This window comes from Prionailurus bengalensis, chromosome E2 (assembly GCF_016509475.1).
Source record: "Prionailurus bengalensis isolate Pbe53 chromosome E2, Fcat_Pben_1.1_paternal_pri, whole genome shotgun sequence".
Taxonomy (NCBI): Eukaryota; Metazoa; Chordata; class Mammalia; order Carnivora; family Felidae; genus Prionailurus; species Prionailurus bengalensis.
In genome coordinates, this window is record NC_057352.1 from 35,466,663 (window position 1) to 35,538,751 (window position 72,089).

The 72,089-nt window shown below is 41.9% G+C and overlaps 2 protein-coding genes across 2 annotated transcripts; one reads left to right on the plus strand and one right to left on the minus strand.

Annotated features, from left to right (window-relative positions):
- Positions 1-288: 288 nt before the first annotated feature.
- Positions 289-29,086, plus strand: CCDC113 (coiled-coil domain containing 113). Its single transcript, XM_043599326.1, has 9 exons — positions 289-505; positions 2,583-2,709; positions 3,684-3,845; positions 7,251-7,406; positions 8,189-8,269; positions 10,734-10,889; positions 15,584-15,691; positions 26,821-26,976; positions 27,924-29,086. The coding sequence occupies exons 1-9, from the start codon at positions 405-407 to the stop codon at positions 28,008-28,010; spliced, it is 1,134 nt and encodes a 377-aa protein (XP_043455261.1). The 5' UTR covers positions 289-404; the 3' UTR covers positions 28,011-29,086.
- On the minus strand, positions 28,409-42,289 carry PRSS54 (serine protease 54). The gene is given in 7 exon segments (XM_043599325.1): positions 28,409-28,512; positions 28,515-29,007; positions 31,986-32,117; positions 32,706-32,964; positions 38,728-38,899; positions 42,080-42,128; positions 42,130-42,289. Coding segments are annotated over 7 exon segments (1,185 nt in total). The 5' UTR covers positions 42,166-42,289; the 3' UTR covers positions 28,409-28,468.
- Between the last annotated feature and the right edge of the window lie 29,800 nt (positions 42,290-72,089).

Here is a 72,089-nt window from a genome sequence, read left to right on the forward strand (position 1 = left end):
GAGGTAGGGGGAAGGAAGAAGCTGACAAACCGAGTGAACTTTCTGGGTGTTTCCTCTATTTGGAGAATAAACAGAATAATAGGTAAGATTACAAGGTTGTTGCAAGGATTTTCACAAACTATGCTTCACATGGTGCCAAGGGCATAGTAAGCGCCGTGCAAACAGTACCTGCTATTATCAGCGCGTTATGAACGATTGTTGAGGAGGTAGGTGACTGCGCTCTGGTCCGCGGGAAGATCGGCGGAGGGGCGCTGGGCGGGGCCTGTGGAAGTCCCGCCCCGCACGCACGCGTCCGGTCGCTCCAGCAACGCACTCTGGAGGTCGCAGCCCGCGCGCAGCTCTGCCGTTCACACACGGCGCTCTTGGCCTCACTGAGCATTGACAAGGGCCGCTTGGGCAGAGTGATGAGTGATGAGGACTCTGAGACCCCTGCCACCGAGTTACAGGGGGGAGAGGAGAACGAGCTGCCTATTATCCAGCTGTGTGGGCTGGTGGAAGAGCTCAGGTACGGCCGGCCGGCTGGCTTCTGGGAGTTCAGAGGTCAATTGTACAACTTCTTGGTCTTCACAGCATATCCTGTTCTAGCAGCTGAACAGATGTTACTTCTTTGTCTATAAATAGTGTAGGTCAGAACTGAGGTAATATTAGTAACAGCTACAATTTTGTCTTTTTAATGTTTATTTATTTTTGAGAGCGAGAGACAGAGCGCGAGTGGGGAAGGGGCAGACAGAGAGGGAAACACAGAATTCGAAGCAGGCTCCAGGCTCTGAGCTGTCAGCACAGAGCCCGACGCAGGGCTCGAACTGAGGGGCTGGGAGATTATGACCTGAGCCGAAGTTGGACCCTTAACCGACTAAGCCACCCAGGCGCCCCTATATGTCTATAAATAGTGTAGGTCAGAACTGGGAATATTGCCGCTTTTTGGATGCTTGTTTTTGAATGCTTGTTACGTGCAGACTGTTTTGCACGTATGGCCTTCTATAATGGCACAGTAACCCTAGGGAGCGGGCAAGGAAACGGGTTTAGCCACTTTCCTGACATCAGGCAGCAAGTCGGTGGTGATGCTGGGATTCAGACTCAGGTGCCACTCCACAGCCTACCTGGAAACGTGACACGCTGAAAGAAAAAAGGCACTTTGATTTCTGGGGCTTTCCAATGAGCCTTTTCTTTTATTTTTATTTTATTTTATTTTTTTTCAACGTTTTTTATTTATTTTTGGGACAGAGAGAGACAGAGCATGAACGGGGGAGGGGCAGAGAGAGAGGGAGACACAGAATCGGAAACAGGCTCCAGGCTCCGAGCCATCAGCCCAGAGCCCGACGCGGGGCTCGAACTCACGGACCGCGAGATCGTGACCTGGCTGAAGTCGGACGCTTAACCGACTGCGCCACCCAGGCACCCCGAGCCTTTTCTTTTAATCTTAAAATTCAGCCCATAGGAATTCGCTCAGTAATACATGAAAATACCTAAAGCTGTTCATACATATGTATAGATAGATAGATGCACACACACACATAAAACCTGTATGTTGCATGTATGAAGAAGTTAAAAAGGTCATAAGCTTGATGTGTACAGGATAAACTAGGTCTGTCATCCCTAATTGCTCAAGAACCACCTGTTCAAAGGTTTTCCACCATTTATAATAATAAACCTCTTGTGGATGCTTCCAGCTCTTGAGTGCTGGAAATAAAAGCTGAGAAACAGGGGTGCCTGGGTGGCTCAGTTGGTTAAGCATCTGGCTTCAGCTCAGGTCATGATCTCATGGTTTGTGGGTCTGAACCCCACATTGGGCTCCGTGCTGACAGCTCAGAGCCTGGAACCTGCTTCCGATTCTGTGTCTCCCTCTCTGTCTCTGCCCCCTGCTTGTGCTCTCTCTCTCTCTCTCTCTCTCTCTCTCTCTCTCTCTCAAAAATAAATAAATATTAAAATAGAAAACTGAGAAGAATAAGCCAAAGGGAACATCTGAAGACTGTGGATGTATAGTAACTTCACACCTGTAGTAATTCAGAAGGAACTTTGCAAATGGGTTAGAAGATACTTGAAGGTGAATTTGTAGCTTCATCTCAGCAACAGTTTTCACCATAATCCCTGTTCTCAATTTTGTGGCTCATTAGGCAGATTAAAATTTTTTCATATTTATTTATTTATTTTTTGAGAGAGAGAGAGAGGAAGAGAGAGAATCTCAAGCAGTCTGTGCATTGTCAGCACAGAGCCCGATGTGGGCCTCGATTGCATGAACTGTGTGATCTGACCTGAGGCAAAATCAAGAGTCAGATGCTTAACCGACTGAACCACCCAGGCACCCCGCATTAAGCAGATTTAAAAAAAAAAAAACAAAAACAAACCAAATACTTAAATAGCACTTATGGGGTACCAGGCACTGTTCTAAAGGTTTTGCATTCTTTATTGCAAACTTAAATAATGAGTGCTGTTATTATTCCCATTTTACAGATGGGGAAATTGAGGCACCAAGAAGTTAAGTATCTTTCAAAAGGTCCTGTGTAGCTAGTAAGTTAAATGCTAGTGATTTAGGGTTTGAACTCTCATCAGTAGAACTTACTCACATACCCTCTGTCTTGCAGTTATGGAAACTCTGCTCTCAAAACTGAGACAGAGATGTTTGAGAAATATTATAATAAACTGGAGCCCAGGGATCAGCGACATCCACGGTTATCAGAAATTAAAATTACAAGAGCAGAATTTGCACAGGTACGCAGAATTTGCACAGGAGACCTGAGAATTATTTTCTTTTGTTTGTCCCTTTTGATGCAAGTGGTGTCTGTCTATCTGCCTTTGGCGTGCCCTCTTTGGCCAAGTTGCATATGATTTTCTCCCTGTTCTACTTTTGGTCCTTCCTTCCCAGGGTTTCTCTTTCAAGTGAGTGTGAAGGGAATCAGGTTCAATTAATAGTGGACTGACTCTCCCAGAGTAACTTTGTTTGAAATAATTCTCTTAACTTGGGGGGCTCAAATGTTTACGAGCCCCATCTAGCCACATATAGGAGGGAAGTGGGTCTGCGTGGGCACGAGAGAGTTCCTCCCTTGTCTAAAAGGTCCAGTCAGGTGGCCTGGTTTGGCCAGAGCAGCTGATTTTACGAGAGAGGCTGGGAATCTAGATTATTTTGGTGGAATCTCCTGCTTTTCAAACGTGGGTAATTAACTTTGAAAATTTAAAACTGTATGTAGATCTTTTGAAAGGGCCAAACAATCTCACCTTCGGGGCCACACGTTCCCTGGGCTGTCTGCTGGTTACCTTTGGCTTCAGTGTGTAGGAAATCAAAATATTTTTGTCTGTTTGGTTCTTTTGCTGAATACTGCGCCCCCAGATGTAATTTCTCCTCCGTGTTCAGTTTAGGAAGCACTGAACTCTGGGGCTTCCCCTGACACTGACTTGAATGCTAGTCTGTAGCAGGTTCACAGTCTTTCCACCCTCAAGACACTTTCCCTTATTCATATTTCAGTTCATTATCACACAGAGGCCTTTGAATTATTTAGCAGAGGGCCTTGGGTTGGCTTGGGAAACAAACATCACCTCAGGCCTAATATCCCGAATCCTTTCACATTGAGATTGTTCTCCCTGGCTGTCATTTGGAGTAATTTCTAGCCAATTTGAGTGGTCATTTTGATGCCCAGCTTGAGCATCAGTTCCTACTTGACAATGGCTCTGTTTTTCCTGTATTACAGTTACGAGGCAGGTACAGATCCAAATCCCGCGTAGGTGTGGACCGTGCGATAGGCCTCAGTTACGACCAAAAATGTGAGCTTGTACTAAAGGAGCTGGATGACATGAAGGATGAAATAAGGCACATGAGAGCAAATGCTGAACGAGATCTGCAGCACCATGAGGTATACCTTTTCCTCTGTAGCCCATTCTACCTGGGCTCCCCAGTTCCACTTCATCGAGTAGTACCCATAGTATGTTCATATAACTTTTGTTATTTTCAAAGAAACACAAGTAGGAGAACACAATTTTAAGGCCTACTTTCAAGGAATTTATCGCCTGCCTGAGGAGACAACAAATTTTAAACTTAAAAAATATTTTTTTAATGTTTATTTATTTTTGAGAGAGAGAGAGAGAGACAGAGTGCCAATGGGGGAGGGGCAGAGAGAGAGGTGGACACAGATTCTGAAGCAGGCTCTAGGCTCTGAGCTGTCTGCACAGAGCCCGATGTGGGGCTTGAACTCACGAACTATGAGATCATGACCTGAGCCGAAGTCGGACAGTCAACTGACCGAGCCACCCAGGCGCCCCAAAATGGAAAATTTTAAAAATGCACACATGTAGAGAGACTAGCATAATGTACTCAACAGCCACATGCAACAGTCATCAACATATGGCCACCCTTGTTTCCTCCATATCCCTACCAACTCCCCTCTCATGATAGGCGACTGGGCTATTGTGAAGTGATAATACTTATTGCTTCATTTACTTATGGATATTTAAGTATGTATCTCTAAGATATGGATCCTTTTAAAAAATAACCATAATAACCACAAATACCATTAAAAATATATAGTAATTCCTTAATAATATAAGGATTTTGAGGTTTAAGTCAATGGATTGGATGAAAAATCCTTTAAGTCACCTTCTGTGTGTAGCATACATGACCATGGTCCATGTCTTCTTGGAGACCAAAATGGTCAGTTTGCCTCCAGAGAAGAAACATCACTGTTAGTTCAGTTGCCCATGGGATGTAGTTGTTGGCTTGCATTAGAGAGCAATATTGTATGAAAAAGAGATATTTATGCTCTATTTCTAAATTTTTCTATTTTTCTATTCTTAGAAAATTTTTAAAATTTATTTTTATTTATCTTAAAACAGTTTAAAAAGCTTATTTATTTATTTTGAGAGAGAACGGGAGAGAGAGGGCACAAGTGGGAAAGGGTCAGAGAGAGAGAGGGAGAGAGAGAATCCCAAACAGCCTCCACACCATCAGCGCAGAGCCCTATGCAGGGCTTGAACTCATGAACTCAAGAGTCAGACGAAATCAAGAGTCAGATGCTTAACCGACTGAGCCACCCAACTGCCCCTATTTTTATTTTTTTGAGAGAAAGCATACATGTGTGCATGTGGGCAGAGGAAGAGGAAGAGAGAGAATCCCAAGCAGGTTCCATGCCCAGCACAGAGACCCTGATGCGGAGCTTGATCTTACAACCATGAGATCATGAGTTGAACCTAAATCAAGAGTCAGACACTTAACTGATGAGCCACCCAGGTGCCCCCAATTTTTCTTTTTTCCTTTTTCTTTTTTCTTTTTCTTTCTTTTTTTTTTTTTAGAGAGAGAGGGTACAAGTAAGTGAAGGGCAGAGAGAGAGGGAGACAGAATCCCACAAGGAGAGAGAGAGAAGCAGGGCTCACCTGAAGCAGGGCTCATGCTCACCCGAAGCAGTGCTCGAGGTCACCCAAGGCAGGGCTCGAACTCACAAATTGTGAGATCATGACCTGAGCGGAAGTCAGATGCTTAACTGACTGAGCCAACCAGGCGCCCCACATTTTTCTGTTTCTAAATGTGGGCACACAAAGACTCACATTCATTGCCTCCAGAGAGACAGATCAGTAGACTCATGCCTTTATTGATGGAATCATCTGTACCACATAGACCTGTCCTTTCCTCGCTCTCTCCCTTCCTCTTGCCCTCCCCCCACTCTCCTCTCTCTTTCCAAACATGCATTGTTGAATTTTAACATGCTAATGTGGGCTTGAGTGGCCAAAGAAGACTTTTTCGAGGAGATGGGACTATACCCAGGGCTTGGCATGGCCTTGAAGAATGATGAGGAATAGAGAACGAGAATAGGAAAAGAAGGGTACCCTAGGTAAGGTGAATGACATGAGCTGGGCTTGGAGGTGGGAATTAACATGGCAAGTTCAAAACATCGAGGGGACTAATGTGATTACAGAAGAGGCTGCTTTGGGGGATGTATGAAGAAATCAGGCCTGAGTAGGGCGGTGAGACCTTGGAATCCAGTCAGGGGGCTTTATCTTTGATGTCTTAGGAAGCATGACCCCAGTAAGGATGACTGAGCAAGAGAGTGACATGTTGAAAGTGGCATTGAAGGTGGATTGAGTTCTGGCATGTGAAGATGACGGGGAGGGAAGGGGATGGCCAGTGAAGGAAGATCTTTTGCTTCTTGGTGCCCAAGGTCAAAACCTGAACTAAGATGATTTGCTCTGCAGCTACAGATACCCTTTTATTCTTTCAAATAATGTGTTTTTATGTGTTTGTGTTTTCTTATTTAAAGATAATGTCTGTATTGTAGCAAAATTTGAATGTATAGGTAAGCTAAAAGAACATTTGTAACCATCCACAGTGTTACCACCTGGAGGTAATTAGTGTTGACTCTTGTGTTTATCTCCTAGAGTTTAGATTATTTTCTAGGCATATATGAATTTCTTTATAAAAAGTATCATATTATTTTATAAACTGTATTTTGCACTTACTATCTTTCCATGTCAATACATATATTCATTTATAACGTCTTTTTTCAAATTTTCAAATTACTGTTACAGAAGTGTATGATAAGGGTGTTTGTCTTCCGGGGCACCTGGGTGGCTCATTTTGTTGAGCGGCCGACCTCAGCTCAGGTCATGATCTCACACTGCATGAGTTCGAGCCCCACATCAAGCTCTGTGCTGACAGCTCAGAGCCTGGAGCCTGCTTCGGATTCTGTGTCTCTCTCTCTCTCTGTCCCTCCCTTGCTCATGCTCTGTCTCTCTCTGTCTCAAAAATAAATAAAAACATTAAAAAAAAAAAAAAAAGAGCATTTGTCTCCCTAGTAATCCATCTCTCCAGATGTGACTATGGCTAATGTTTTGGTGTATATCCTTCCAGATGTTTTTTATATCCTATCCTATCACATTATATTAATGTTATAATTTTTAATGAATAAATAATATTTCAGATATGGAAATATATATGTACAGAGATACCAGAGGCACTGTTTTTGTTTGTTCACTCCCTTTTTATGGATACCCCCTTTTTTATGGCCTTTTTTTTTAATGTTTGTTTATTTTTAAGAGAGAGAGAGACACTGGGGCGCCTGTGCTTAACCAACTGAGGCACCCAGGTGCCCCAGAGGCCTGCTTTTTAATAATAACATTGATATTGTCAAATTTGTATCTTACAGATATCTTCCTAAGTTTAAGAAGAAACGTGTTAGGACGCAAAGAGGTCTGGGAACCTAGGTTTCCTTAGAGGGAGATATCCTTGAGGATTTTTGGAAACTGTTCTTTCTTTGTTCTGACTCCTCCAGGCAATCATTGAGGAAGCTGAAATGAGATGGGTTGAAGTCTGCAGAGCAGTGCATGAGTTTAAAAAAGATGTTCTAAAAACTATATCCAAGAAGAAAGGGAGTATTTTGGCCACTCAGAAAGTGATGAAGTACATTGAGGACATGAACCGCCGGAGGGTGAGTTGACAGGAGGCTGGGGCTTAGCAAGGGAGAATAGATTCATCAGTGATGACATTAGAATGATCCATGGGAAGCAGCCCCACTCCATTTGGTCCACCATAAGACCATAAATGGTGTCCACATATGTAGATTTATTGCATCACTACCACTGTGCGTCTTAAAATGCAAGTTTATCAAGGCTAAAATCAATCAGGCAGGATGAATATTAATAATATCTCAGACTGTTTTTTTCTTTTTTATTGTTACTATTTGTTTCAAGATCTGATATGTTTTCTAGAGATAGGTGATGAGAACCTATCTAGTCAGGTGACTGCATAAATCTCAAGCTCTTCAAGTTCCATTATTTATAAGGAGACATAAAATTATGTTCCTTCACTTTCAAAGATCTTGTAGCATGTCAAGCTTAGGATCCTGGACATATGTAGGGTTATTATCCTTAATGTGTTATAAGTGATAAAAATTATATAAACTACCAAGAGAATAAGAGACCAAAGAATCATAAAATCATTTTGGTCAGGAATGGCCCCTGTACCCAAACGATATACCCAAATTATCTTGAATTTAAAAGCAATAGAAAATTTGCATGGCACAGACCCAGTTACCTCTGCTTCTTGGTCATGAATGAAGTGCTACAGCCATGCCAGCGTGGGTAAGGAGACCTAAAAATAAGTGACTGAATGTTAGGTTCAGTGTTTGGTTTGCAGCCCCAAACCTACCAACTTTTCAAACCAACAGGGCAGAAGAAGAGACATGAATTAAAGTTTATTTGTATTTTTTAGGATAATATGAAGGATAAATTATGTTTGAAAAATGTTTCTCTCAAAGTGCAGAGGAAAAAGATGCTTTTACAATTGAGGCAGGTATGTGGCTCTTCCTTCCTTCCTCCCTTCATCTCTCTCTCTCCCCCCCACCCCTTCCTTCTCTCTTCCTTCCTTCTTTCCTTCCTTCCCACCTTCCTTCCTTGTTACTGTGATGTATCACTGTAATGTGTTCCCAAAGATGATCATGTCCTAATCCCTGGAATCTGTGAATCTGTTACCTCACGTGGCAAAAAGATTTTGCAGATGTGATTAAGACAAGGATATTGAGATTTTCTTAAAATAATCTCCCCTTGACTCAGAGGGAGATTATCTTGGGTTATCTGAGTAGGTCCAGTATAATCACAAAGGTCCTTGTAAGAGGAAGACAGGAGAGGGAGATGTGTTAACGGAAGCAGAGATCAGAGTGATGAACTTTTAAGGTAGAGGAAGTGGTCATGAACAAAAGAGTGCAGGCAGCCTCTAGAAGCTGGAGCAGGCAAGGAAACAGATTTTCCTTGAGGGCCTCCAGAAAGAGTGCGGCTCTGCCAGCACCTTGATTTCAGCCCAAACAACCATTTTGGATTTCTGTCCTCTTGAGCTAGAATATAATGGATTTTTGTTTTAAGCCACTATGTTTGTGGTGATTTGTTACAGTGGTAATAGTAGACTCATACAGTTACTGTGCTGGCAGATCCATAGACATAGTTGCCTTGAGCTTGAAAGACCCTCATGACATACTTGTTGACCCTTTTGGGGAACGTGGCTGGACGGCACAGGTACAGTGTGCTTTGGGTGTCTTTGCGACAGACTCTATGGGCTCCTGATTAAAGGCAGTGAGGCAGACCCGCATGGGGCCTCTAGAATGTGATTCCATGGCTCCATCCTCTCCTAGCTCAATATATTTTTAACTAACTTGAGTATGGGCACTGATGGCATGTGCATTAGAGGTGACCACTGAAACGACACGAAGTTGTACAGGAGAATTAACATGTCTGGAACTCTTGCCTGATTGACTTGGGATCCCAAAAGACAACAAGCTGGGACATCTTTAACAGCACAAAGTGACTGAAGACAAATTTAAGATCCTCCATTTTGATCCCCTAAGATAACTGCACAAGCACCACATGGCTTAGCCCTGGAGTCCCTGATAAAGTCAGCCCAGCTGGAGGTGACGCTGTGGCCTGGGGGGCACCCAGAGAACCACAGTGCTCCACGGAGAAAGCGGTGGGCTTGCTCCTCTCGTTCTGAGCAGCCCGGACCTGGAGCAGTGTGTCTCGGGGAGAGCTGCACGCTTGGAAGAACTGGTCATCTAGAGCCCTCCCAGGAGAGGGAGCCGGAGAGCAAGGGGAACAGAGGAGGACCCAAGAAGAACCGGGAGGGCCAGCTGCTGTCTCCAAGTGTGCAGGCAACTGTGGGAAGGAGAGAACACACTGCTCTGGAGGTCCCCAGTGGGGAGTGAGGGCTGGAGTGGCGGTGTCATTGAAGGATATTTGAGATGAGTGTAAGAAAAAATGTGGCCCCGGCTGCAGTGCCGAAAATAGAGAGGAGCTGCCTCCAGAAACGATTCTGGTACTCCAGGCTTTGTGCAGGCCCAGGCATCCTGGAGGACGGATTGACGTGTGAGAGAGGGAGGGCATGGATGACTTTTAGCCTAAAAGCCACTGCCACACAGGACTGACCCTGAGGTGGTCCTGCCCTCGGGAGCTCACAGATTAGCAGGGAGTGGGGATGGTAGGAAAAGGCTTCATGTGTAACTGGTATCCAGAGGTAACAGCAGTAGGGACCGAGGAGCCACAGGGGGAATTCTCCTGGTGTGGAAGATGGTTTGGGAGTATTTGAGCTGAAGGATGGGTCATTACTGGGGCTTCAGGAAATTGTTCTTGTTGTTTTGAGGGAAAGGGAAGAAGCCTTCTAGGAGGTAGTAGAGTGTGAGTAGAGTGGGGTGTGAGGAACAGTTCCCGAATTTGGCTCTCACCTGCCACAAACATAAGATGGCCTAGACCTGGTGAGGCAGGTAAGGTGGGCCAGGTCAGAGAGGGAACCCTCCCTGATACAACCACAGTACAAAAACGTCACATGAACACAGGAAGGGAATTTATGGGCTGCTGGTCCTGGGTTTTCCAGGTTAAAAACAACTTTTATATGGTCTCCTTCCTACTTTTCCTTCATAGCACTGTTTAGGCACTACCTCTTGTGGGAAGCCCTTACTGACCCAGGCTTCCATTCTTCTCTGGCCTGGCTGAGGGGCTTCTGTGTGCCCATTGCCCCTCCCACTATACCACACAGTGACCTTTTTGTGAACCCTGGTTGAATGTGTGTTCCTTGAGGCCAGGGAGTATTGTATTTATTCAAATCTCTACCCTAGTGCCTTGTTCCAGTCCTGGCACCAAGCAGATCCCCAGCCTGTGTTTGTTGAATGACTAAATGATGACGAATTTTCAGAATTTCATCCATAATTACAAGATGTGAGTCATATTTAGCACTCACAACCTCATGTCGTTTTTTTCTTCTTTCTGAGCTGTAGAAGGAGGAGGTGGGCGAGGCCCTCCATGACGTTGATTTTCAGCAGCTGAAGATCGAGAATGCTCAGTTTTTAGAGACCATTGAAGCAAAGAATCAAGAACTGATCCAGCTAAAGCTGGCATCTGGAAACACCCTGCAGAGACTCAATGCGTACAAAGTAAGGTCCTCCCTGATGCCCAGGTCGCTGAGGCCTCCCACACCCACCTTGCCAGCCACAGTGAGCTTCCCAGACACCACCGCAGTTTTACAAAAGGCTTGGATCCCCTTCATTTACTGTTGCTCCCTGATTTCTCTTGACAAGCCGTTTCTCCTAAAAAACTCGAATATTCCCACAACCCTAGCTGTGCATTGGAACCACTCAGAGAGCTTTTGTTTTTTTTTTTTTTTTAAATGTACAAACACCCTAGTCCAAACCTGGCCAATTGAGTTAAGGGGTGAGGGTGAGGGCCATGCGTTTTGGTTTTTTTTTTTAATGCCCCAGATGATTTATATGTACAGCGAGTTTTGAGAACTAACCGCATTTAGGGCCCTGTTTAAGCCTGTAATAAGCACTTCCCTACTTAAAACCCTCCAGATGAAAACTCTCTTAGCTAAAAATCAGAAAACTAATAAATTATTCCTCATCCCCACAGAACCTTTTTGGGAGAGAAAGAGGTACTATTAATAATTAAGCAGGGATGATAGCCATGACTGTCCAGTCACCCTGCTAACAATTGTTTCATGCAGCAGTCAGCTAACTGGCCAGTGTATCCTGCCCACTGGCCTGTGAGCAAAGAATGGTTTTTACAGAAGAACATCTATAACTGATGTTATAGACAACACCATCTTTGAAACCCAATTAAGTAAAATTGGTTTCTCCTCCAGAAATTCCATTCTACTCGTTAGTAGACCTCTATTCCAAAATGTACTTATTATATTTTAAATTTCATCAATAAAATGTTTGTAGAAATTTGTTTTTTCTTTTGTTAATATAAGTAATTACATAATATCCTCAATTTTACCTTTTGGCCTGCAAAGCTTAAATATTTGCTATCTGGGACACCTGGGTGCCTCAATCAGTTGAGTGTTTGACCTGATTTTGGCTCAGGTCATGATCCCAGGGTTGTGGGATCAAGCCCCATGTCAAGTTTCTCACTGAGCATGGAGCCTGCTTAAGATTCTCTCTCTTCCCTTCTGCCCCTCTCCCCCACTCACACTCTCTCTCTCTAAAATAAAATAAAATTTAAATTAAAAAAATTAAAAGAAATAAATATTTGCTATCCAGCTTTTACAGAGCAAGGCTGCTGACCCCTAGCCTAGTGCCCTGGTGACAATGGTGGCTACAGGCTTCAGGTAACTCACGGGTGGTCTTCATTTGGCCCACACAGTGTCATTTTAAAATGTAAATTTGGAGATGTTTAGATTAGACTGTTAAGTTTGTCCAACATTTTCCTTTTACAAATGAAAACCTTGAGGCCCAAAGAGAAAATGATTGCCAGGTTCAAGCAACAAGTTTGTGACAGGGCTGGGACTCCTAGTCCGGTACGTGTCCCACCTAACCCAACTGCTTCTCCCTGGCATAAAGCATGTAGACAGCATTGTGCTGGCATTTTGAAACTCATGTGTCATCCATCTGCAATAGATCATCCATTTTGATCTTATCTCATCAGTAGTTAGCTTATCTGATCACTGTTATTTCAAGATGAAGCCAATCCCCATGACTCCCAGGCCCTCACTGGTAGAAAGCTGGTTAGTACGTGGTTGCATCACATTGGATCTTGATCTTATCCCGTGGAATCAACTTAAGTAGCACAGAGCCTGTCTGGTCTTGTGTAGAAAAGCTAGGGGTTTGGAGTGGAGCTACTGGTTTATAAAATGAAACTTCCAGGTCCAGGGCCTGAGCTCTTTAGGACAAGTGTCAATGCAGAGGACAAATTGTTGGCCGTACCCATGCAGCAGCAACACAGACCACAGTGAGTGGGATGGAAACTATTCTGGTCAGAACCCTAGAGGCCATCATTCCTGCAGGCCTGTTTCAAATAATAGTAAGCAGATGGTGGAGCTTGGGAGGAGGTGCCTACAGGAATCCTACAGTGGACTCAGTGACAGGTTGAGGGAGGAGCCGGCTCATTTTTTCCATGTCTCAGTTGTTAGGTCTCCTAGGGGAAATGGAGGCAGAACAACTGTTGAGTTTTGGAGTCCTACCTCACCTGAGTTTGAAGGGGTATTCCACTAGGGACCATGGGTATGGTGCCTCACCTCTCAGAGACAGATTTTTGCGACTCACCACCAGGACAGAGCTCTGGCTGGTCTGCACCATGTTCCTAGCACCGAGGACAGTGCCTGGCCAAAGCAAGTGCTTAGCCAGCATTGTCAAAGGAGCTGCTAGCAATTCAGGTGTGTGTTTAGAGGATGGTGGGTGGGGGGATGGTGGTGGCAGGAGAGACCACTTTCATATAAATATCAAACACCCAAGTGTAAGACCTTGTGAAAGCACGAAAATAGCTATTAGCAGGTGTTCACTTCAGCAGCTCATATGCAGAGTAACTGTTACCAAACATACCAAGGACCTGTGGCATGCCGGGCACCAGGCTAAGTGCTGAGGGTATAGATGCAAAGGAAACAGACATGGCCTCTTCTGTGAGTTTGGTCCAGGAGCCTCAGCCAAAGGGGCACCTTTTTCTCTGACTTTATGCCGTCAAGCTCTCCCTGGTAGAATCTAGTAGAATATAAGTGTATGATGACAGCTGTGATGTGTCATTGCTAATTGACTATAAACTAGTGATCTCCATGTAAACTAGTGCCTTGTGGTCAGTAGAATTCCAAGATGTCCCCCAAGACTCCCCACCCCCTGGTGTATACACCCTGTACAATCCCCAAGGCTGTGGGTGTGATGGATTCTATTATTAGGTTCTGTTCTATGATTACATAATATAATATGGCATAGTTGACCTTAAGATAGGGAGATTATTGGGTGGATATGACCTAATCATATGAGCCCTGTGAAAGCAGAGAGTTTTGTCTGTAAGAGGAAGTCAGAGATTTGAAGCACTGGAGGGAATTCTCTAAGCAAGAAGTTCTCCATGGCTGGCTTAAATATAGAGGGACCTTGTGGCCGCCAGGATAAAAACAGAGACCTTAGTCTTACAACTTCAAGGAGATGCATTCTGCCAACGGTCTGTGAGCTTGGAAGAGGACCCCAGATGAGAGCCAGCCCTGGCCAACATCTTGATTTCAGCCCCACGGGACCCTACCTGGGCAGAGAATTGAGCCACACTGTGCCTGGACTCTGTCCTATAGAAACTGAGATGATAAAAGGGTGTTGTTTTATGCCACAAAATTTGTGATAATTTGTTACACAGCAAGAGACAGCAGATGTACCTTTTTAGAAGTAGCCACCTTAAGTGACCGGCGTCCCGCTCAGCATCACAAATTGCTGTCCTCACACCTTGAGGGCCCTGCCCCACCGGAGCCAGGGACTGCCTTACAGGTGCCCTTGCGGTCCTTCCTTTCCTGCCCTGTCTCTCTGTACTGTGGGGTTAGTGCCTTCCCTCTGCTCTCCTTCTCTCCCCTGTGACCTGCTGGTTTGCAGTGAAGTCCTACGTTGCCCCCCACTGCCCCACAGCCCACCCCCTCAGTCTGGTCTCTGACCCAGGGCACTTTCCTAGGCAGAGCAACTACATGCAGAAGGTGGAGCAGGAAATGAGCCTTAGAGAAGGGAGGTCTGGCGAGAAGAGGAACAAGGAGGGTGGTGGAGTCCCCCAGGCACATGGCTCTAGGCTTTTCTGCCTACTCTAAGATTTGATACTTTGGGCATAATGCCCCAGCACACTCCTCTCCCAGGCTTTTCCTTAGCTCAGCATGTTCTTCCCTCCCCTCTTACCTAGACACGCTTGATATAACCCTTCAGCTCACTTTCCAGCATCCTATCCCCCAGGGAAACTCGACCGCTGTCCTCCCCTTCTTAGGGCTCAGCACAGTTGCAGTTTTACTTTGTTTCTTAAGCCTCCATGTAGCCCCCAAGCCGGCCTCTGGGTGGCATGGCCTAGGTCGTTGTGCTGGCCAGTGCCTGGTGCTGGGTAAGCGGAGTCTCAGAACTTGTTGAGCGATCCCCTCAGAGTCGCCGGATTCTGTCCCTTGGCCCACTCTTCAGCCCAGCAGAGTGTGTCCCAACTACTCCAGGCTGACTCCTGCTGGGAGACAAAGGTGCAACAGAGGCAAATCTGAGAAGCAGGAGCCTGGGGGGAGCTGGTGAAAGGTAGCCGCAGGTGATGATGGGAAGCTGCAGGGCAGCCCATGCAGGAGTTGATGATGCCAGCAGGCCCAGCTCGGACAGGCATTGGAGACGGGTGGAGCCCATGGAGCCCATGGGTTCAGACCCTTGTTAACCTCTTGTCTCTATGACCTTGGGCAAATTTGTTTCACCCTCTTAGGAGTCAGTTCTTTCACCTATAAAGTGGGATAATGGCACCTACCTCAAGGGGAGTATCTCTCTCTCTTCATCTAGTAATGGCAGCTGTTTGTGTGAGTGTCTCCATGTGTCAGCCACCATGCTCAGCACTCTGCCATGTTTATCTCCCTTAAGCCTCTCCCCACAGCCCTGTGAGGCGACCATGTTTAGAGAGGTTCCAGGACCTGCCCAAGGTTTCTTTTAGTAAATGGTGGGGCAGGGTTTGGATCCTGGTGTGTCTGGCCACTCTGCAGGTCTTCACCTCCCCCTCCCATCTGGGTGCCGGCATTCTAAAGATATGGGCAGCTGTGAGAAGGGCAGGCCCAAGTTCCTTTACAGTCTTGTATTGTCCTGCTTAGTACATGTCCTGTAGTCCTGAGCGATCATCTTTGCTAAAGACTTGCTGTGTTGTTATATTTCAGAGCAAGCTACAGCGATCAACGGAAATGTCCATCCATCTGGACAAGGAGATCTTGCTGAGAAATGAGTTACTTGAGAAAATTGAAAGCGAAACCCTACAAGCAGAGGAGGTAGGAGAGGGCAAAATGTGCTGTTTCTGGTGTTTGTCTCCTTCTGTCTACAAGGGCTTGAGCCAGTGCACACCAAGACCCAAGCCACCTTGGTTTTTGTCTAGAAAAGCCTAGACCGTAAGTCAAAAGAGTTCAGGGCCATCGAAAAGAAGAAATGGCACCAGGAACTCACGGCCCAGTAGTGTTGGCATTTTATTGCTAGGTTAGGGTCTAGAGTCAAAAATCACGTAGAAAGCATGAATCAGTCTAGAAATCATGTAGAGTCCAGATAACACTCGAGAATTCCTTAAGTGACCCATAAAGTATCATATTCAAAGTGTTTTGTATACAGCCTCACAAAAAGCGTAGAATGCGTGTAAAAATCGGTATGAGAAAAAGTACACATGCCAAAATATAGTGTTCTGTGTAAAGGAGAGAAGTTCTTTAAACATGTAGTTTTTACTCGGTATAGAGGATGCTGGGATGATGGTCACAGTGTGAAAAGATGTGAGCCCCTTACATCTACACTGTGAGTTAACACTCTCACTATTCTGCTGAGCGCATACAGTTGAATTTTGGCAAGTTAAAGACACGCAGGATGTGACTCGGAGGACTTTTTTGGAAAGATGGGGGAAAGAGCATCAGCTTTGGTGTTGCCAGGTTCTAGCTTTGAACATGCCTTTTAATTAGACAGGCCTCAGTTTCCACATCTGTGAAATAGATGTCACAACCCTTGTGGTGATCCATTAGAACCAGGATAGCAATACTTTGTCAGCCTCATAACTTATACAGTTATTAGTGACCTTGTCTTGAATGGGATAAGTGTCCCCAGCAGTATGTGTGGCCCCAAACCTGTCTATGATAGCTGAAAAGCCACAGGATGACTACAGCCGACTCAGTTTTGTCATGGCATCCACGTTGTTTCCTTGATGGAGAACCAACACCTGCAAAAAAACCCATCTCGGTACAGAGTGGCCGGTAACAAAGTTCAAGGAGTAGTCTGTGTGCTCTCTCCATGCAGAATTTCTGTGGTATTTATTTGTTTGGGTGGATATTTATTAGATTATAAGTAAAACATAGCATCGGTTTTTACAAGCCTGGCATTCACTGCTTAGTATATTTTAGTTTTCTTGTTACCTTTTTTTTTTTTAACAGCTGTATTGGGTTTTAATTCATGTACTATATAATTCACTCATTTAAAGCACACATTTTAATGGTTTGTAGTATATTCGCAGAATGGTGTAACCATCAGCATAATATTTGAGAACATTTTTGTCACCCTAGAAAGAAACTCTGTACCCATTAGAAATCCTTGTCCATTCCCCACTTCACCTCACTCCTGCCCTCCAGCCCTAGATGAACACTAGTCTACTTTCTGTCTCTGTGAATTTGCCTGTTCTGGGCATTCTATTTGTGTGTGTGTGTGTATGTATGTATGTAGGTATGTATGTATTTGTTTATATTTTTGAGAGAAAGAGAGAGAGAGAGACAGAGTGTGAGCAGGGGAGGGGCAGAGAGAGAGGGAGACACAGAATCCGAAGCAGGCTCCAGGCTCTGAGCTGTCAGCACAGGGCTTGACTCTGGGCTTGAACCCATGAACCATGAGATCACGACCTGAGCCAAAGTCAGATGCTCAACCGACCGAGCCACCCAGGTGCCCTTGGACACTCCACTGAAAAGAGATCATATAGTATGTGGTCTTTCATGATTGGCTTATTCAACAATATTTTCAAGATTCATGTTGTAGTATGTGTCAGTACTTTGTTTCTTTTCATGGCTAAAAATATTTCCTTGTATGGATATAGACCACGTTTTATCCATTCAGCAGTTAAAGGGTTGTTTCCCATGGGTTGTTTTTGGCTATTAAGAATAATGCTGTTATGAACTTTTGTGTACAAGTATTGTGTAAATGTATGTTTCCTCTTCTCTCGGACATAGAGGTAAAAGTAGAATTGTGAGTTAAATATGGTGACATTTTTACATTTAGAGAAACTGCAAAACTGTTTTGCAAGGCGCTGCACTTGGGGCTCCTGGGTGGCTCAGTCGGTTAAGCGTCTGACTTCGGCTCAGGTCATGATCTCACCGTCCGTGGGTTTGAGCCCCGGGTCGGGCTCTGTGCTGACAGCTCAAAGCCTGGAGCCTGCTTCGGATTCTGTGTCTCCCTCTCTCTCTGACCCTCCCCTGTTCATGCTCTGTCTTGCTCTGTCTCAAAAATAAATGTTAAAAAAAAAAAAGAAAGGGGTTGTACCATTTTACCAACATTTCACCAACACATGAGGGTTCTAATTTCTGTACATCTTCACCAATACTTGTTACTTTCCAGGGTTTTTTGTTTGTTTTCTAATAGCTGTCCTAGTGGATGTGAAGTGATACCTCATTGTGGTTTTGATTTGAATTTCCCTAATGACTATTAACATGGAGCTTCCCTTCATTTGCTTATTGGCCATGTGTCTTTTTTGAGAAATATCTATTCAAGCCCTTAGCCCCTGAATAAGTTTTTAATTGAGTTATCTTTTTATAATTGAATTATAGGAATTCTTTATGTATTCTGGATTCAAATAACTTGTCGGATATATGACTTGCAAATATTTTCTCCTGTTCTGTAGGTTTCCTTTTTACTCTCTTGATGGTGCTGTTTACAGTTTTCAATTTTGGTGAGCTCTAATTTATCTATTTTTTTCTTTTGCACTTGAGCTCAGTGTCATATCTAAGAAACCATTACTTGGGTTGCCTGGGTGGCTTAGTCGATTAAGTGTCTGACTCTTGATTTTGGCTCAGGTCATGATCTCAGGATCGTGAGATCGAGCCCTGCTGGACCTGTTAAGATTCCCTCTCCTTCTGCCTCTCCCCATGTGCATGCATGCTTTTTCTCTCTGAAAAATAAAATAAAATAAAATAAAATAATAAAATAAAATAAAATAAAATAAAATAAAATAAAATAAAATAAAATAAAATAAAATAAAACCTTTACTTACTATCATGAAGCTTCAGACCTATGTCTTCTGTTGTGAGTTTTATAGGTCTTACATTTAGGTTTATAATACATTTTGAGTTAATCTTGTAAATGTGAGGAAGGGGTCTAAAAGCTGCCAGAAGAAAGGAGATGAAGTATGTTCCTGGAGTTTGTTGTAGTAGCCTTCCTGTTTACCATAATGTGCTTCTCTCCATTTCTTCCTGTGGATTCAAGTTACCATCTTGTGCTATTTCCTTACTCAAATATAGCTTTGTTCACCCTGCCTTTGTGCTGTCATTATCAAATATGTTACATTTTTATGTTACCAGCCCACAATAGAACTATATACATACTGCTTTATGAATTGCTTTTTAAATCCATTAAGAGAGGAGAATATGTCATTATACTGTCCTTTATAATTACTTACACAATTACCATTACTTGTGCTATGTGTTTTCTTCACATGGATTTAAGTTACTTTCTGGTGTCATTTGTTTTCAGCCCGAAGAACTTCCTCTAGTATATCTTGTAAGGGAGGGTCTGCTAGCAACAAATTCTCTTTGGTGTGTGTTTATCTGGGAATGTCTATTCTTCATTTTAAGAAAATAAAATTTACTTTAAGACTGTTTTAGAAAACTGTGAAGAGTGCAGAGTTCCCAAGTATCTCATACCCATTTCCCCTATTATTAACATCTTACAGTAGAATATTTATTAAAATTGATAAACCATTATTGATGCCTTATGATTAATACTTATAATTAATATTATTCATATATCCTTTTTATCTGATGTCCTTCTCTGTTCCAGGATCCCATCCAGGATAACACATTACATTCAGTGTCACGTCTCCTTAGGCTTTTCTTGGCTTTGACAGTTTCTCAGGCTTTGCTTATTGTTGATGACCTTGAAAGTTTGTGAAGTGGTCAAGTATTTTGTTGACTGTTCCTCTGTTAGGATTTGTCTGCTGTCTTTCCTATGACTAGACTGAGGTTAAATGGTTTTTGGGAGGAAGATCAGAGAGGTGAAGTGCCATTTTCATCACATCCTATCAAAGGAGCATACTGTCAACATGACTTACCACTACTGATGTCAACTTTGATCATCTGGCTGCTGTAATATTCTGTGGGATTATCCACTATACAGTTACTCTTTTTTCTAATATTCAGACCATATTCTTTGGAAGGATGTTACAATGTGTAGCCCACACTGAAGAAGTGGGGAGTTATAAACTATTTGGATCATCTGTCTGGGAGATTAGTCTATTCTCCTCCATTTATTTTTTTAATCATTTATGTATATCAGTATCAACTCATGGATGTTAATTTTAGTATATGTGCTGTCAAAGGGACCATGGATATTAATTTTATATGTTGGGTTATAATCTAATATTATTTGTTTTATTACTCACATTGTTTCACCTTGGCCATTGGGAGCTCTTTCAGTTGGCCTATGTACCTTTGACATATCCCTGTGTGTGCATGTGTGCGGGCGTGTGTGTGTGGGTGTGGGTGTCTTAGCACTTTTTCTTTTCTGGCACTAGAAAATGCTTGAGACTCATCTCATATATTTTCTGCTTCAGCAGAATGGCTATAATTAGCCATTTCTCCAAGGAGTCCAGGTTCCTCTTACTTGAGAATAGCATTAGAAACCAAGATCTGAGTGTGCTCATTGCTTGCTTTCATTTTTAGAGATAGTTTTGCTGGATAGGAGATTCTTGTTTGACAGGTTTTTTTCATTCAGCCCTTAGAATATGTTATCCTGCTGCCTTCTGGCTTCCAGTATTTCTGATGAGAAGTCAGCTATTGCTGTTATTTGGTTTCCTTTGTATGTGATTACTTGTGTTTCCTTGCTGCTTTCACTATTTTCTCTTTGCCTTGTCATTCAACATTTTGGGTATGATGTGTCTGGGTATGGATTTCTTTCCAATTTGTTACTCAGAGTTTGTTGAGCTTCTTTGATATGTAGCTTAATATTTTTCATAAAAATATTTTTCATCAAATTTTGGAAGTTTTCCATTATTGGAAAATGGAAATAATGGAAAGCCATTGTTTCCTTGAATATTTTTTCCTTTCTCTTCCTCCCCTCCTTCTAAAATTTCCATTACATGTATGCTGGTACATTTAATGGTGTCTCACATTTCTCTGTGATTTAATTTTTCTTCTTTTTCCTTTTTTCTTTTGTTTCAATATTTTAAATGTTTATTTCTTTATTTTAAGAGAGAGAGATAGAGAGCAGGGAAGGGGAAGAGAGAGAGGGAGACAGAATCCCAACCAGGCTCCACACTGTCAGCATGGAGCCTAATGCGGTCTCGAACCCATGAACTGTGAGATCATGACCTGAGCCAAAATCAAGAGTCGGATTTTACTTAACGGACTGAGCCACCCAGGTGCCCCTCCTCTGTGCTTTTCCTATTTCATGATCTCTAATCTCTAATTGTTTGTTCTGCTGGCTTAAATCTGTGATCTCCTTCAGTGAATTTTTCATTTCAGTTACTATGTTGAAAATATTCCAAATTTTTCATTTGTTTTTTGAAAAAATAATTTCTACCTCTCTATAAATATTCTCTATTTGATGAAACATTAACATCATATATTCTCTTAATTCTTTAAAAACGATTGCCTTGGGGTGCCTGGATGGCTCTGTCAGTTGAGGTCTGACTCTTGATTTCAGCTCAGGATCCCAGGGTCATGGGATAGAGCTCTGCTTAAGATTCTCTCTCTCCCTCCACTCCTCTTCCCCACTTGCACACTCTCTCTCTAAATTAAGAAAAATGGTTGCCTTGGTTCTTTGAACATACTTATAATAACTGTTTTGAAGACTTTGTCTGCTAAGTCCACCATCTGGACTCCCTCAAAGGTGGTTTATGTTGCCTGCTTTTTTCCCTTTGTGATTCGCACTTTCCTGTTTCTTTGCCTATCTTGTAATTTTTTTTTTTTTAAGTTTAGGTATTTATTTTTAGAGAAATGGCGGGGAGGGGCAGAGTGAGGGTGAGAGAGAATCCTAATTAAGCTCCACTCTGTGAGCGCAGAGCCACATGCAGGGCTCGATCCCACAGACTGTGAGATCATGACCTGAGCTGAAATCAAGAGTCTGACACTTAACCGACTGAGCCACCCAGGCATCCCCATCTTGTAGTTTTTGATGAAAACTGGACATTTTAGATAACATTATAGCAATGCTGGATACTAATTCCACCCACCTTTTGCTCATTTAGTGATTTGGCTTGACTATTAGAAATAGATGTTATAGTCTATTTCTCTTGCTATTGATAGCCTCTGGTGTTGCTCCTTAAAGGAGGAAGCCTTGATTGTGGATAAGTGTCCCTGACAACCAGGAATGACTGGTGTTTCGGCTGACTTCTCTTTGACTCTTTCCTTCATCTTCCAGCTAAGCATCTGGCTGGTCTGCTTCTATTGGTATCATACCCAGCTGTTAGCCTCCATTAATTACTAGCTGATTGCTCTGTTGCTTTCACCAACCCTCTGGGACATTAATTGCTGCACATTCTGATCAAGTCAAAGTCAGTCCCCTTTGCAGGGACCTCTTTGGCAGTCTTTGAGGTTTGCTCCAATCCCATGAAGTTTCTTAATGGTCTCCTTACCTGGTTCTGTTAAACATCCAGCTAGTCTATTGTTTGTTGGTACTATTATCGTAGAACTTCCAGCTGCCTCCTAATTGCTCACCCCAAAGATCTCCATTGTTTTCCAGAAAATACTTAGGCATGAACTCCCCACACTTTGTTCCAAATTCAGTCAGTCCCTCCAGGCAGCACTCTGGAGCTCTCTATTTTACAGTCTCTCCCCATGAGCAAAACTTCTGTATTGCTGCTAAGACCTAGGGGTGGGAACAGTGGCCTGCCTGTCTTGTGGTGACACCCCTGCTCTACAAGTGAAGTGCTGGGTAGGGACTGCAGTTCCTGGTCTTCTCAGCACCTTCCTCATAGCAGTAGAACTTATTTTTAATGCCTTGGTTCTTGCTCCTTCACTACACGTTATCTTAGGTATTCTTTAATCATTGTCCTCACAAGAATGTCTACTGATGGTTCTAGGTACATGTTTAGATGTCCCCACAGATATATGCTAGACATAGCACATATTCACTGAATGCTTCTTGACAAGTTTTATTGCATTCTGACAAGTTAATTAAAAAATGCTTTTATTGATTTGCTTCAGAGTGAATTAAAACAGTGCTTCTCAAACTAGAAGGTGCAAACCAACCACCTGGGGATCTTGTTAAAATGCAGATTCTGATTGGGTAGGCCTAAGGGTCTTCATTTTTACCCACTTCCCAGGTGATGTACTTTGTGAAGCAAGGAATTAAAAGACAATGCTAGGCTAGGAAGATTCAACATTATAAAAATGTTAGCTCTGTTTGAATTGATCTGTGAAATCATGGTATTCCAATTAAAATAACAAGGAGATTTTTTAATTTTAATTTTTATTATTTAAAAAAATTTTTAACATTTATTTATTATTGAGAGACAGAGAGAGACAGAGCATGAGCATGGGAGGGGCAGAGAGAGGAGGAGACACAGAGCCTGTGTCAGCACAGAGCCTGATGTGGGGCTCGAACTCACAAACCATGAGATCACGACCTGAGCTGAAGTTGGATGCTTAACTGACTCAGCCACTCAGGTGCCCCAAGGAGATTTTTTTTAAAGGACTTAAATAAATTGGCTCCAAAATTTTGGAAGATTAAATAAGAATATCCCCCAAATTCTTAAGTAAATGAGTGGACTAGCCCTACCATATACTGAAACATGATGTGAAATTGCAGTATTAAAAGCAAGCTCATGAATAAACTAGAAGTTCAAAGAAAAAATATAAGTCTATGATGAGCCCCATTACAGATCACATATATGTCATATATATTATCAAGTATCTGATAAAGTTTTTATATGATGTATCTAGTTTACGATAAAGATATCTTCACAGTGAGGCACAACCAGATTACTCAATAAATGATTTGGGATGGTGAGGTAGCCATTTAGGAAAAAACAAAAGTTATGGTGAAATTAATCCAGATGTATCAGAGATTTAAGTATAAATGATAAAAACATTAAAAGTCCTTGGGGCGCCTGGGTGGCGCAGTCGGTTAAGCGTCCGACTTCAGCCAGGTCACGATCTCGCGGTCCGGGAGTTCGAGCCCTGCGTCAGGCTCTGGGCTGATGGCTCAGAGCCTGGAGCCTGTTTCCGATTCTGTGTCTCCCTCTCTCTCTGCCCCTCCCCCGTTCATGCTCTGTCTCTCTCTGTCCCAAAAATAAATAAACGTTGAAAAAAAAAATTAAAAAAAAAAAAAAGTCCTAAACTTAACAGTGGGAATGTTTTTTATTATACTCTTGGAATTGGGAGGATTTTTGAGGTATAAGACCCAGAAACATAAAATCAATAAAGTCAGTTACATAAAAATGAAGGTTTTCCAGTGTAACAAAAACCATCATATGCAAAGCCAAAAAATAAATAACTAGAAAAATGTGTTGACTTATATCACAGGGAGTTAATTTTCTTAAAACTTAAATATCTTTTACAAATTAAGAAAACTCTAACAAAAAAATTTTAAAAATGGACAAAAGATTTAAACAGTTTACAGAAAAGCAAAAAATCTTATATGAAAGATGTTCTACCTCACTCATAAGGAATGCAAAATATAGCCATAATGAGATACCATTTCCCCTCTCCTAGATTAACAAAGATAAAAAATTCGGTAAGACTGTGTTGAGAGAACAGAGAAAACACAGGCAGTCTCAAACACTGCTGCAGAGGCAAAATTGGCTTGATTGTTCTAGAAGGCGATTTAGCACTCTTTACCAAACATACACATATGTTCATGGCAGGGCTTCTCTACCTGGACACCACTGATATTTTAGATCAGATAATTCCTTCTGGAGGCTGTCCTGTGCCCTGTAAGGTGTTTAGTAGCATATCTGGCCTCTACCTACTAGGTGCCAGTAGCACCTCCTGAGTTGTGACAACCAGGAATACATCCAGACATTGCCAAATGTCTCCTGGGGGCAAAATTGCCACCTCGGAACAGACAATTTCACTTTCAGTAGTTCATCCTACTGATGTACTTGTGTATTTAGAGTATGACCATACCGGGAAGATTAGTAATCACAGGATTGTTTATGGTAACAGCAAGAGATCGAGGAACTAAGTGACTTGTTTGTGAGGGCTTCTATACAATGGAAAATGATGCAGCTGTTAAAAAGAATGAGTCAGTTTTTTCTGCGCCGATACAGAAAGGTCTTCAATATTTACTAAGTGAAATAAAGTTGGAGGAGTAAAAGTGAATAGCATTGGCTATTCTTTGTGCAAAAAAGGGAGATATATATGTTTATATGAATGTAGATCTCTAGAAGAATGCACAAAACCTAAAAATAGTGCATACTTCTGGGAAGGGAACTATGTGGCCAGGGAGAGGGTAGGACGGGAGATGGTCACTCTGTATTTTTATACCATTTGAATTAAGTGTATTACCTATTCAAAACAATTGTTAAAACAATAAAAGAACATTGCTGATTCAAAGAATCCACTCAAGGGGCGCCTGGGTGGCACAGTCAGTTAAGCGTCCGACTTCAGCCAGGTCACGATCTCGCGGTCCGTGAGTTCAGGCCCTGCGTCGGGCTCTGGGCTGATGGCTCGGAGCCTGGAGCCTGTTTCCGGTTCTGTCTCCCTCTCTCTCTGCCCCTCCCCCGTTCATGCTCTGTCTCTCTCTGTCCAAAAAAAAAAAAAAAAACAAAAAAACAAACAACGTTGAAAAAAAAAGAATCCACTCAATTAAAAGAAAAACACTAGGGGCGCCTGGGTGGCTCAGTCGGTTGAGCTTCCGACTTCGGCTCAGGTCATGATCTCACGGTCTGTGAGTTCGAGCCCCGTGTCGGGCTCTGTGCTGACAGCTCAGAGCCTGGAGCCTGCTTCAGATTCTGTGTCTCTCTCTCTCTCTGACCCTCCCCCGTTCATGCTCTGTCCCTCTCTGTCTCAAAAATAAACATTAAAAAAAAAAAAAAGAAAAACACTAGTTAATTTTACTGTATGATAATTTCAAAAATAAAATTTAAGGGGTACCTGGGTGACTCGGTTGGTTAGGTGTCCGACTTCTCATGGTCATGGTCTCACAGTTCGTGAATTCGAGCCCCGCGTTGGGCTCTGTGCTGACAGCTCAGAACCTGGAGCCTGCTTCGGATTCTGTGTCTCCCTCTCTCTCTGCCCCTCTCCCGTTCACACTCTGTCTCTCTCTCAAAAATAAACAAACATTAAAAAAAATAAAATTTAAATAGACAGAGATTCCTCAAAAAATTGAGTAACTATTGATCCAGCAGTTCTTCTTCTGGGTATATAACCAGTATAATTGGAAGCATGAACTTGAACAGATGCTTGGCCACCCATGTTCATAGCAGCATTGTCCATGATAGCCCACGGGTGGAAGCCACCCAAAAGTTCATGGACAGATGAATGGAGAAGCAAAATGTAGTGTATACATACAATGGAACATAATTCAGCCTTAAATGGGAGGGAAATTCTGCATATACTACAACATGGATTAACACTGAAGATATTGTACTAAGTGAAAGAAGCCAGTCACAAAAGGACAAATGTGTGATTGCCCTTATATAGGTACCTGAGTAATCAAATTCATAGAGACAGAAAGTAGACTGGCAGTTGCCGGGGCTTGGGGGAAGTAGTCATGGGAAGTCATCATTTCATGAGTACAGAGGTTTAATTTTGCAAGATGAAAAAAGTTCTGGAGACAGATGGTGGTGAAGCTCATACAACAGTGTGAATGTACTGAATGCCACAGAACTGCACACTTAAAAATGGTTAAAATGGGCAACTTTATGTTATGTATATTTTACAGAAAGGAGAGTTGAGACTGATCAAATCAAAGTGTACTTAAATACATAGTTTTCCCCCCAAAAACCCACCAAACCTAAAAATAAAAACATATTCCTTAATGAAGGAAGAAAGGCAGGGAAAAAACACTGTTTTAGACTGCACTTAGTGTTTCTTAACTAGATGAAAAACATCACCAGTTATAAAAAATAATAAGAATAACCAGAATCAGAATCGCGCAATTTTCCCCACTCCTTTGAAAATTTCAACATTATTTTGAGAACTACATTGAAGCTGGGGAGAGATGCCAGGGTCAGTAAGCCAGAACTGTCAGGGATCCCTGGTTTAATTGGTCCTTCCCAACCCAGGACCGGGCCAAGGCTGAGGCCGTGAACAAGAGACTCCGCAGACAGCTGGCTGAGTTCCAAGTGCCGCAGGTGATGGTGTACGTGCGGGAGAAGATCCTAACTGGGGACCTGCAGAAGACCATCAAGATGTGGGAAAGGAAAGTGGAGATTGCAGAGGTAAGTCTCCGAGAACCCCAAGACAGTCAGCCTTTCATGTCCTTCACGTTTTTGTCAAGGGTTTGATTTTTCAAGCTAAGAGTACAGGTGTTTGGACAGGTAATGTCTGTGAGAGATCTCAGCAGTCACTTAAGTCTCTAAGGGAAATGAAGGATGCCCTTTCCTTTTGGTAAGTTCCCTTTTCAGTGTTAGGGACAGAAAGAGACTCTGTAGTAATATTGTTTTTAGTTGCTTGTTTTCTTAATGAATTCTGGAAGCTTCTGAATCCCTTCCCCCACCATTGGTGATGTAGTGATTGCTACTTTATACATGGAGAAGCCAGTTCTTTTTAAAAAATGAGATAATGGATTTTTAATATCACTCAGAACCCGATTCCATGCATTTACATAGTTGCCCTGGCTCTTTGTTTTGAGAACCCCGCAGCCTTTTCCTGAGATAGGTGTGCTCAGAGCACCCTTGCTCCTGGTAAGCGCCAGGGAGAAATGGGAAACAAAATGCAAAACAAAGTGCGAAAAAAGAAAGCCCCAGGTCTGCCACAGGCCCACTTGCAGACTGAGAACATTTGAGACATGAGTAGAGTAGCTTAAAAACCCGGTCAGGTCACTTGGGAAGCCTGGCGTTTTCACATCCAGACCCAGGCTCCGGTTCCCACAGTACTTTGTCCTGCCTTTCCCGTGGTCACTTGGTGGCAGAGGGTGAATTAGGATCCAAACTTGGGCCTTTCAGATTTGGAGCCGAGAAGTAGCAGAGAAGCACGGCAGGAACCTGCAGCTTCTCACTTCACTAAACAGAAACCAGTTCTTTAGAAGATTCTTCCAGACTGGCTGACTCTTCCACACAGAGTCACCTGCCTCACCACAGGGCTGGATGCGGGTTGCGTTCTGAAAAATCACAATTGCTTTTTCCCAAGTGACCTTCTCCCCTCACCCTCTTTTTCCTCTTTGCAGATGACCTTAAAAGGCTACCGCAAGGCTTGGAATAAAATGAAAACCACCAATGAGCATTTGCAGGCAATTTGCCCCCCTGGGAAGTAGCCAGAGGGAGGCCACAGCTGCAGACCAGAGTGATCCATTAAAGTAATCAGCTCCTTTCCAGTCAAGGGGTCCTCTCACTGTTCCCTGTGCTTCTTGGTGTCCCCGACTCTCTAGCCACGCTGGCAGGCACTCCCCAGGCCACATTTGCCCGTGGGGAGTGTTTTCACAGCCTGGCCCCTGGAACGGTTAACACTGAAAGAACCACAGGGCACTCTAATGGTTTGACACTTGTTAGCCCACATTTAGTTCACAAGCACAAATGAAAGTGACCTTCCCGCATGTGGGAGTGGGACAGAGGAGGGAGAGCCAGCCCAGTGTGCACCCTGGGCCTGTCCATGGCAGCCCAGGTGTGCAGCTAGCAAAAACAATCACCATTAAACAGACAGCAAAACAGAATGTGACTGCCCAGCACTCAGCATTCTGAGCTTACTCCTCAGTTGGGAGGGTTAGCTCCTAGACTAGATACCATTGCAAAAGAAAACAAGCACAAAGAAAAACAAGGTAATTCTTGGGGCTGATGTAACCTGTTCTGACCTGAAATAGGCCCTCTACCCTCCCCAGAGTCCCCGCCATAATAATCATAGTACATGGGTTGTATGTCCACAACAGAAGTCCTGCCTAATTCCCTTAACCCTTTCCTCCCAATGTCTGGGCTCTTTCTAGAGCTGTTTGCTGGCAATGAATATACGTCAGCCTTTTTTTGTCCTTGCACGTGTGCTAGGGACCATCCACCTTGGCCCAGCCCGGAATGTTTTCTCTGTGTAACGGTGAAATGTTCTTTGTAGCTGAGTGAAGGCAGCAAATTCTCCCAGTGGTGGAAGGCAGACAGCGGATGGCTGGTTTTCTTAGTCTTGGACATAATCCAGTCGCCATAGTCTTCCACCTTGAGGTACAGTAAAAAGCCAGGGCATTTCTCACCCCCGTGGGACAAGACTCCTCTCAGCACCCACAGATTCTGTTGCTGTAGCTGGCACATCATGGGGTTTCCAGGGTCCCCCTGTGACAAAGGACAGAAGGCTTCAGGTCTAAGAAAACTCATTTTCTTTTTAAATATATCCTTGTGCAATTTACCGTTTGTTCTAGAAATGTTTTATATTGGTCCTCACTTGAGAGGGGGTAAATTATAGGATACTGTTTCTGATCTAGGCAGCCACCGCCACGAATTCCAACAAGATGGATTTTCCTTTTATCGTGCAGAGTATTTGCAGGCTTCTGCCATTTGCCTTTAGCTTCCTGGTTCGCATTTCATTTTCATGCCCCTTTGACTAAATCCTCACTCTCTCTTGGTTCCTCATTCCTCCAATGTTGACCAGGCTGGGTTCCCGGCTTTTCCACCTGGCAGCTGCCTGGCAGCACACCTGCTCACCAGCCCTGCCCGTGCTCTCAGCCTTCCTCTGGGACTCAGGGATTCTACCACACAGACCTTACCTCCTTTTAAGGGAGTGATGAGAAGCTTGGCACGCTTACCTAGATGTGTGACCCCGGAGAGTCACCTAGTTCTCTCTGAGTAAAGTGCAGAACCCTAACAGTGCCTGGCACACAGTACACACTCAAAGAATTAGCTACTATTATCCTGGTAATAGAAAAGGCCATCATTTTATGTGAAAAGCTGAGAAATATGAGAAGAGCAATAAGGCAACTACTAGGTATAATCTACCTTAACTGCCCCAGCCCCAAGCCTCCTCTTAAGGTAATACCTGACCCCACTCCAAACCCGTGGTCCATCTTGCCCCAAGAAGGGTTGTCATTCAAAGGCTGACCAGCCCCTTCGGCCCACGTGGCCCACCTATGCAGAAGGACTGGGCCAGCACATGGTACTCTTGCTGCCCTGTGCTGCCATGGAGCAGAGGGCAGAGATTTCATCCCAAGGGCTGGCTGGCTCTGCTATGACTGTTGAATGGGCTCACATCTGCACCCTATCATGTCTGCCTGGGGCAGAGACGCTGTCCAGCCAAGCATGGCATGGTCTTCCCTTCTGTCACCAGTTCCAACCCCAATTTGCTTTAACTGTGGTTCCATAGCTGGAGGAAGAAAAATAGTGCAATTTAGGACAAGTAGTTTGATGAATGAATGATTGTATGGAGACCTCCCTGGCTATTGCGTGGTTTTGCAAGTTGCCACTCTGCCCAGGTGTAGAATACATGGCTTTTCCTCTTTCTCATAACGTGTGGGGCCCAACTTCTGAAGCCCAAGCAGCTGAGAGAAGAAGCCCCACCTCATCTCCTAGGGGAGCAGCCCCAGCTTAAAGGGGCTCTTTTATTGTGTGATCCTTAACCTTAACATTGAACAAAAGCCCTGACAGTTGTGGGGAAAGGAGGGGGGTGGGTTCAGAGTGATTCTGCTTTTGTTGGGTTTCTGGGGACCCACTAGGCAGATATTGGACTTGGGTGGTTTATTCTATATATCTGAAATATGGCTTTGAGGACTTCTGGACACTAGAACACATGTCCGAGAGAAGAAAGCATCCTAGGTAGACAAGTCACCATTTATTTGTCTGAGCCAGTTTGCTAGCACAGTTCAAAAACAAAGGACTGACTGCAGGTGTGCTACAGGTAAAAACCAGTCTAAACTTTGCAGGTAGATTTGAAGAGGTGATCATTTAGAGTAGAAGCAGCTTACCATATCCCATTGAATCTAAGATGCTCTTGAAAAATTATTATCTTTTGGAGCACCTGGGTGGCTCAGTTGGTTAAGCCTCCAACTCTTGATTTCGGCTCAGGTTATGATCTCACAGTTCGTGGGATCTAGCCCCCACTTCTGTGCTGTCAGCACGGAGCCTGCTCAGGATTCTGTCTCCCTGTCTCTCTGTCCCTCCCTCGCTCACACTCTCACTCTCTCAAAATAAATAAACTTTAAAAAATTAACATCTTTGGAATGATATGTGTCTTTTAATTGGTTGATATCAGAGTTTAACTGGCAGCATTTTCTCTCCCTTGGTATTCCATACAATAATGGCACATTCCACAACTGATAGCATCTTAGATTTGATGAAATATGGTGCTGGATTGAGGGAATACCTCAATTATCTAACTTAAAAAGTTGTTAGTCTTCCACCTGCTAGAGTCCAGTACAAAGTAGACACTCAATAAATGTTGGATCAACTTTGGAAGGGCAAACATTGTATAATGAAAGGCAGTCCTTCATGCATTTGCAATAAAATTACTTTTAGGAAGAATTGTCCACATATACGTACTCTTCCCCCTTTCTCTAAAATACTTTCCCTAGATCATCTGGGGAAAAAAATTTCCCCATCTGGGAATGCTGAAAGTTACTTTGAAGGAGAGTAGAAATTAGAAATAGTAGAGTGTAGAAATTTTGGAGTAGAGGAGAGAAACCGCCTGGACACCTGGTAGACCCGGGTTCTCATCCTTATTATAACATTTATTAACTGTGTGATCCCTGTAAGCCCCACCTTCTCTGGTGTGGACATGAGGGAGCCTGGACCAGGGACTTGTCAATTCCACACATTTTGCTGAGGTAGTAGGATAGCCACATCTGTACAGCCCTCATCCGATTGGAGGGCAGGGCTTCTTACAGAAAAACAAAAAACAAATCAATAACTGATGAGCAATAGCATCAGAGTCTAGATTCCATAGAAGCTAAATACAGTGACCCCACCCTGTAGACATGCTCAAAGTATACATGGTTTGACCCCACCCTGTAGACATGCTCAAAGTATACATGGTTTGGACTCACACTTGCAAACTTTTAGCCAGTGAAAAACCATCTATGACTTAGACATGCTTAATCATGTCACATTGAAAATGGTGACTGTTTAGTCCACCCGGTAGATTTTTATTGAATATCTGCTATCTGCCAAGTACCGTTCACCCCGGAGACAGCCATGGATCCCAAGTGACAGTCCCTGCCAGTCCCTCAAGGAGTTCACTGTGCAATGAGGGAGAGTCCCGAGATTCCCTTGAAGTGACCACTGCTTACTCTCAGCCTTTAGCTTTTACTCCATCATGTTCTTACCAAACAGACAGCATCGGTTTCCTGCTCTATGTGATTGCCACATCCTGTTTTCTTGAGTTTGTGTAAGGGACACATGTTGATGTCTTTCACGGAGATTTTCCTCAGGATACTCATTGTCATGTGATTTCCTGTCTGGACCATGCAACAGAAAGCCAAGAATTATTAATGAGAAGACATTGTCTATGTTAACTACAACTCATGTATCCAGATGGGAATGAGTGGAGAATATTCTGATAAACCCCGTTCTCATAGAAATCAGAAACTGTGTCTGAGTTTTTCTGAACACTCCCTTTGTTTTCAACTTGAATGTAAAAATAGAGAACATATTCATCCTTCGTCCACATCTACAGAGAATACATTTCCTTGTTCACTTCCCAAGAATAAAAGAAAAGAAGGATGGCTTGGTCAAGAGGGCAATCAGCTCCTGTTCAGGGAATAATGTCTCCTGACCTCTCCCTTCAGGCTTTGCACTCCCTTCAAGCTGTTTGCTGACTATGTACTTCTAATTTGGGTGTAGAGCTAAAAGAAAAGGGACCAAATGTAAGAATGGCCACAGAAAGGGCAAGCATTGGGAATCTTGACTGATTACATGAGGGTTCCAGCCCAACTCTAGAATCTTGAGCAATGGGAGATATGAAGCGAAACCCTAGAACAGTTCATCCAAGTCACCCCCACTGCTCGCACACACACAGCCTCCTCTAGGAGAAGGAAGGCATTAACTGCAGATGTGGGATTCCATCCTGCCACCCAGCAGTTCTGCAAGGCTGGTGGCATATGCAGCTTTCTGCCAAGGAAGCAGATGGGTCGGACCAGGTTGCTGAACTGCATCGCCGTGTCTGTCTTCAGGAGGGCTATGTTATTGTTCATGGTCTCATTATCAAAATACTCATGGATAATGATGGTGTTGACCGGATACTCTTCATGAGCAATCACTTTGGCATCCATATTAGCTATACCAACTATGACAATGATGTCCTTCCTAGAGAAAAAGCAAGGGAATCTTTAGAAGCCGAGTCACCATGGAAGCTTCACACTTTCCTTTTCATATTTACTCTTTTGGGGGGTGGGTTGGAACACTCATCCAATTGATTTTTCCTGGGCTAGTTTTTACTTACCCCTTTGGACCCAGTCCCCAGGAAATCTTTTCTGAACTCCTAGACTTGTGTCCTCCTTTGTGAGCCCATAGCATCTTGGCAATTCCTTTACCTTAATGTCATTTGTCCCACCACCCAAAGATAATCTGTTATGACTTATCTTTTTTTCATGCTTTTTCCATAGTTTTTTGGTTTGTTTTTTTTTTTGATAGTCATAGTTACACCAAGGATGTAACCTTGACTCTTGATTTTAGCACTTAACATTTTAAAAGAAACATCTTTTCATATTACATACTCTGTAAATACTCTTGAGAGAAATTCCAATTATAATAGCGATGGGGCTCATTTGGTTGTTTTCCCTTTCTCCCCTTGGGGACCACCCAAGGGACTACAGAAATGAGAAACAAATGCTGAAAAACACCATAAAATGAAAAGACACTAGAGAATCCAAACCTCAGAATTAGAGGAAGGGCTGACAAAAGCAGTAAAGGACGGCAGAAGCGCAGGGTGTTCTAGATGGTACCTACTCCCACAAAGTCCGGAAAAGCTGGTCAAACACGCTTCTCAGCAAAGAGGTAGAAAGAAAACAAAACAAGCACCAAAATAAAGGCCAAATTGGAAGCTGCAAAAAGGAGAATAGAGAGAACAGAAAATACGGTAAAGGGCACAGGGTGGAGGACTGAGAAAAGTGACCAGAATGAAATGGACATTAACAAAGATTTTTAAAGGCGAGAGAGGAGAATGACAAATATGGCAGTCAATGGAGAGCCAGCAGATCACAAAGAAAGTAACCCAAATAAGACAGAAAAAAGATTTCAGGATCCAATTTAAGAACGTTTTCTGGAAATAAGCCTTCGCTCTACAGTTTGGAAGTGTACTCCACACCCTAGGGAAAAAGCGATATAGAATGATCAACATGGAGACATAGCCTTGTCAGCTCCCAACAAGAAACAGATGGCACTCTCAAGGTAAGTTGGGGAAAGTTTAAGTAAGTTGGGGATTCTTTACAATGGTCTTGGAAGGATGTAGGGAAATCACAGAGAATAGTTCAGTACCTGGGTGTCACGTGGCAAATGCAGCTTCCTGCTCAGATAACAACAGGGTGCCATTGTGCCTTTGGGTACTAGAGGGGGGAGGGAGTGGTCAGAGCTGTGGGCAGTGGGTCACTTGGCTGGAGGAGGCAGCCAGTCTACAGTACCCCTCTGGGGAATAAGGACCCTGCCCTTGCCCTCCCCACTTCCTCTGAACTCTTGCCAGTACTCCCCTTGGCCAAACCCAACTGGAACCCAGAAGGTAAGAGTACCATTGGTGTAACCCACACAAGTCAGCCTCCTGGGACCCAGAAGGGTAGAAGAGAGTAGAGAGTAGAAATGGAAGAGATGCCGCATAGCTAGTAAAGTTGATGGACTTCAATAACAAAGGAGGAATCCTTAGGCATCCAAACAAAACCAGATTAAGTCATCTTAAGTTTGGCCATGTAATTTATTGCCTAACCCAAGGAACTTGAGAGAGTGAAAGGGGATGCTTGCAGCAGGACACTAGGATAATAGGTGTAACCAGACCTCTCTCAGGTGCACTGGGATGAGTGATCATGTACCTAGAGAGGAAAAAATCAGAATGGCTTCATACTTCTCTGCAGCAAGATTTAACACCAGAAACCATGGCAGTTGTGGGGGTGGGGGTGGGTGTGGGTGTGCAGTGGTAATGCCTATTAAGTCTCCAAAAGAAAGAAGGCATGATCCATGAATTCTACACTTAAGTTGTCATTCAGGCTTAAGGACAGCACATTTGTTAATATCCAAAACCCAAGGAAATATGGTTCTTGGGAGCCCTTTAAGAAACGACATACTTGGAGACAAATTTTAGCCAATTCTAGTGTTGAATGGAGAAAATCCAGCAGTGTTGAATGGAGAAAATCCAGCAAAAGGACTGTCAGTAAGTGTGGAGTTCATTATAACATTGGACTAAAAGCCTTTTTAGAGTTTGGGTTAGAGTCAAAATGTAAACTCTGTCAGTAATCAGATGGTGTAACTAAAGCTATAAAGAAGGTCAGAAGGTAGGTATATATGTCAGTTTCCTCATCTTTTAAAGGAATCTAAACATATTATTTACAGCTAATATGTAAAATAATAAGGATGTGCAAATATGTATGTGAATCAAGGTAAACATTAAAGCACTTATCTATTAAAATTGTGTGGTGGAGGAGAAGGAGGGAAGAAGTAAAAAGATAGGACTTTTGGCACTGACCACAGTAGAGTCTAAAGAGAACAGTCCAGGGGCACCTGGGTGGCTCAGTTGCTTAAGCCTCCGACTTTGGTTTAGGTCACAAACTAAGGGTTTGTGACTTCGAGCCCCGTGTTGGGCTGTGTGCTGACAGTGCAGAGCCTGGAGCCTGCTTTGGATCCTGCATCTTGCTCTCTCTCTGACCCTCCCCAGTCGCAGTCTGTCTCTCTCTCAAAAGTAAACATTAAAAGAAAATAATAATAATAAAGAGGACAGTGCAGAAAGAAACAAAGGATGTTGCTGTCTTCCTTGAAATTATAACTCTAAGGTGAACACCAGAACAAAAACTCAAACTTTCCAAATTTGTCAGAAGAGACATTCAAAACAAAGGCCACATAATGAAAAGAAAAACAAGAAGCCACAAAAGCGGAAAACATAAACTAAAATGAAAACAAGAAGCAAGAGTTTCATTTAGAACATCAATTTAGAGCAGAAGAACATGAAGTAAGACAGAGAGTCTCTTAATGACGAAAAAGAATTAAGTCTATGGCGAAGACCTTGTAGTCATAAGCATCTGCAGCATGTGACATAATGTTCATAAAGGAAATATTCCAGGAAATAGGAGAAAGAGCCAAAGCTTATTCATGATAGATTTTAACTCACCTCTGTCAACCTAGGACAAAGCAAAGAGATTCCCTCCCCCAATTTTATATATTAAATTGTCCACCAGAGACAGAGAATGAACTTTGAATTTTAACTGTGGGAAACATTCACGTGACTCACATATAGTAGACTGCAAGGGCAACCCCAACAAATTCCTAAACAGATCTAATCATCATGTAGTATAACTCAAAACGAAATAAGGGCAGAAAACAAACAAAACACCCTGAGTATTTGAAAACTCTGTCTTTAATAAAACCCTGAGGCAAAGGGAAAATCAAAACCAAAATAGATAGACCAGATAGGAAATAACAATAATGAAAACGCTACCTGGAAAGCCAAATCTCTCTGGAAGGCTAGTGCCAAGATTCAGTCCAATCTGTCCACTCCTGGGTTATTCATGCTACAGTGTATTGCACATGTGTGCAATAATATATGGACAAATATATCTACTTGCAGCAATTTTTGGCACTAGGAAAAGATCAGAAGCAACCCAAATTTCCACTATCAGAGGACCGTGTATTTATGGTAGATCCATCTTGGGATACTGTGCAGCTGATAAATATGGGAGTGAAAAAGAGTGAAAAAGCTGAGTGTAATGCTGTGTCTGGTACACTATCCGTTGTATCAGGGGCTGTTATAGACTGAATTGTGTTGTGCCAAATTTGTTGATTAAGTCCTAGCCCCAGGTGTGGCTGTATTTGGACACAGGGCCTTGAAGGATGTTATTAAGATTAAATGAGGTCTTAAGGGTAGGGCCCTAACCCAACAGGACTAGCGTCCTTGCGAGAGGAGGAAGAGACATCAGAAGTGCACACCCTGAGGAAAGGCCATGTGAGGACACTGCAAGAAGGCAGCCATCTCCAAGCCAAAGAGAGAGTCCTCAGAAGAAACCAGTCCTGCCGACACCTTGATCTTGGACTTCTGGCTTCCAAAAGGTGAGAAATAAATTTCTGTTGTCTAAGTCACCCTGTGTGTAATATTTTGTCAGGGCAGTCCTAGCAGATTAATACAAGGGGGAAAGAAAAATCTCTCTCTGTCAATAGATACAAGAATCAATATAGCTAGACCTATAGATATATAGATATCCATAAGTGCATTGAGTAATTAAGGAAGAATATTTAAGAAACTGATGGTAGAATATGGTTTAAGGGAGGAAGTTAGTGTCTGAAGGCCAGGGAATCTTTTGGTTCCTTCTGAACATTATACTGTGTACATGTATTTTAATTTAAATGCATGCATTTTCAGGGGTTTCTGGGTGGCTCAGTCCATTGAGTGTCCACCTCTTGATTTTAGCTCAGGTCATGATCCCAGGATCGTGGGATGGAGCCCCATATCAGGCTTCATGCTGAGCATGGAAGCTGCTTAATTAAGATTCTGTCTTGGGGCGCCTGGGTGGCGCAGTCGGTTAAGCGTCCGACTTCAGCCAGGTCACGATCTCGCGGTCCGGGAGTTCAAGCCCCGTGTCGGGCTCTGGGCTGATGGCTCAGAGCCTGGAGCCTGTTTCCGATTCTGTGTCTCCCTCTCTCTCTGCCCCTCCCCCGTTCATGCTCTGTCTCTCTCTGTCCCAAAAGTAAAATAAAAACGTTGAAAAAAAAATTTTTTTTTAAAAAAAAGAAAAAAAAAAGATTCTGCCTCTTACTCTCTCCCTCTGCCCCTCTCCTCCACTTGTGCTCTCTCTCTCTCTCTAAAATATAAATAAATAAGTAAATAAATAAATAAAAAACTATTTTCAAATAAAAATATAAGTTATAGGTTTAAAAATTCAGCATCTCCACCATATTCTATCAAGTGTTTATACTATTACTTATTTGGGCAATTATAGTAATTATAATCTCTTCCCCCATACTCTGTATGTGTGTGTGTGTGTGTGTGCGTGTATATATATATGGCATATAAATAGTATATATAGAGATATATAATAATTATATATATTATTTATATACTATATATTATATGCTATACATATATGAATGAGTAACCATAATTTATTTATCCATGATAATTGGACATTACATTTCGAGTGTTTTGTGTGTGTTTAACCACCCTATGAACAACTTTGTGCATAAAACTTTTCCAGTGGTTGAAATTATTTCATTAATGTCCACTCTCAAAAGTGAAATCTTTGGGTCAAAAAGTAAGATGTTTTACAAAAAAATTATTCCTTTAATAACATTTGAGGTGTTTTTTTTTCCTGGTTTACAAGAATGTATAAATTTACCACATAGAATTTGGAGAATACAAAGAAGTTCAAAGAAGAAAACAGAAATCGGGTGCATTCTGAGCATTCAGAGATAAGTGCTTGTAAAGCGTTTGCGTATTTCCTTCAAGTCTTTTCTCTATGCACATATATTTGTGGCAGTCACGTTGTAAGGTTCAAGGTTAAGTGTTTTAAGGTACGGGCTCCTAACAATTCACTTAACAAGCTTAGAGTAAAGACCTCTAGTACCTCTAGTACCAGGGGTCAGTGCCTGTGTTGCAGTAAAATGGGAACAGATGTCCTTCCCGTGGAGGATGGAGGAACAATCATTTCACCTTGTGGGTGTGCAGTCCCCACAGCAGAGAACACACTGGACAGCATGACTTTGGCAACTGGTGATTCCAGGACCCCAAGAGTCATGGCAGGGCAAGCGCCAAGCTAGTAAAAAGCCCTCTTGCCCTGTCACCAGGAATCTACCTTCCAGGTCTCCCCAGGCTAAGCCGGAAAGGGTCCCTCCACCTCCACCCCAGGGAGCTGTGTAGGCCCCAAAGGCACAGGTACTGGCCTGTTCTGCAAGGCAGATGCGATGCTGATGATCCAGAACTCACTGAGGATGCTGCCAAAAGCCAGGTGAGTGTACTGGGAATCCTGCAGCGACACCACCCACGGGAATTCCTGGTCTTTGACCAGACCCTCCTCGGAAGTTTCCACAACACTGGTTTTCTGGATGCCACAACCTGCAGAGAGGGTGTGTGGGGGCCTCACTGTTGGGGCAAGGAGTTGGCGGCCTGAGGCCACCACCACTGCGTCACACCTCAAGACACCTTCCCCACTCCTCCTGGCTCTCCATCTTGGTCACCACGAACTCCACTACCCACATTTCTTTTCCTGGTGGGTCATTTTCTCCATAAAAGATGCTTGATGGCATCTTTGAATCTAAAAATAACCCCTTAGGCTACCGATAATCCCTCTCCTCTATTGGGCACTTAGCAGTGCACTCGAGGCAGTATCGGGAAGCAGTTCTCAAAGGGTGGTCTGGGACCTCTGGAAGTCCTCAGATTAAAACGGTTAAAACTGTTTTCATAAGAATACTAAGACAGTGTTTGCTTTCTCACCCTCATTCTCTCATTCTTGTGCAGTGGAATTTTCCAGAGGCTACGTGATGTCATCACTGTGATGGCTACCAGCGTGTGTGAACCTGTATATTCTTGTGTTTTAAAAATTTCCCAGTTTTTAATTTCTAATATAGTAAATATGGAAAGATATAGCTTCACAGCAAAAGTTATTTGGGGGCCCTCCATAATTTTTAAGAGTGTCAAAAAGTTGGAGCACTGCTGATATGTACTACTTCCTGTAACTCCTCCAACAGATGCGGAGGTGGACATTGTCATTCTCCACGTGTGGCTGAGAGAATGGAGTTTTAGAGCTGGTAAGAACTTGTCCAGGTTACACAGCTGGTAGGTACAGGGCTGGATTTCAAACTCCATACACCTTCAACCCCTCACAGTCTCTGTTCCAGCCACATTTCACATTCTCAAATTTGCCCTTGCTTTTCCCTGTCTGGGCAGTTTGGCATGTGTGGCTCCCCCGTGTTTGTTTTGCTTGCCAGTGTATCCCTATGGGCTAGTATAGTGCATAGTAAGTGCTCAGTAAGTCATTTGGTGAATGAACAAAAGCATTTTGCTTTACCAATCACTCCCTGAAGTCCAGTCATCAAGGGGTTAAAAGGTCCCACCAGGTTGAGGCTGATTCTGGCCCATTCAGGCCTGCTTGGCCTTTGCCTTTCCAGGCCCTCAAGTGAGTTGCCTCCAATTGGGCAGTCTCTTGGGTCTGGACATTTGTTTCAAATGAGAGTAAAATGTTGACTAATGTTTTAAATAAACATTCTCCCCCTGCCTGTCCTGGTTTCACCCAAGATGCTGTATTGCTCTGTACTGAAAAATAAGTCCTTATTCATAGAATCATGGAAAGTGTAAGAATGATAGAGCAGGAAGGACCCTTGAAACTCAAAGCCCCAGACTGAGTGAGCTGAGCCTCCTACTTTGCAGGCAACATTATGGGATAGCGTACACATGGGGTGTTTTGCTCTCTGTGGCTGCTGACTCCCTCCCTGTCCTGACAGTCCTCATGGCCAGGGGTGCCTATCTCATCCTCAGTACTCAGAGTGGAGGGCAGGGATTCTCAACCTAGCTGCACATTTCATCCACCTGCTGGCCATCCACCTGCTGTCCCCCCCTGGGGACAGGACCTGGGCACTGGCATTTTAAAAAGCCTCCCCAGGTAGTTTCTAATGTGTATTCAGCTTTGAGACTTACTAGTGTTTTGGGAAGGTTCTGGATGCAGTGTCCCAGATACTGTTGGCCCCTGTGCCATGAGACCTGGGAAAAGCCACTTTACCTCTCTGGACCTTAGTTTCCTCTTTTGAAATGTGGGGTAACACACCTCTTGGAGTCATAAAGATCATGTAAGGTGAGATTATGGGAAGGTGCTTTGCAAACTGTATCCTCATGACTGATAATGCTAATGGATGATTTCTTTCTTTCTTTTCTTTTTTTTTTTTTTAATGTAAGCCACTACTCTAGTTGCTGTTTATAAATCCCAAACCACAAGTACCTAGTACATGTTTCTAAATCAGTGGTCCTTGGGGCGCCTGGGTCACTCAGTCGGTTAAGCGTCCAACTCTGTATTTGGGCTCAAGTCACGATCTCACGGTTTGTGAGTTCAAGCCCCACATCAGGCTCTGCCCTTACAGTGCAGAGCCTGCTTGCAATTCTCTCTTCCTCTCTCTCTGCCCCTCCCCAACTCGTGCTTTCTCTCTCTCTCAAAATAAACTTAAAAAAAATAAATTGGTGGTCCTGGATGATAGGTGTCACATGGTGGGCACAACTAGCCAACTATTGGTCAAATAATTGGTGGCTCTGTTATCAGCCATTTATTCAATTCATGGAACGTTGGCAATCTATAGTGAACAAGGCATTAACCATTGTTACCCAAATCAACAAGAACCTACAGGTAGGTGATGACTTTTGCTTTCTCAAAGCTCTAGTTGGCTAGTTTATAAAACCCTTGGAAGGTCCAGGATATAAGGAGGAAATCTGAGCTAAAGACGAAATGTTTGCCTGAAGCTATTTAAGAGGGAGGAGAGACCCTTTCTGTCTTGTGGGTATCCCTTGGTCTCTCTGGGGCTGCAAGGAGGTGGAGTAGGCTAGGAAAGTAGGGGGTTCTCCCTTTGGTGTGTGCTGTGGCGGTGTTAGATGCTCTGTCCTGTCTCCCATCTAACTCCAGGAAGATTGGACAGAGCCAGCTATGGTGGCAGCTAGATGGAACAGAGCTTGCTGTCCCCTCTCAACCTGCCTCTTCCTAGGATGGAATCTTAGTTCTGGATGACCTGGAGGTCAGGGAAGGACTGAGTCCCAAGCAGGCTCCAAGGTACCTTCTTGCTCCTGAGACCAGGAACCATCAGTTTAATGATACTTGGGGGGTTAATGATAAAAGATTTATTTGAAACCACAATGCTTAGGTAGAAACAAGGGGAGGGCCTGGGTTCTGAGTACACCAGATACACCATAGGCCTCCACCTGGGCATGGGGAGGACATCCCCCACCTGATGGTGCCTGGTGGGGTTTCTGAGTGGGCTTTTCCATAGTCTGAGGTTTACTTTCCTAATGGCACTCTCACCCAAGGATCAGCTCTGCCATCAGACTGCTGAAGCCAGTTTCCTGCATCCATGGCCCATGTTCCCTTTCTTTGCCTGATTCCCACCGCCAACACCTGCTATCCGAGCAGAGCACTGCCAGTCCTCTTCCCCCTGAGTCCCTCTCTGGACATTAAGGGCCATGTACAGGATTCCTGGACAGTTCCCCCTGCCATGTCACACAAGCTGCTGACATTGTCATGGAAAAGAGAAGCACACTCACTGGCAGAAGAGTGGGAGACATAGAGCAGTACTAACAGCATCCATCTCATCTCTGCCATCCCCAAAGTGAACTGCAGCAGACACCATGGGCAGCTGTGAAAACACAATATCCAGTGGCACAGGCTTTTCCTCTCGTCCCTAAAGCGGCAATCCCCCCACCGAGTCAGAGGCCCTGCCTCTTTCCTTTCCCCTGACAAAGCCTTCAAAACGTGGGAAACAGACCTGTCACGTCCCAATTGCTTGGTTCCGTGCAGTGAAGGGCTCAGGGACCAGCTGCCCAGCACCGATATTGTTAGGATTGGGAAGATGGCCCACAGAGAGGAGGCAGCCCCTGTGTGTCAGTTTTCTCCTCGATCCAGCCAGGGTCCCCAGGCTTCCCAGAGAGTTGGGTCTCAGAAGAGGGTTGGTTTTTGACTCATGGAATCCGACCCCTTTCTTAACTCTGTAGCCATAAAATGCTGCTGAAAGTAAAAGCAGGGTTTACTGCAAGCCCACCCCTGGCTTTGCCCATCCTGCCACACTCAGCTGGCTTAAATGATGCTGGGATTTCTTTTCACTGCTGACCACTTATACTTTTACATCATAACCGCCCAGTTTGTAGCTCTGTTCATTTGTGCAATAACCGGACAAGGCAGACAGTATCACTGTCCCCATTTTACAGATTCAGAAACTGACATTCACACACAGAAACCTGCCCCAGGTCACACAGCTGCCAAGTGGTGGAGCTGGAATTTGAACTGGGGTCTGTCTGAGTTCAAGGCCCACACGTGTCTCCCCACCCACCATACCATCAGCCCCACTCTTGCCTCAAACTGTGCACAATAGCCGTTCTCAGTCACCATGTTCCGCTCATGACACTGGATGTTTCTTGTTGTCAGGATGGCTCTCAGAGTCTTCTGTGAACTGCTACTGCCAAAGGAGAAATGAACTCACTCTGACCTTACACAGCAGAGCTCAACAGAGGGATTCCTTCTACCACCTTGGGAAGAATGTTCCATTGTGGCATCACAGTTACCATGGTATCACCAAGCAAATGTCTAGACATGGAGACCTAGGAGGAGCCAGGATGAAAAGCCTGCCTGTTTCCTAAACTTGGCAAGGCTATTCTGGAAGCCTGGCTTTCCCCAAGTCTGGCCGAGAAGACATCCTTTTTGCTAGATCACAAAGCCTTGTCCCATTGCAGCCGTGGTCTGTCTACTTCCTCAGCACCCGCCCTGTGTCTACACAACTTTGTCAGACTGGATGGAGGAAGCCCACGACTAAACTGAGTCTGGTTTTTCCAATCCCTATAAGCATTCTTACATTCTCAGTGTGGTTTCCTGGAGCCCAGTTTTCCCTAGCCCTTTGGCTTGACGGTCCCAGCGAAGCCACCAGACTGTCGGCTCTGCCAAACCATAGGGTCAGATGGGATCTGCACTCCAGCCACTGTTAGCAGCTTTGGTTTCAGCACAAATGGCAGGACTCAAGAGAGCTGTTGACAACATTGTGGTAAGAGAAGTGTTGACAACGTTTCATTAGATAGAATCAGAGTGCTCACAGGCTGCTGGCTCAGTCGCATGAAAGATATTTATTGGATGGGTAGATGAGTGGCTGATGGAAGCAAAGATCATTGGATAGAAATTAAAGCGTGACTCAGAAAGGAGTCGCCATTTCCTTCCCCTCGAGATTCCCCTGATGGCCTATGTGCCTCACAATCATCCATCATCTTTAACACTGAGCAGGCTTTGGCTTCTGCTGGGAGAACAGAATGGGAAAGATTTTTGGCAGTGTGAGAAATGGGAGTTGACCCTTCAGTCTGTTCGCGATGTCAATTTGACATCGTCAGCGTCAAAACACTTTCACGTGTATTTTCTCGTTCACAATTCACAATCACCCGGCCAAGATGAAGGAATTACTTGAGCTTTCCCAATGGGAACGTGGTGGCTCAGAGTGGGGAAAGTCACTGGAAAGCACATCTGGAAAGTAGCAGGGGCAGGACTCAAGCCCAGATCCTTCCAACTCTAGGGTGGTGAGCCATGCCCAAGTTGGTATTTCTCGGGCTGGACCCTGTGCTGCCTGATAAAGTACCAAAGCAGAAGTGCTGATTAGCGCAAAGCCAGGCATTGCTCTTTAAAAGTGGGGATGCTGGGGGGGGGGGGGGTGCCTGGGTGGCTCACTTGGTTAACCATCTGACTCTTTATCTCAGTTCAGGTCTTGATCTCAGGGTCATGAGTTCAAGCCCCACACTGGGTTCCATGCTGGGCATGGAGCCTACGTAAAAAAAAAAAAAAAGTGGGGATTCTGAGGGTAATGCACAAGACCCTAACTCTCCCTAATTCCTCTTTAATTCCTACATGAAAAGAAGCCACGGGGAGACCACCAGAAACACCCACTCTTAACAGGAACGATCTAGCATAATTTTATAATACTAAGAAAGGCTCAGAATCCTGCCAGGGGCCCAGGAGACATTGTGAACAGAAGGCCTCAAATCTTCAGCCTCTCTGGGTTACTTAATGCAGACCATCAGCTTTTGGTAACTTTTAAAGGACCCATCACGATTTTGTAAATAATTATTTAATTCTTTAAGGTTAATAATAACAATGGTAATAATAGTTTTATATCTTGGAGAGGAAATTCATTTGCAACTTTACACCAAGGGCTACATATCCAGGATTGTGACAGCATGAAACATATGTAGTTTCTCAGCGGGTCACTTTCTATTTTTACTCTTTATTTTTATTAAGTTAGAAAATCCTAACTCGGGGCGCCTGGGTGGCGCAGTCGGTTAAGCGTCCGACTTCAGCCAGGTCATGATCTCGCGGTCCGTGAGTTCGAGCCCCGCGTCGGGCTCTGGGCTGATGGCTCAGAGCCTGGAGCCTGTTTCCGATTCTGTGTCTCCCTCTCTCTCTGCCCCTCCCCCTTTCATGCTCTGTCTCTCTCTGTCCAAAAAATAAAGAAACGTTAAAAAAAAAAAAAAAGTTTAAAAAAAAAAAGAAAATCCTAACTCTCAGTTAAAGGACATCTGAAATTGCAGCAAGTTCTCAAAACTGGCAGATAGTTCTGGATATTCAGATTGACTGTGGACTCCAAAATCATGGAGAGATTTTTTTCACTCTGCTGATGACTGCTCTCAGTTACTCATGGGCCATCGTGCTTGAAACCTGGAGTGTTGAAAATTTCTCCTGAGGAGTTTGAAAGTTTCATCCTGGGGGATAGTGATGGTTGAATTTCTAAATCACTTAGTTGCTTTTCCCTCTGGAAAATATTTCTTCATGTTCTGTTTCAGTTTTGGAAAAGGATGTTTAAACATGCCAATAAGCTTTACTGCATTTCAAAATCTCTTCTTGGATGCAATTAACAGAACAAAAAAAAAAATCAAGTACTGCTTCATTTACATGTCATACATTTTCCAAGTGTTGCCTGCTACTGATCAATGGTTTGTTGAACTGTTGAGTAAAATGTCTGCTAGCCCAAATATATCATAGTTATTGTGCACTGCATACTACGACTTTGATACTGATGCAACATCTTACAGAGCCCTCTGAACAGGAATTTTGTCAATAGTTCATACTACATTTTCTTTGAATTGCTTTTCATTACTATCGACACTCACTGAAAGCTTCTCAGCTGTGGTATCACATCTACTCTGAAGAGTACAAGTCTGAATCAGGTTTTTGCCATTTAGATATCTTCTCCACTTAGCAAAAAACATTCAGGAATTTCTTGGAAAGCATTATAATGCCCTCATTCTGGAAAAAATATATATTTATAATTTACTTACAAAGAGGTAATCATGCTTGATTGAAAATGACAAAAATGTTTTAATGGTTTCATTATCATCAGATATCTATGTTGGACTTACAGGTTTTTCCTTAGATAGATCATCCATAGAATGTTTTTATTTTCCTAAAAGTGCTTAAAACAAAATGTCATGTTTATCATATTCTTGACTCCTAAAGAAAGAGCTTGTGTGCAAGAGTTTTTCAATCTTTATCTAAATGAAATGCATTTCATTAGCCATTGTCCCCTGAAAGTCAAATTACCCAATCAATAATCTTTGAATTGGCTGATAATGAACATTTGCACCACATATAGCTATATTTATTAATACAAATTTCCCCAATGAAAAAAAATTCCATTTTAAGTTATTCAGTTTAAAAGAAACATCTAGGAAATTTATTTCTTTATATCATCTGACTTACAACACAAGAGCTAAAACATTACCATTATCTTGTGCCTACCTCCATGTTCAACCCTCTCTTTCATTCTTGCTCTTTGTTTAACAAGTTTATCCATAGATATGTATGCCTAAACTACTGCTTAAGGTTCTCTAGAGTGTGTGTACTTAGGAATAGGATTGCTAGGTCAGAGAATGTGTTAAGATATACCTCGCTCTAAAGGTAATGCTAAATTGTTTTCCAAGATGGTTGAACCAATTTACATTCCTACCAGCAATGTAAGGTGATCCTGCTGACTCATAAATGTCCTCTCCAACACTTATTACTGTCAGCCTTAATTTTCGGTTAGTCTAATGGATATAAAATGATACCTCATTGCTAAATTGTGTTTCCTTAATTACTAGTAAGGTTAAAGATAAGTTTTCTCACGTGTTTGTCACCTGCTTGAGTTAATGTTTATGTCGTTTGTCCTTTTTTTCCTGTTGGGTTGCTTGCCTTTTTCTTACTGAGATGAAGGAATTCTTAATACATTCTGAATGTTCACTATGTGTATTGTGAATATTTTCTACTAGTTTCTGGCCTGTGTTTTCTATTTTAATTTCTTACTGAGATGAAGGAATTCTTAATACATTCTGAATGTTGTTCACTATGTGTATTGTGAATATCTTCTACCAATTTCTGGCCTGTGTTTTCTATTTTAATTTCTTTATGATGTTTTCATATAAACAGAGGTCTTAATTTTAGTTTTGTTTTTTTTTTTAATTTTTTTTTTCAACGTTTATTTATTTTTGGGACAGAGAGAGACAGAGCATGAACGGGGGAGGGGCAGAGAGAGAGAGGGAGACACAGAATCGGAAACAGGCTCCAAGCTCTGAGCCGTCAGCCCAGAGCCTGACGCGGGGCTCGAACTCCCGCACCGCGAGATCGTGACCTGGCTGAAGTCGGACGCTTAACCGACTGCGCCACCCAGGCGCCCCTTAATTTTAGTTTTAATGATGCCAAATGTATTAATATTATATTGTTAGGGCTGTTTTGTGTCTTGTTTAAGAAACCTTTCTCTAGGGGTGTCTGGGTGGCTCAGTCGGTTAAGGTGTCTGACTTCAGCTCAGGTCATGATCTCACAGTTTGTGAGTTCAAGCCCCACATTGGGTTCTGTGCTGACAGCTCGGAGCCTGGAGCCTGCTTCAGATTCTTTGTCTCCCTCTCTCCCTGCTCCACCCCCGCTCATGTTATGTCTCTCTCTGTCTCTAAAAAATGAATAAACGTTAAAAAAATTAAAAAAAAAAAGAAACCTTTCTCTAGATCCACATCAGTGATCTATTCTACTATATTATCTTCTTAAATCTTTAAAGTTTTGTTATGGGGGGTGCCTGGGTGGCTCAGGGTGTTGAGCGTCTGACTTCAACTCAGGTCACCATCTCACACTCCGTAAGTTAGAGCCCCGCGTCGGGCTCTGTGTTGATGGCTCAGAGCCTGGAGTCTGCTTCAGATTCTGTGTCTCCCTCTCTCTCTGCCCCTCCCCTGCTCCTGCTCTCTCTCTGTCTCAAAAATAAATAGAAACATTTTTTAAAAATTAAAAAAAAAAGTTTTGTTTTGACACATAAGTCCTCACCTCAATCTGGAATTTTTTTTTTTTTTTTTGTGCATGGTATGGGTCCACTCTTTCCCACATGGATAGCTTCATTTCTCCACAGGTCTCCAGTATGAGCTCGGATGTACATGTGCCTGGGACTGTTCTGAGATCTCTCTCCTGTCACACTGGTCACCTTATCTATTTCCTTGTGTCAATTCCATGCAATCTCAAGTGTTACAGCTTTGCAAAGTCTTACTGTTTAGTAAGGCAAGTGGTCCCACATAATTCTTTTTCTTTAGGAATGTCTTAACTATCCTTGGCCTTTGTACTTTTATGTAGTTTAGAATCAACTTGGCACTGCCACCAAAAACAAACAAACGAAGCCTTCAAAGATTTGGATTATGGGGTGCCTGGGTGGCGCAGTCGGTTAAGCGTCCGACTTCAGCCAGGTCACGATCTCGCGGTCCGGGAGTTCGAGCCCCGCGTCAGGCTCTGGGCTGATGGCTCAGAGCCTGGAGCCTGTTTCCGATTCTGTGTCTCCCTCTCTCTCTGCCCCTCCCCCGTTCATGCTCTGTCTCTCTCTGTCCCAAAAATAAATAAACGTTAAAAAAAAAAAAAAAGATTTGGATTAGAATTGCATTATATCAATAGTTCAATTCGTGGCTACATTAACATCTGTATATTATTGACTCTTCTTATCCATGAGCATAATGTGTCTCTCAATTTAATTAGGTTGCCTTTAAGATTTTTCAATATAATTTTATGATCTGCCCCATAAAGGTCTTGTACATCTTTTGATAGAATTTATTCCTAAGCATCTTATACTTTTTGGTTGCAATTAAATGATGTCTTCTTTTATTATGCTTTTTAACCATTTCTTACTAAACCACTTAGAATTTGTAAAAAATTATTGTTAGAATCTTTTGGGTTTTCTATGTAAAGAATCCTATCACCTGTTAATAATGACAGTGTTGGGGCGCCTGGGTGGCTCAGTCAATTAAGTGTCTGACTTCAGCTCAGGCCATGATCTCACGGCTAATGAGTTCAAGCCCCACCTCGGGCTCTGTGCTGACAGCTCAGAGCCTGGAGCCTGCTACGGATTCTGTGTTTCCCTCTCTGTCTGCCTCTCCCCTGCTCATGCTCTGTCTCTCTCTCTCTCTCTCTCTCTCTCTCTCTCTCTCTCTCTCAAAAATAAACATTAAAAATTAAAAAAAAATAATGACAGATTTTTTTATGACTTTTATTTCTTTTTCCTGTCTTACAGCCCTGGCTAAGACCTCCAGTATAATGTTGAATAGGATCCGTAAAAGCGGGCATCCTTGTCTTGGTCTAAGGGAAGGTTTCTAACACTTTCTCATATAGAATAATATATAATCTAGATTGCTAACTAGATTTCCTTAATTAGGTTAAGGAATCCCCTTCTATTTCTATGGGTTTTTTTGTTTTAATCAAAACTTGGGGTTGAATTTTGTCAAATGATTTTTTTGGCATTAAGATAATCATGGTTCTTCTTTAATTTGTGAACATGATTAATGAAACTAACAGAGTTTCTCAAATTAAGCTACTCTTGAATTTCAGGGATTAATGTTTTATCATCTAATATACCACTATTCATTACTGTTTGGTATAGGGGTTTTGTTATCAATGTTTGTGAATTAGATTGGCTTATAATTTTCTTCTCTTGTATGCTCCTTGTTAGTTTTACTGGCCTTGTGGCATTAGTTGGGGAGATGGAAATGGTCTGTTATCTGAATGTTTGCAAAACTCATCTGAAAACTATCTGGGCCTGGTGGTTATTTTGTGGGGAAATTTCTAACAGCTGCTTAATTTATTTTTATTTTTAGTGTTTCTAAGACTATCCACTGTTTATCTTGAGGCAGATTTGGTAATTGTTTTTCTAGGAACTTTTCCATTTCATTTTCAAATGTATTGGCATAGGGATTATAGTACTATCTCTGAAAATCTCCATTTTAAAATTTAGCATTCTTTTTTTCATTCCCAGTATTGTTTACTTATGCCTCTATTCTTTTCAGTTTCTCCAGAGTTCCAATTTGTATTTTCAGGATAAACTTTTGTCTTTGTTGATCATCCTTTGTTTTGTTTTTTGTTTGGTTGGTTGGCTTTTGTATCTTTGTAACTTTATCTTACAGCTTATTACTAGTAGCTTTTTTTTTTTATTACTAGTACTGCTTTATTACTTTGTGTCATTATTTTCTAGTTATTATTCTCTGCCTTTATATTTATTATCTGTTTCTTCTACTTTATCTGGGTCTATTTTGTGTTCTTTTTCTAAAATTTAAACTGGACATTTAGCTCATTAATTTTTCCCTCTCTTTTCTAAAATAAACCTTTAAAGCTATTAATTCCTGTTAAGTTTCACTTTCTTGGCAAGCCTTAAGTTTTGATATATTGGTCCTTCCTTATCATTCAGTTCTAATTATTTTTACATTTCCATTATGATGTGTTTATTCTTGAACTATTTAGAAGTGTGTTTTTAAATTTCCAAATGTGTAATTAGTTTTATTTAACTTTTAATACCCACTTCTAACCCAATTGGTTAGAGGATATCTGTGTAATACTGATTCTTCAAACCCTCCACAAATTTCTTTGTGGCCTAGTATGTAATAAGAAATTTTCTAACTGTTCCATGTTTGCTTCAGGAAAATGTATAGTGTCTATACCTATCAATTAACCTTAAGCTTGTTGATTGTTCTATTCTTATCTTCTGTATCTTCTTGATTTTTTGTCTGCTTGACCTATCAGTGATTAAGAAAGGTGACTCCTGGGGCACCTGGGTGGCTCAGTCAGTTAAGCATCTGACTCTTGATTTCTGCTCAGGTCATGATCTCACAGTTCTTAAGATTGAGCCCTGCATCCAGCTCTGCACTGACAATGTGGAGCCTGCTTGACATTCTCTCCCTCTCTCTCTGTCCCTTCCTGATTGTGCTATCTCTCAAAATAAACAAATGAAAACTTTTTTTAAAAAAAGAAGAAAGGTGCCTCCTGTTATAATGGTGAATTTAACAATTTCTCCCTACAGTTGTAGCAATTTTTGCCTTATATGTTTTGAGGCTATTTTATTAGATATACAAATTTAGATTGCCATATCTTCCTGGTAAATTGATCTATAGTTGATTATCATTATTCTATGTAATTATGTTCTTTAAAGTGTGGCAAACACTGACTTAACAAATACTGAACCATTGCTCCTAGAGAAAATACAGGGTTAGGTTCCTATGAGTTTCTGGTCATAACATTTTTATCAATACATAATCTCGTTTTACGTGCACTTCTGTCTAAAGGCGTCTCATTTAATATATGTTGTTGATTCATGAACATTGAACTCATGGCCAACAACACTGTAACTCATACCTGAATGAAGCTTATATAATATGTATATTTTCTCCATAAGGCACATCACTGCATTCTTGTGTGTAGGAACACTAGACTGAACTTGAGCAGTATGGCTGGGGGACATTTTAAACAGCAAAATCACCAGTGAAAAGCACAAAAATGCTAAAGACGTGGCATTATGTAGATGGCAAAAAGGACACTTGGTTATAGGATGTGCTGAAGCAAGAATGCAGAGTGTCACCTTGTTCAACCTCAGCTGGGAACGTGTGCATTGAATGACTCAATTTTTTTTGTCATTCCGCCTGTCTGCAAATGACTACAAAGATCTGCAAGTATTGACTTTAGAGTTAAAATAAATTTTAATGAGTAGGCAAATTTGCAATATGGGATCTATGAATAATGTGGATCAACTATATGATTTCTATCCTTAAAAATACCTTTTGTCTTAAAGCTTACCTGATATGAAAATAACTATGTCTGCTTATTATTTGTAGATATTTCCTTTTCCATGCTTTTTACTTTTGAACTTTCTGTATCCTTATGCTTTATATATATTTCTTATAAACAATACACAGCTGGATTATTTTTAAAAGAATCTAAACTGACACTGTCTTTTTGACTGGCAAATATCCTCCTACTATATTTATTGGGATTATTGATCTATTTGGAATTGTTTTATCATCTTCCTTTAAACACTTTAGAAGTTTCTTTAGTACAGATATCTTGATGGCACATGTTCTCAGTTTATGCTACCCTGTAAATGTCTCTCTCTCTCTCTCTCTCTCTTTTTTTGCATCATTTTTCTTGGAAAATTGTTTTGATGATACACAGTTCTAGGTGGAGAATTACTTCCTCTCGTTTATCTGAAGATGTTCTTTTCCTGTTTTCTGGATTCCATTGTCTTGAAAAAGTCTACCCTTAATCTAATCGTGTTTCTTTATAAAAGAGATTCTTTCTCTCTCGCCCATTTTAAGACTTTTGTTTCTGGTGTACTATGGTTTCATTAAAGTGAATTGAAGTATGAATTTATTTTTATTTATTCTTGTTAGGGTGTTATGCTCCCTGATTTTGTATATTTATATTTTCTTATAGATTCTGGAACTTAGACATTATCTTTCCAAATACTTCTTTTTCTTTAGGGCTCTCTATGCTTTATCTTCGGGATTCCAAATAGATGTATTAGACTTTCTCATTCTATCTTTCATATCTCTTATTATTGCTTTCATTTTTTTCTTCACTTGAACATAGACTTTATTTATTTATTTATTTATTTATTTATTTATGAATTGAGTTACAGTTGACATACAATATTATATTAGTTTCAGTGTATAGCATGGTGACTCAACAATTCTATGCATTACTTAGTGCTCATCACTCTAAGTGTACTCTTAATTCCCTTCACCTATTTCACTTGAGTCTGTTTCTGGTTTTTTTGTTCAAATGTTTTGTTTCTTAGATTCTACAGATAGGTGAAATAATATGGTATTTGTCTTGTCTGACTTATTTCACTTAACATAATTCCCCTTTAAGTCCATTCATGTTGTCACAAATGGCAAGATTTCATTCTTTTTACACCAGTGGACACTTAGGTTGTTTCCATGTTTTGGCTATTGTAAATAATGCCACAATGAACATAGGGATGTATATATCTTTTTAAATTAATGTTTTCAGTTTCACCAGGTAAATACTCAGCAGTGGAATTAATGGATTGTATGGTATTTCTATTTTTAGTTGTTTTTTTAAACATTTTTATTTTTATTTTTTGAGGGGGGTAGGGAGAGACAGAGAGGGAGGAAGACAGAGAATCCCAAGCAGTGTGGAGCCTGACATGGGGCTTACTCTTACCACCGTGAGATCATGACCTGAACCAAAACCAAGAGTCAGATGCTTAACCAACTAAGCCACCCAGGCACCCCTTTATTTTTAGGTTTTTAAAGAACCTCTATACTAGGGCCCCTGGTGGCTCAGTCGGTTAAGCATCTGACTCTTGGTTTTGGCTCAGGTCATGATCTCATGGTTTCGTGGGTTCAAGCCCCACATCGGGCTCTGCACGGGCAGTGCAGAGCTTCTTGGGATTCTCTTTCTCTCCCTCTGTCTCTGCCCCTCCCCCACTTGTACTGTCTCTGTCTCTCTCAAATAAATACATAAACTTAAAAAAAAACCTCCAAACTGTTTCCCACAGTGGCTGCACCAATTTACATTCCCGCCAACAGTGCATGAGTGTTCCCTATTCTCCACATCATCACCAACATTGTCATTTCTTGCCTTTTTGATTCTAGCCATTCTGACAGGCATGGGGTGATGTCATTGTGGTTTTTATTTGCATTTGCCTGATTATTAAGTGATGTTGAGATTGTTCATGTGTCTTTTGGCCATCTGTATGTTTTCTTTGGGAAAATGTCCATTCAGGTTCACTACCCATTTTTAAATTAGAGTATTTGGGATTTTTTGATGTTGAGTTGTATCAGTTTTTCATGTATTTTGGGTAATAATCTCTTATCAGACATATCATTTGCAAACATCTCCCATTCATTTGCCTTTTAATTTTATTGATGGTCTCCTTTGCTGTGCAAAAGTTTTTTAGTTTAATGTAATCGCAATTGTTCATTTTTGCTTCTGTTGCACTTGCCAGAGGAGACAGAGCCAAAAAAATATTAAGACCAATGTCCTATCTTTTCTTTTAGGAGTTTTGTGGTTTCAGGTCTCATATTTAGGTCTTTAGTCCATTTTGAGTTTATTTTTGTAAATGATGTAAGAATGTAGTCCAATTTTATGCTTTTACATGTAACTTTCCAGTTTTTCTAACACCATTTATTGAAGAGACTATCTTTTTCCTGTTGTATATTTTTGTATACCTTTTAATAGATTAATTGACCATGTAAGCATGGGTTTATTTCTGGACTTTCTATTCTATTCCATTGATCTATGTGTCTGTTTTTGTGCCAGTATCAGTTTTGATGACAATAGCTTTGTAGTATAGTTTTAAATCTGGGATTGTGAAACCTCCAGCTTTGTTCTTATTTCTCAAGATTGCTTTGGCTTTTGGGGGTCTTTTGTGGTTCCATACAAATTTTAGGATTATTTGTTCCAGTTCTGTGAAAAATACTATTGGTATTTTGATAGAGATTGCATTGAATCTGTAGATTGCTTTGGGAAGTATGGACATTTTAATAATATTAATTCTTCCAACCCATAATTATGGTATATCTTTCCATTTATTTGTAGAAACCTCAATTTACTTCATCAGTGTCCAATAATTTTCAGAATGTAAATCTTTTACCTCCTTGGTTAAACTTATTCCTAGGTATTTTATTCTTTTAGATGTAATTTTAAGTGGGATTATTTTGTTGATTTCTTTTTCTGCAAGTTATTAGTGTATAGAAATGCAACAGATTTCTGTATATTAATCTTCATATCCTTCAACTTGACTGAATTAATTTAATTAATCTAATAGGTTTTGGGTAGAATCTTTAGAGTTTTCTATATATAGTGTCATGTCATAAGCAAATAGTGATGGTTTTATTTCTTCCTTACTAATTTGGATGTCTTTATTTTCTTTTACTTGTCTGATTTCTGTGGCTAGGACTTCCAGTACTATGTTGAATAAAAGTGGCAAAACTTGATATCCTTGTCTTATTCCTGAATTTACAGTGAAAACTCTCAGGTTTTCACCATTGAGTATGGTGTTAGTTGTTGGTTTGTCATATATGGCCTTTATTATGTTGAGGTGTGTTCCTTGTATACTCACTTTGTTGAGAGTTTTTATCATGAATGGAGTTTGAGTTTTGTCTAATGCTTTTTCTGCATCTATTGAGGTTATTATGATTTTGCTCCTTCATTTTGTTAATGTGGTGTATCACATTGGTTGATTTGTGGATATTGAGCCCTTACATGCCTGGAATAAATCCTGCTCGATCGTAGTTAGTGATCTTTTCAATGTATTGTTGGATTTAGTTTGATAATATTTTGTTGAGGATTTTTGCATCTGTTTTCATCAGGGATATTTGCCTGTAATTTTTCTTTTTGCAGTATCTTTGTCTTGTTTTTGTATCAAGGTAATTCTGGCCTTGTAGAATGAAATTGGAAGCATTCCTTCCTCTTTCATGTTTTGGAATAGTTTGAGAAGGATAGGTATTAACTCTTCTTTAAATGTTTGGTAGAATTCACCTGTGAAGCCATCTGGTCCTTGACTTTTGTTTGTGGGGAGGTTTTTTTGTTTTTTTTTTTTGTTTTTTAATTACAGAGTCAATTTCATTACTAGTAATTGATGTGTTCAGATTTTCTATTTCTTTCTCATTCAGTCTTAGAAGATTGTATGTTTCTAGGAATGTATCCATTTATTCTAGGTTGTCCAGTTTGTTGGTGTATAATTTTTCATAGTAGTCTTTTGTATTTCTGTGATGTCAGTTGTAACTTCTGTTTCATTTCTGATTTTGTTTGAGTGTTCTCTCTTTTTTTCTTGATGAGTTTGGCTAAAGATTTATCAATTCTGCTTACTTTTTCAAAGAACAAACTCTTAGCTTCATTGACCTTTTCTTTGCCTTTTTAGTCTTTATTTCATTTATTTCCATTCTGATCTTTGTTATTTCCTTCCTTTTATTAGCTTTGGACTTTTTTTGTTCCTCTTTTTCTAGTTTCTTTACGTTTAAGTTTAGATAGCTTATTTGAGATTTTTCTTATTTCTTGAGGAAGGCCTATATTGTATAAATTTCCTTCTTAGAACTGCTTTTGCTGCACCCCAAAGGTTTTGAACCAGTATGTTTCCAATTTCATTTGTCTCCAGTTGTTTATTATTTCCTCTTTGATTTCTTCATTGACCCATTCATTGTTGAGGAGCATATTGTTTAGCTTCTACATGTTTGTGGGTTTTTCCATTTTTTTCTTGTAACTAATTTCTAGTTTCATACTGTTGGGGTCAGAAAAGATGCTTGATATGAATTAAATCTTATTAAATTTACTGGGACTTGTTTTGTGGCCTAACATGTGACCTATCCTGGATAATGTTCCATGGGTCCTTGAGAAGCATGTGTATCCTGCTGTTTTTGGATGAAATGTTCTGTGTATATCTGTTAAGTCCATCTCATTAATGTATCATTCAATTTCCTCATTGAGTTTCTGTCTGGATGATCTATCTATTGATTTAAGTGGTATGTTAAATTCTCTTGTTATTATATTACTGTCAATTTCTCCCTTTATGTCTGTTCATATTTGCTTTATATATTTAGGTGCTCCTATGGTGGATTGCATATATACTAATAATTGTTTTATCTTCTTGTTAGATTGATTCTTTTATCATTATGTAATGCTCTTCTTTGTCCCTTGTTACAGTCTTTGTTTTAAAGTCTATTTCATCTAAGTATTGTTACCCCAGTTTTTCTTTTGCTTCATTTGCATGGAATATCTTTTTTCATCCCTTCACTTTCAGTCTGTATGTGTTTTAGGTCTGAAGTGAGTCTCTTCTAGGCAGCATATGGATGGATCTTTTTTTTAATCCATTCAGTCACCCTATGTCTTTTGATTGAAGCATTTAGTCCATTCACATTTAAAGTAATTATTGATAGGGATATACTATTGCCATTTTGTAATTGTTTTCTGGTTGTTTTTGTAGTTCTATGTTCCTTTCTTCTTCTGTTGCTCTTTTCCCTTGTGATTTAATGACTTTCTTTACCTTTATGCTTACATTCCTTTCTCTTTATTTTTTGTGTAGCTATTATAGATTTTTGGTTTGTAGTTCCATGAGATTCATGTGAACATCCTTTGTATATAGGAGTCTATTTTAGGTTGATGGTCACTTAAGTTTGAACACATTCTAAGAGCACTACATTTTTACTCCCCCTCCATGTTTTATGTACGTGACATCAGATTTTATATGTTTTTTTAATCCTTTAACTAATTATTGTAGATATAATTGATTTTACTACTTCTGTCTTTTAGGCTTCATAATAGTTTAGTAAGTGATTTATCTACTACCTTTACTTTCTTTATATTTGCTTTTACCAGTGACACTTTTTCCTTTCATAATTTTCTTACTTCTAGTTATGGCCTTCTCTTTCTGATTAAAGAAGTCCCTTTAACATTTCTTGTAAGGTCAGTTGAGTGGTGATAAAATCATTTAATTTATGTTTGTCTGGGAAACTCTATTTCTTCTTATGTTAAAAATGGTATCCAGGGTGCCTGGGTGGCTCAGTGGGTTGAGCGTCTGACTCTTGATTTCAGCTCAGGTCATGATCCCAGGGTTGTGGGATCAAAGCCTGCAATGGGCTCTGCACTGAGCATGGACCTACTTAAGATTCTCTCTCTCTCCTTCTGCCCCTCTCCCCTACTCACGCTCTCTCTGTCTCAAAAAATATAGAGTATTGGGTACAGTATTCTTGGTTGTAGGTCTTTTCCTTTCAGTACTTTGAATACATCATGTCATTCCTTTCTGGCCCTCAAAATTTCTGCTGAAAAATCAGTTGATATAGTTATGGAGTTTCTCTTGTTTGTAACTAGTTGCTTTTTTTTTCTTGCTGCTTTTAAGATTCTTTCTTTAGCTTTAATTTTTGACATTGTAGTTATTTTGTGTGTTGGTATGGACCTCCTTGGGTGCATCTTGTTTGGAGCTCTCTGTGCTTTCTGGACTTAGATGTCTGTTTCCTTCCCCAGGTTAGGGAAATGTTCAGCTATTTTTTCTTCAAGTAAGTCTTCTGCCCCTTTCTCTCTCTTTTCTCCTTCTGGGACTCCTATAATATGAATGTTAGTACACTTACTGATGTCTTAGAGGTCTCTTAACCTATCCTCATTCTTTAAAAAATTCTTTTTTTTCTTTTTGCTATTCAGCTTGGATGAGTTCTACTACCCTGCCTTCCAGATCACTGATCTATTCTGCATCCTCTTATCTGTTGTTGATTCCCCCTAGTGTTTTTTTCATTCAAGTTATTGTATTCTCCAGTTCTGAATTGGTTCCTTCTAATATTTTCTCTTTGTTGAAGTTCATATTGAGTGCATCCACTTCTCTCTCAAATCTAGTGAGCATTTTTATGACCATAATTTTGAACTCTTTATCAGGTGAATTTCTTATCTCCATTTAATTCTTTTTCTGAGGTTTTGTCTTGTTCTTTTATTTAGAACATATTCCTCTGTCTCCTCATTTTGTCTGGATCTCTGTTTGTTTCTATGTGTTACGTAGCTCAGCTACATCTTTTGATCTTAAAAGTAGTGGCGTTGTAGGGGCGCCTGAGTGGCTCAGTTGGTTAAGCATCTGACTTCAGCTCAGGTCATGATCTCGCAGTTCATGAGTTCAAGATCTGTGCCGGGCTCTGGGCTGACAGCTCAGAGCCTGGAGCCTGCTTCAGATTCTGTGTCTTCCTCTGTCTGCCCCTCCACTGCTTGCACTCTGTTTCTCGCATTGTCTCAAAAATAAATAAACATTTAAAAAAAAAAAGGAGTGGCGTTATATAGACAGCATCCTGTGAGACCCAGTAGCACAATCACCCCTGGTTACCAGATTCAGGTGCTCCAGGGGTATCCCTTGTATGGGCTGTGTGTGCCGTCCTGTTGTGCCTGGGCTGTAACTACTGCAGCTACACTGGTGGACAAGGCTGGCCCCTGGTGCAGCTGGTGGAGAGGCCTGGCCACAGCTGTTGTGGATGTGCTGGTAGGAAGAGCTGCCATCTCCCCCCCTAGGGCAAGACTTGCTTTGAAAGGGTGCTGGTCCCAACTGAGGCATCCTGCCAGGTGTGGCTGAACAGAGGCACTTTGGAGACGTGCCCACCAAGGTGAGTGGGTTGGGTGGGGTGAGTCCATAGGGGAATGCTAGGGTGGGGCAAGTGGTGTTAGCCAAGTAGATTGAGAGTGTTAGAACTGATCCCTGCCAGTGTCAGGCAAGCTAGGCCAAAAGAGGACAAATAAAATGGTGCTTGGCAACAATTCTGTTCCTGGAGAAAGTTCCTGCAGATCCCTGCCCCTCTGGCACGTGCCCTAACAGTAGTCAGTGAATCTCCTTCATGTATAACCCAGCCACTTTTCAAAATGCTGCCTCTGTGCTGGGTCTCAGACCAAGTGATATAGTGCACTGGCATTTTAAGAGCAGAGTCCCAATTTCCTATAGACTTCCAGCTCTCCCAAAGCTAAGCCCCACTGAATTTCAAAGCCAGATATTATGGAGGTTCATCTTCCTGGTACAGATCCCCAAGGTGGTGGATGCCCAATGTGCGGCCTGATCCCCAACTCCTCCAGGGGCATCCTTGATGTCCCTCCCACTTGTGGGCCACCACATAGTGGTTTCGTTCCAACCATGTCTCTGCCCTTCCTGCCTTTCTCAATGTGGTTTTCTCTCTATATCCTTAGCTGTGCCCTGCTAAAGCTGTTTCGCTAGTCTTGAGGTTGTTTTCTGAGTGTGTTGGTCCAAATGTAGTTGTGGCCTTGATGTGTCCATGGGAAGAGGTGAGCTCAGGGTCCTTCTCTGCCATCTTCCCAAGCTCCTTGGTTTCATCTCGCTATCTCTTTGTCACTCTGTGTTGCATTCCTGGTGATTATTGTGGCTATACCCTCCAGTTTACTAATTCCCTCTTCATCGTCTAATTTACTGTTCAACTATCTTCTGGAGGTTCTTTTTTTTTAATTCAACAAAGAAATAGTTTTATTTCTAGAAGATCCATTTTTCAAAGTTTCTCTGTTTCTGGTGGTATCTTAGTCATTACATCCTTTATTTCTTCATCCTAAATATTTCATATATATGTGTTGTACATTTAATATCTGACAGTTTTAAGATCTTCTATTTCAGAGGTGAGGGAACTCTAAATATGCTCTTTGCTTTGTCTACTAACTTCTTTTTTTTTAATGTTTGGTGGTTTTTTTTTTTGTTTTTTTTTTTTTTTTTTTTTTTTTTTAGAGAGAGACAGAAAGAGAGCAATCATAAGCAAGGAAGAGGCAGCAAGGAGGGAGAGAAAGAATCCCAAGTAGGCTTTATACTATCAGTGGGGCTCAAATTCACAAACTACGAGATCATGACCTGAGCCAAAATCAAGAGTTGTTGCTTAACCTACTGAGTTACCCAGGTACCCCTTTGTCTGCTAACTTCTTTTTTTCCTTTAGGTTTATTTATTTATTTTAAGAGAGAGAGAGAGAGAGAGAGAGAGAGAGACAGCGAGAGCAGGGGAGGGGCAGAGAGAGAGGGAGAGAGAGTCCCAAACAAGTCCCTGTGTTGTCAGCATGGAGCCCGATGCAGGGCTTGAACCCGCAAACTGTGAGATCATGACCTGAGCCAAAACCAAGTTGGACACTTAACTGACTGAACCACCCAGGTGCCCCTTGTCTGCTAATGTCCACACAAAGCGGCTTGCCTTCTCACCTGCCTGCGTAATGATTGTCAGTTTCTTTTTCTTTATCAATGGCTATCCTATGGGTCTAGATTAGACATTCTTCCAGAGTTTACTTCTGTCTCTAGTCACCAGAGGGCATCGCTATCAGGGACTGTGGCATGGCTTCCCACCCTCTCCACTGATTGAGTATTTAAACAGCTGTGCTACTGAAGCCCCTACCTGAAGGCAACCCATCCTCTCCCAGCTGTTGAGAGCTCTGGCCTCAGCTCACTTTTCTTGGAATATTCTCCTCTAGTTTGTTAGAGCAAAGATAACTCAGAGGGTGTGTCCCCTGCACTGTTTTGCAATGAGAAGCCTCTTCAGACCACCTAGTCTGCAGTGATGCTCAAAGCCAAAGGGGACTGAGCTTTACGACAAACCACACATTAGAAACTGGACAAATAGATTCACCGTAGAGGAAAGTATAATTTCCAGGTAGTCATTGTTGTACTTCCTGTTTCACTTTTGAATTGTTTTGTTGCCGTTGTTTGGTTTTATTCACTTAGATTTTTGGCTGCTTACTTGAACTCATCATACGTTCTGAATCACTTATCCCAGAATAAGTGAATCACACTTGAATCCTAGCCGCTCTTTTTCTTGAGTTACAGTATTTATGCTTCTATTTTTCACCGCTGTATTTATATTTCATGGAACCTCTTTTAACTAAAACCTCATTTTTGCAAATTGGAGCTGTAATACCACATAGGCCTGCTATTCCCGCGGGCCCAGGAGTGGACCTGTGACCTTAGCCAGGCCCAGTAGACCCTCCCGTCCCTGGAATTTGAGTCTGGAGCCAAAGGACAGAGAAACCAAAACAGCTGGAGCCGCCAAGCTAGGCCGACAGCAGGCCCTGCTGGTCCTGCTGCTATATTGAGGGCTCCTCCCTGTCCTGTCCTCCCTGAGACCCGGCTCTTCTGTGGTAGCTCACAGCCCACCAGCAAACCTCTTCACTGCGTAAGAGTCAGAGGCAGTTTCTGCTGCTTCTGACCCAGGAAAACTTGACCACTCCATTGGCCTACGGCTTGGAGTATCTTATGTGTAAGAGTTATTATCACATGTCTGATTGAATGGCTATTGCCTACGAAGATCTCTTCAACAATAATAACTGTACTCACTGAAAAGCAATGTTATTCCCCCCTGAAATCTGTAACTGGATAACACATGTTATACAGCAGTTATACAACAGTATCACTTACTCACATTCAAAATCAAACCTTTTTGAAATTTTAATCCTTTTTTTATTCATTATTTTTATTTTTTTTAAGTAGACTTCGTGGCAAGCATGGAAGGCTTGAACTTAAAATCCTGAGATCAAGACCTGAGCTGAGGGGTGCCTGGGTGGGTCAGTCCGTCAAGCGTCTGGCTCTTGATTTTGGCTGAGACCATTATCTCACAGTACATGAGATTGAGCCCTGCGGGCTCCACATTGATAGCTCAGAGTTTGCTTGGGATTCTCTTTCTCCCTCTCTCTCTGCCCCACCCCACTTGCACACGCGTGCATGCTCTCGCTCTCTCCCCCAATCTCTCTCAAAATAAATAAACAAACACTAAAAAATTAAAAGACCTGAGCTGAGATCAAGAGTCGGACCCTTAATTGAGTGACCCACCCAGGTGCCCTTAATCCTTTTTATTTAAAAAAAATTTTTTTAACGTTTATTTTATTTATTTTTTTTTGAGAGAGAGACAGAGAGAGACAGAGTGCAAGCAGGGGAGGGGCAGAGAGAGAGGGAGACACAGAATCTGAAGTAAGCTCCAGGCTCTGAGCTGTCAGCACAGAGCCCAACATGGGGCTCGGACCCACGAACCATGAGATCATGACCTGAGCGGAAGTCGGACACTTAACTGACTGAGCCACTCAGGGACCCCAGCTTTTTATTTTTATTAATTCTCCAGCACTCATCTTTTTTTTTTTTCAATGTATGAAGTTTGTTGTCAAATTGGTTTCCATACAACACCCAGTGCTCATCCCAAAAGGTGCCCTCCTCAATACCCATCACCCACCCTCCCCTCCCTCCCACCCCCCATCAACCCTCAGTTTGTTCTCAGTTTTTAAGAATCTCTTATGCTTTGGCTCTCTCCCACTCTAACCTCTTTTTTTTTCTTTCCCCTCCCCCATGGGTTTCTGTTAAGTTTCTCAGGATCCACATAAGAGTGAAAACATATGCTATCTGTCATTCTCTGTATGGCTTATTTCACTTAGCATCACACTCTCCAGTTCCATCCACGTTGCTACAAAGGGCCATATTTCATTCTTTCTCATTGCCACGTAGTACTCCATTGTGTATATAAACCACAGTTTTTTTTATCCATTCATCAGTTGATGGACATTTAGGCTCTTTCCATAATTTGGCTATTGTTGAGAGCAGCACTCATCTTTTATAGATGCTGATTATAGTTCTTACTATGATCTATTTGATAATGAAATCTTAAGTTGCATCTTTCTAATACAGATGCACTTTATTTACTTATTAAGCGCAAAGGAATATTCTTCACTTCCACAAAGAAATGTGCCCTCATATTTTTTATGAAACACATAACCTTGTCCACTGATCTTCCCTTCCCTAATTTTTGATAGAGACTTGGGTACAAAAACTACTTCACACTATTGTGAGACAAGAGCATGACAGGTGTGATGATAAAATGTCGCTGATGCTTGTCAGCATTGGAGTAGAGATGGATCCAGAGCAGTAGGAACTGGGGTGACTGGGGAGCAAGGAGCCTGTTTAAAGGAGGCAGCCATGGCCAGGTCCCATCAGTGACTGCCAGCTTGAAATCTGTATGACAGAAAATCTTGTCTATCACTCAGAAGGACAGAAAAGTCCAAGGCAGGCATGAGTTTGAGTGTACACAGTCTTTAAAGATTTGTAGGGCAGGAAGAAACTAGGATGTTTGGGCTTAATTTGAATGTTGGGCCTAGAGACCTTCCAGACCACTTTAGGGTCTCTGATGCACCTTTGGGTCTCCAAGAGAAAAGGTAATGACCCCACGTGATAGAAGTTTAATGGCCCAGGTCTCATACAACCAATGCCTCAGCAGTTACCAGATAATCCAGGGTGACCAACTCCTTTCTCATTACTTAGGACTGGAAATGGCAGTAAAATACACATACACACGCATGCACATCTATGCACATGTGCACATACACATGCAGGCATAACGCCTACATACACATGCAGGCACATAGATATGGGGACACATATACACATCTACATGGGCACCTGTACCTGTGCATGTACAGATTCAAGTGCACACGTCTACCTACACATGTAGGTGCAGACACACATGTAGGTGCAGACACATGTAGGTGCACATACATACACAGGTGCATAGATAGAGACACACATACTCACATACACAGACACCCAGAAGAGCTCCCATTCCCACTCCTTTCCTGCCCTGACCACCACCATGTATGTGGCTCCTTTACCTCTCAGAGGCTGATACTCTGCTGATTAGATCTGGCCCACTTAAGAATTCAGTTTGAACTCCATAGTGATAAATAAAATTTAGAATATTTCCAACAATAAAAAGTTCAAAGATTTCCCATAAGAATATGGATTTCTGACTTCTTCCCAAAATCCTCCCTACCCAAATATCTGGTAACATTGGGCCCACATTCCAGCATGGCAGCCTGGAGCTCAGGGGTGCTCTTTATACCATCCATGCCCCAGACTGTCACAGGACCCACCACTCCCTATTATCCTACACCAGCCTGCCTCATTATGGGAAGCCTGAGTGCAGAACTTTGGGATAAAGGAAAACGAGGAGGGAAGAAGATAGGGATAGACGGTGGAAGCAGGAGAGGAATAGAAGAGAAGAGGAGAAAAAAAAAGACCAGAAAGGGAAAAGTATAAGGTGGTAGGGTTCTTCAATCTTACAGGAGGGAGGGAAGTGACTTAAGACAGCTTCTGCCTCAAGCATCAGTGAGGTCATAATCACCATTTATTGGACAGGAGGGCAATCTGCTAGGGTTTAAGTATATTATTTTAATTCTTACAATACTCCTGATTGGTGAGTTTTATTGTCTCCATTTTATAAATGAGGAAATAGACTCAGAAGATAAGTAATTTAAGCCAAGACTTTAGCCCAGACCTGTCTGACCTTCAAGGCTTCCCACCACCTTTTTTTTTTTTTTTAATCTTTTAACATCTATTTACCCTTGGGAGACAGACAGAGTGAGAGAGAGGGAGAGGCAGAGAAGGGGAGACAGAATCCGAAGCAATCTCCAAGCTGTCAGCACAGAGCCTGACGTGGGGCTCGAACCCACAAACCGTGATATCATGACCTGAGCCGAGGTCAGATGCTTAACTGACTGAGCCACCCAGGCACCCCAACCTTTTTTTTTTTTAATTTTAAAAATGTTTTAAATACGGGGTGCCTTGATAGCGCATTCAGTTGAATGTTCAGCTCTTGATTTCTGCTCAGGTCATGATCCCAGAGTCGTGAGTTTGAGCCCCGTGTTGGGCTCTGTGCTGAGCATGGAGCCTGCCTAACATTCTCTCTCTTTCTCCCTCTGCCCTTCCCCTGCTTGCATGCTCCCTCTCTCTCTTTCTCTCTCTCAAAAATAAAAATAAAAAAATTTTAATGAAAGCATAAAGAGTAATATAACAAGGACTCATGAGCAAAAGTTCATCTTTTTCATATTTGTGCCTTCTTAAAAAGAAATTAATACAATCAACAGAGTGAAAGGTAACCTGTGGAATGGGTAAAGATGTTAGCAAATCATATATCTGATAAAGGGTTAATATCCAGAATGTATAAAGAGCTCCCATAACTCAACAACAAAAAATCAAGTAACCTGACTTAAAAATGAGCAAAGGGCTGCACAACATTTCTCCAAAGACAATATACAAATGGATAACAACCACATAAAAATGATTACTATTAAATCATTAGGCAAAAGGAAATCAAAGCCACAGTGAGTTATCACCTTGCACCCATTAGGATGGCTGCTATAAATGATAACAACAACAACAAACAAAACAGCAAGTGTTAGCCAGGTTGTGGAACAATTGGAACCCTTGTGCACGTTGTTGAGAATGTAAAATGGTACAGCTGCTGTAGAAAACAGTATAGATGCTTCTCAAAAAAATTAAAAATAGAACTACCATATGACCCAGCAATCCCATGTCTGGGTATACATCAAAAGAATTGAAAGCAAGGTCTGAAGAGATATTTGCATACCCATGTGTATGGCTGCACTATGCACAAGAGCCAAGAGGTAGACACAGCCCCAAATCCATCAACAGATAAATAGTTAAGAATATGTTGTAAATGGAATATTATTCAGCCTTAAAAAGGCAAAAAACCTCTCATGCGTGCTACCACATGGATGAATCTTGAGGACATGGCATTAAATGAAACAAACCAGTCATAATAAGATAACTGTGGTATGATTCCATTTATATGAGGTGACTAGAGTAGTCAAATTTGCAGAAGTAAATAGAATAGTGGTTGCCAGGGGTGGGGGGTGGGGAATTATTGTTTATGGGTTTGGTTTCAATTTTGTAAAATGAAAACATTCCGGAGATTTGTTATTTCACGACAGTGTGAATATACTTACCATGACTGAACTGGTCACTTAGAGATGGTTAAGATGGTAAATTGTGTTACGTGTTTTTTTTAATCAAAAAAGGAATTAACATCACAGGTGCAGGTGAAGGACCTGATGTGGTCCAGGCAGGCAGTGTCTTCCACATCTGCCTCCCCAAGGTCAGCACCATGACCTCTGGTGGTTTTTTTTTTACACTTTCTTACAGATCACACACATCCATAAAAATGTACAACATTCTGTGTGTTTTTGAAAGTCTCACACCATACCTAACATTCTGCTGCTTGCCCTTTCACTCAACATGATTTTAAGATCTAGTCCAGCTTTGTAGTAGAGGCTAAAGTCTGGAATTGTGATGCCTCCTGCTTTGGTTTTCTTCTTCAATATTACTTTGGCTATTCGGGGTCTTTTGTGGTTCCATACAAATTTTAGGATTGTTTGTTCTAGCTTTGAGAAGAATGCTGGTGCAACTTTGATTGGGATTGCATTGAATGTGTAGACTGCTTTGGGTAGTATTGACATTTTAACAATATTCTTCCAATCCATCAGCACAGGATGTTTTTCCATTTCTTTATATCGTCTCCAATTTCCTTCATAAGCTTTCTATAGTTCTCAGCATACAGATCTTTTACATCTTTGGTTAGGTTTATTCCTAGGTATTTTAGGTTCTTGGTGCGATTGTAAATGGGATAAATTTCTTTATTTCTCTTTCTGTTGTTTCATTATTGGTGTATAAAAATGCAACCGATTTCTGTATGTTGATTTTGTACCCTGCGACTTTGCTGAATTCATGTATCAGTTCTCGCAGACTTTTGGTGGAGTCTTTTGGGTTTTCCACGTAGAGTGTCATGTCGTCTGCGAAAATTGAAAGTTTGACTTCCTTCTTTGCCAGTTTGGATGCCTTTTATTTCATTTTGTTGTCTGAATACTGATGCTGGGACTTCCAACACTATGTTAAACAATAGTGGTGAGAGTGGACATCCCTGTCGTGTTCCTGATCTCAGGGGGAAAGCTCTCAGTTTTTCCCCATTGAGGATGATATTAGCTGTGGGCTTTTCATAAATGGCTTTTATGATGTTTAAGTATGTTCTTTCTATCCTGACTTTCTTGAGGGTTTTTATTAAGAAACGATGCTGTATTTTGTCAAATGCTTTCTCTGCATCTATTGACAGGATCATAAAGTTCTTATCCTTTCTTTTATTAATGTGATGTATCACATTGATTGATTTGAGAATGTTGAAATGGCCCTGCAACCCAGGAGTGAATCCCCCTTGATGATGGTGAATAATTCTTTTTATATGCTTGCTGTTGAATTCGATTTGCTAGTATCTTGTTGAGAATTTTTGCATCCATATTCATCAGGGATATTGGCCTGTAGTTTTTTTTTTTTTTTTTGCTGGATCTCTGTCTGGTTTGTGAATCAAAGTAATGCTGGCTTCATAGAATGAGTCCGGAAGTTTTCCTTCCATTTCTTTTTTTGGAACAGCTTGAGAAAGATAGGTATTAACTCTGTTTTAAATGTCTGGTAGAGGGGCGCCTGGGTGACTCAGATGGCTAAGCGTCCAATTTTGGCTCAGGTCATGACCTCACAGTTCGTGAGTTTGAGACCCGCATCTGGCTCTGTGCTGACAGCTCAGAGCCTGGCGCCTACTCAGATTCTTTGTCTCCCTCTCTCTCTGCTCCTCCCCTGCTCGTGCTCTGTCTCTCTCTCTCTCTCTCTCTCTCAAAAGTAAATAAACATTAAAAAAAATTTAAATGTCTGGTAAAATTCCTCAGGGAAGCCATCTGGTCTTATTTGTTGGGAGATTTTTGATAAAGGATTCAATTTCTTCACTAGTAATGGGTCTGTTCAAATTTTCTATTTCTTCACATTTGAGTTTTGGTAGTGTGTGGGTGTTTAGGAACTTGTCCACTTCAAGACAGTATGGTATTGGCACAGAAACAATGGACTAGAACAGAGAACCCAGAATTGGACCCACAAATGTATGGCCAACTAATATTTGACGAAGCAGGAAAGAGTATCCAATGGAAAAAAGACAGTCTCTTTAACAAATGGTGCTGGGAGAACTGGACAGCAACATGCAGAAGAATGAAACTAGACCACTTTCTTACACCATACATAAAAACAAACTCAAAATGGATGAAAGACCTGAATGTGAGACAGGAAACCATCAAAACCTTAGAGGAGAAAGCAGGAAACAACCTCTTTGATCTCAGCTACAGCAATTTCTCATTCAACACATCTCCAAAGGCAAGGGAATTAAAAGCAAAAATGAACTATTGGGACCTCATCAAGATAAAAAGCTTCTGGGGGCGCCTGGGTGGCTCAGTTGGTTAAGCGTCCGACTTCGGCTCAGGTCATGATCTCGTGGTTCGTGAGTTCAAGCCCCGCATCAGGCTCTGTGTTGACGGCTCAGAGCCTGGAGCCTGTTTCCGATTCTGTGTCTCCCTCTCTCTCTCTGACCCTCCCCCGTTCATGCTCTGTCTCTCTCTATCTCAAAAATAAATAAACGTTTAAAAAAAAAAAGATAAAAAGCTTCTGCACTGCAAAGGAAGCAGACAACAAAACTAAAAGGCAACCAATGGAATGGGAAATGACATTTGCAAATGATATATCAGATAAGGGGCTAGTATCTAAAATCTATTAAAGAACTCACCAAACTCCACACCTGAAAAAAAAATAATCCAGTGAAGAAATGGGCAGAAGACATGAACAGACACTTCTCCAAAGAAAACATCCAGATGGCCAACAGGCACATGAAACGATGTTCAATGTCACTCATCATGAGGGAAATACAAATCAAAGCCACACTGAGGTACCACCTCATGCCAGTCAAAGTGGCCAAAATGAACAAATAAAGAGACTATAGATGCTGGTGAGGATGTGGAGAAACGGGAACCCTCTTGCACTGTTGGTGGGAATGCAAACTGGTGCAGCTGCTCTGGAAAACAGTGTGGAGGTTCCTTAAAAAATTAAAAATAGGACTATCCTATGACCCAGCAGTAGCACTGCTAGGAATTTACCCAAGGGATACAGGAGTGCTGATGCATAGGGGCACATGTACCCCAATGTTTATAGCAGCACTTTCAACAATAGTCAAATTATGGAAAGAGCCTAAATGTCCATCAACTGACGGATGGATAAAGATGTGGTTTATGTATACAATGGAATACTACTTGGCAATGAGAAAGAATGAAATCTGGCCATTTGCATCAATGTGGATGGAACTGGAGGGTATTATGGTGAGTGAAATAAGTCAGGCGGAGAAAGACAGATACCATATGTTTTCACTCATATGTGAATCTTGAGAAACTTAACAGAAGACCATGGGGGAGAGGAAGGGGAAAAAAAAGTTACAGAGAGGGAGGGAGGCATAAGAGACTCTCAAATACAGAGAACAGATTAAGGTTTGATGGGGGTTGGGGGAGAAGGGAAAGTGGGTGATGGGCATTGAGGAGAGCAGTTGTTGGGATGAACACTAGGTGTTGTATGGAAACCAATTTGACAATAAATTATATTATAAATAAGTAAATAAATAAATGAATAAAAATAATAAGTTTTAGTCCATTCATTTTAATTGCTGTCAAGTGGTCTAGCCTATGAATGTGCCTCAATTTATTTATTTTTTTCCTATGTATGCATTTGAGTTTATTGATTATCTGGACTTAATAATTTCACATGTACTATCTTTAAAATGCAGTTAAAATTATAATTCATTTAACTTTTGTAACTTCGCATTTTTAAAAATTTATTTATCTAAATTGAAGTTAAAATATACAGTGCAGTATTGGTTTCAGGAGTAGAACCCAGTGATTCATCACTTATTTTTTTTACTAAAAATTTTTTAAGTTTACTTGTTATTTATTTTGAGAGAGAGAGAGAGCAAGCGAGGGAGGGGCAGAGAGAGAGAGAAAGAGAATCCCAAGCAGGCTCCACACTGTTAGCATAGAGCTGGATGCAGGGCTCGAAGTCATGGACTGTGAGATCGTGACCTAAGCCGAAATCAAGAGTCATACGCTTAACCTACTGAGCCACCCAGGCACCCCAATTCATCACTTACATATAACACCCAGTGTGCATCCCATGCTCCTCTTAATACCCATCACCCATTTGGCCCATCCTCCCACCCACCTCCCCTCTAGCAACCCTGCCTCGATTTATTTATTCATACTCCTGCTGATGGACATTGGAATTATGCCCAATTTTTAAAATATTAAATAATCCAGCAGAAACTATTTTTGTACAGGTCTTTATATGCAAGCATAAAGGATTTTCTTTGTGTTTTATAGAACTAACCCATTACACTAAAGAAACATCATTGCTTGACTATGCTGAGTGCATGTTAACGATTCGTTTTCCTGGGAGGAACTTTTCCTCATAAAATAAATCAACTTGTCATATTTCTTATTCTCAATGACCAAAACCCCAGAGGAAGTGGAAAATGGGACCACAACACGCTTTGCTGGGGCTCTGGGATCCCCTACAGCAGGAATCTTATCCAGCAACACAGCCGTATATCTTGCCCCCACCATCTACTGCTCTCTGCTGCTGGTCTGGGTCTGCCCACGACCCTCTTGCTGCTGGGGGACATTTGCAGTTTCCAGGAGTCTGAGGCCCATGGCATCCAGCCACAGGCTGGCAATTTACAAAAACTTTTTTTCAAGGATCCCCTTGAAAATTGTATTGGCCTCTTCGAAGTCTGCTTTTTCTGATAGAGATGGCGGTGCTCAAGGCCACCAATGCCTTTAAGAACAAATTCTGCGTGGACAGGACTCTTCAGCCAGTACGTAGAAGGGGGTGCAAGTCAATGCCTGGACCCCGCAAAAGGCCTTGGCCATCTATTGTTGAAGGAGAAAAGCAAGTTACAAAACAGGGTGTAGAGCATGAGCTCATTTCTGGTTTTGGTTTTTTAATTCTTTTTTAAAGTTTATTTATTTATTTTGAGAGAGACTGAGAGACAGTGCAGGTGGGGGAGGGGCAGAGGATCCAGAGCGGGCTGTGTGCTGACAGCAGCGAGCCTGATATGGGGCTCGAACTCACAAACCATTAGATCATGCATGACCTGAGCTGAAGTCAGAGGCTTAACCGACTGAGCCACCCAGGTGCCCCTGGTTTTGGTTAGAAAATGTCTAACAGACCACATCCACACCCCTGAGGAGTAGCTTAGGAAGGTGAGGATGCTGGTGAGTAGGAAGATTTTGCTTTGAGCTTCATTTAATTGTGTACTTTCTCTTGAATAAGCACGGTTACCTTTATATAGTAAGGGACATTTATCCAGTATAGGATGCACTGGATTTCCAGCCCTTCCGTGGAGATCAAAGGAGCAGAGTTAATTTTTAAAACATTCTATTATAAATAATTAACAAAGACTATTGTACTCCAAAAAATACATCATATCTTTAACATTTATCGGCCAGTAAACGCTTACTGAGTAAGAGTTAGAACAAGATCTTTTTTTGGAACAAAATGTGATGTATCTAAACCAGCCAATTAACTAATTAAGGAAGGACTCCAAATGTCCCTTTCTATAAAACAAAACAATTTAGGAGAGTGTCAGCCTGGCTGTTAAGATATTCTGCCTCGTTGCAGAAATTAACATCCTGGATTCATCCACATCACCTTATTGAGACAGACGGGAGGGACAGGCAACTTGGCGGCAACAAATACCTCACCTGACAGTTGGGACAAAAAGCAAGAAGAGGGTCGTAATTATGGCCCAAGTCTGCCGCATGGCATTCAAAGTCGTCCCCAATGCAGGCTCACTCCCAGTCTCCTAGCCTGCCCCCAACCCCCCCACTATCTCCTATGGATCCTGCAGCCTCAGTGGTCTCCCTGCCTCCGCCATCCATCCAGCACCATGCTACCAATCATCATAAGCGGTGCTTTGGTTAGGTCTCCCCTCCCTGCCCACAGGCAAGAAGCCCCCAGCAAGGCCACAAACTCCTCTGCCATTAGGCTTCTGCCAACCTCTCTAGCCTCATCCCATCACTCCCAGCTCGGGATACCCACCTCACCAAATCTCCCCATGTCAGCA

Bases quoted from the DNA above. Each gene is read 5' to 3' on its own strand.
- CCDC113 (XM_043599326.1), top strand. From the start codon at position 405: ATGAGTGATGAGGACTCTGAGACCCCTGCCACCGAGTTACAGGGGGGA. The intron at 2,710-3,683 runs GTACGCAGAATT...CCTGTATTACAG, and splicing joins CAAGAGCAGAATTTGCACAG to TTACGAGGCAGGTACAGATC. The intron at 26,977-27,923 runs GTAAGTCTCCGA...TCCTCTTTGCAG, and splicing joins GGAAAGTGGAGATTGCAGAG to ATGACCTTAAAAGGCTACCG.